The sequence below is a fragment of the Arachis stenosperma genome, chromosome 9 (genome assembly GCF_014773155.1).
Source record: "Arachis stenosperma cultivar V10309 chromosome 9, arast.V10309.gnm1.PFL2, whole genome shotgun sequence".
NCBI classification, from domain to species: Eukaryota; Viridiplantae; Streptophyta; class Magnoliopsida; order Fabales; family Fabaceae; genus Arachis; species Arachis stenosperma.
Window position 1 is genome coordinate 41,882,619 of NC_080385.1, and position 72,089 is coordinate 41,954,707.

General features: G+C 39.5%; 2 non-coding genes across 2 annotated transcripts; one reads left to right on the forward strand and one right to left on the reverse strand.

The window, feature by feature from the left end:
- The first annotated feature begins 34,128 nt into the window (after positions 1–34,128).
- Positions 34,129–34,232, forward strand: LOC130952412 (small nucleolar RNA R71). The gene has a single exon (XR_009074592.1). It is a non-coding gene; the product is annotated as a small nucleolar RNA R71 (small nucleolar RNA).
- A 30,683-nt stretch (positions 34,233–64,915) lies between these two features.
- LOC130953513 (small nucleolar RNA R71) lies at positions 64,916–65,023 on the reverse strand. Its single transcript, XR_009075683.1, has one exon. It is a non-coding gene; the product is annotated as a small nucleolar RNA R71 (small nucleolar RNA).
- Between the last annotated feature and the right edge of the window lie 7,066 nt (positions 65,024–72,089).

Sequence of the window (72,089 nt, forward strand, 5' to 3'; positions counted from 1 at the left end):
AATGTCATTAGCTGGACTGAGTTTTAATCAAGTCTCAGTTTTGAGCATTCTTGCTCAAAATTGCCTTCAAGATAATGTTTGACTCTTTGTCCATTAACAATGAACTTTTTGTGAGAGTCATTATCCTGAAGCTATATGTATCCATATGGTGATACGTTTGTAATGACATATGGATCTCTCCACCGGGATTTTAATTCCCCAGGGAATAACTTGAGCCTAGAATTGAATAGCAGAACTTTTTGCCCCGGCTCAAAGACTCTGGATGACAATTTCTTATCATGCCATCTTTTCGCTTTCTCTTTGTAAATCTTTGCATTTTCGAAAGCATTGAGTCTAAATTCCTCTAGCTCTGATTCGAGGCTCTCAGCCATATTGACCTCTCTTACCAGAGAGTCAATTATATCAACACTCATGCAGTCATTTGGGGTGTCTGGATGTTGCATGGCTTTAACAACATTCAGCTTGAACTCTTCCTCATTGACTCTCAAGGTTACTTCCCCTTTTTGGACATCAATGAGGGTTCGGCCAGTTGCTAGGAAAGGTCTTCCTAGAATGAGAGTTGCACTCTTGTGCTCCTCCATTTCCAGCACCACAAAGTCAGTAGGAAAGGCAAATGGCCCAACCTTGACTATCATGTCCTCAATCACGCCTGATGGGTATTTAATGGAGCCATCAGCAAGTTGAAGACATATCCTGTTTGGTTTGATTTCTTCAGTTAAACCAAGCTTTCTGATAGTAGATGCAGGTATTAAGTTGATACTTGCCCCAAGATCACATAAAGCTTGCTTGGTACAATTACCCTCTAATGTGCATGGTATCATAAAGCTCCCAGGATCTTTAAGCTTCTCAGGTAAGCTTTTTAGAATGACTGCACTGCATTCTTCAGTGAGGTAGACTTTTTCAGTTTCCCTCCAATCCTTCTTATGACTTAAGATTTCTTTCATGAACTTAGCATAAGAAGGTATTTGCTCAAGTGCTTCTGCAAACGGAATCTTTATTTCAAGAGTCCTGAGATAGTCTGCAAAGCGAGCAAATTGCTTATCCTGTTCCGCTTGGCGGAGTTTTTGAGGATAAGGCATTTTGGCTTTGTATTCCTCAACCTTAGTTGCTGCAGGTTTATTACCTACAGAAGTGGGTTGGGAAGCCTTTTTAGAAGGGTTGTTATCAGTACTTGTATGTGACTGATTCCCCACTGGTATTTGAATGCCAGTGGTGGGAGCTGGAGTGGCGTTAGACGCCCCTTCCTTGTTTGTTACTGGCATTTGAACGCCAGCTTTGTCCCTTTCTGGGCTCGGACTGTCTTCAGGAGGATTCTGAGTATCCACTTGTTCATTTCTTGGTTTCCTGCTGCTTTGAAGTGAGGTATTTAATGTTTTCCCACTTCTTAATTGAACTGCTTGACATTCTTCTGTTATTTGTCTTGACAGTTGTTTTTCTGTCTGCTTTAATTGTACTTCCATGTTCCTGTTAGCCATTCTTGTTTCCTGTAATATTTCCTTGAATTCGGCTAACTGTTGAGTTAGAAAGTCCAATTGCTGATTGAATTCATTAGCCTGATCCACTGGACTGAGTTCTGCAGTTACTGTTTTAGCTTCTTCTTTCATGAAAGATTCATTGCTTAAGTACAGATGTTGATTTCTGGCAACTGTATCAATAAGCTCTTGAGCCTCTTCAATTGTTTTTCTCATATGTATAGATCCACCAGTTGAATGGTCTAGAGAAATCTGAGCTTTTTCTGTAAGCCCATAGTAGAAGATGTCTAATTGCACCCATTCCGAAAACATTTCAGAGGGGCATTTTCTTAGCAACTCTCTGTATCTCTCCCAGGCATCATAAAGAGATTCATTATCTCCTTGTTTGAAGCCTTGGATGCTTAGCCTTAGCTGTGTCATCCTTTTTGGATGGAAATAGTGATTCAGGAATTTTTCTGACAGCTGTTTCCATGTTTTTATGCTGTTCTTAGGCTGGTTATTTAACCACCTCTTAGCTTGATCTTTTACAGCAAATGGAAACAGTAGTAATCTGTAGACATCCTGATCCACTTCCTTATCATGTACTGTATCAGCAATTTGCAGAAATTGTGCCAGAAACTCTGTAGGTTCTTCATGTGGAAGACCAGAGTACTGGCAGTTTTGCTGCACCATGATAATGAGCTGAGGATTCAGCTCAAAGCTACTATCTCCAATGGAGGGTATACAAATACTACTCCCATATGAAGCAGTAGTGGGGTTAGCATATGACCCCAGGGTCCTCTTGTCTTGTCCATTCATACTTACTTTAGAATTGGAATACAAGAGTGATGATATGTATGTTGATATTATTTATTTTTTAGTAATGGAATAAATAAAAATGGAATATATAAAAATTTGAAAGTATTTTGCAAAAAATAAATATATATATATAAAATTTTTTTTTTGAATTAAAAATAAACTAAACGAAATAAATAAAAGAAATTAGAAATATTTTGAAATTGAAATTTGAATTTTTATAAAAGATTTTCGAAAAAAAAAACAGTTCAAAATTAGTTAGAAAAATAAAATTTTTTTGAATTTTGAATTTTATGATGAAAGAGAAAAACACACAAAAGACACAAGATTTAAAATTTTTAGATCTAATGCTCCTTATTTTCGAAAATTTTTGGAGGGAAAACACCAAGGAACACCAAACTTAAAAATTTTAAGATCAAGACACAAGAAAAACTCAAGAACACTTTGAAGATTCACAAGAACACCAAGAACACAAGAAAGAACACCAAACTTAAAATTTTTAGAAAATCAAGACAAGTTTTCGAAAAATAAAGAAAGATTAACAAGAAAACACCAAACTTAAAGTTTGGCACAAGATTAAATGGAGAAAAATTGTTTTTGAAAAAGGTTCCAAAGCGTAAATCCAATTGGATTAAATATAACACTTGTTCTAAATATTCCAATTAATGCTTTAAAAAGAACACAAGTGAAACAAGAAAAGACACAAAGCAAGAAATACTCAAGATCAAACTAGAAAATTAAGCAAGAACAACTTGAAGATCAATGGAGAACAAAGAACACAAGTCGAAAATTTTAAAGAAAAATATGAAATATGCAATTGACACCAAACTTAGAACAAGACACTAAACTCACGAAAATTAGCAATTAATTAAAAGAAAAATAATAAATTTTGAAAAGAATTTTTTTTTTTTTGAAAAGAAACTATCCTATCAATATTGATTTAATGACTCTATAAAAATAAGAACAAAAATAAAAATAATTTATTCCTAATCTAAGAAATAAAATAAGCCTTCAATTGTCCAAACTCAATAATCCCCGGCAACGGCGCCAAAAACTTGGTGGACGAAATTGTGATTCTTGATTAGTGGCTCCTTGGCATGTGCCAAAAAGTTAAACTAACTCAACTAACTGATTACTTTCTTTTCACAATTCCGTTCAACTAACCAGCAAGTGCACTGGGTCGTCCAAGTAATACCTTACGTGAGTAAGGGTCGATCCCACGGAGATTATTGGCTTGAAGCAATCAATGTTTATTTTATTTGTCTTAGTTAGGATGTCACAAAATTGTTTGGATTACTTGAACAATAGAGTTATTTGTTTATAAAGGATTGTGGAATATATTGGAATAATAAAGAATACTAGCGTTACTTGTTGTGCAGTAATGGAGAATATGTTGGAGTTTTGGAGATGCTTTGTCCTTTGAACTTCAACTCTTCCTTGAGATCCTCTTCTCACATGCAGGTTCTATCCATGGCTAGCTCTATGTAGGGTGTCACCGTTGTCAATGGCTACTTCCCATCCTCGCAGTGAAAGCTAATGCTCACGCACTCTGTCACAGTACGGCCAATCACCGATTGGTTCCCGCTTCCTACTAGAATAGAATCCCTCTTTTGCGTCTGTCACTAACGCCCAGCAGGTTGCAAGTTTGAAGCACATCACAGTCATTCAATCCTGGAATCCTACTCGGAATACCACAGACAAGGTTTAGACTTTCCGGATTCTCATGAATGCTGCCATCTATCTAGCTTATACCACGAAGATTCTGTTGGGGAATCTAAGAGATATTTATTCATTCTGATGTAGAACGGAGGTGGTTGTCAGGCACACGTTCATGGTTTGAGGAAGGTGATGAGTGTCACGGATCATCACCTTCTTCACAATTAAGCGCGAATAAACATCTTAGATAAGAACAAGCGTGTTTGAATGGAAAACAAAGGAATTGTATTAAATCATCGAGACGCTGCAGAGCTCCTCACCCCCAACAATGGAGTTTAGAGACTCATGCCATCAAAAGTATGTAATTCAGATCTGAAAATGTCATGAGGTACAAGGAATGTCTGTAAAAGTTGTTTAAATAGTAAACTAGTAACCTAGGTTTACAGAAAAATGAATAAACTAAGATAATTGGTGCAGAAATCCTTCGTGGGGCCCACTTGGTGTGTGCTGGGGCTGAGACTAAAGCTTTCACGTGTAAAGGCCTTTCTTGGCGTCAAACTTCAGGTTATGACGTGTTTTGGGCGTTCAACTCCGGATCATGACGTTTTTCTGGCGTTTAACTCCAGACAGCAGCATGAACTTGGCGTTTAACGCCAAGTTACGTCGTCTATCCTCGCGCAAAGTATGGACTATTATATATTACTGGAAAGCCCTGGATGTCTACTTTCCAACGCCGTTGAGAGCGCGCCAATTGGACTCCTGTAGCTCCAGAAAATCCATTTCGAGTGCAGGGAGGTCAGGATCCAACAGCATCAGCAGTCCTTTTTCAGCCTAAGTCAGATTTTTGCTCAGCTCCCTCAATTTCAGCCAGAAAATACCTGAAATCACAGAAAAACACACAAACTCATAGTAAAGTCCAGAAATATGATTTTTGCCTAAAAACTAATATTATTTTACTAAAAACTAACTGAAACATGCTAAAATCCACATGAAATTACCCCCAAAAAGCGTATAAAATATCCGCTCATCACTTCATCTGAGGAAGAAGCCTATGATCCTGAGAACCCTTCAATGGAAGAGGTGAATTACCTAGGAGAACCCTATGGAAACACCTATAATTCTTCATGGAGAAATCACCCAAATTTCTCATGGAAGAATCAAGAGAGACCTCAACAAGGTTTCAACAACAATAATGGTGGAAGAAACAGGTTTAGCAATGGCAAGCCTTTTCCATCATCTTCTCAGCAACAGACAGAGAATTCTAAGCAGAACCCCTCTGAATTAGCAACCATGGTCTCTGATCTAATCAAAACCACTCAAAGTTTCATGACTGAAACAAGATCCTCCATTAGGAATTTGGAGGCACGAGTGGGACAGCTGAGCAAGAAAGTTACTGAACTCCCTCCTAGTACTCTCCCAAGCAATACATAAGAAAATCCAAAAGGAGAGTGCAAGGCCATCAACATGGCCGAATTTGGAGAGGAAGGAGAGGAAGTGAACGCCACTGAGGAAGACCTCAGTGGGCGTGCACTAGCCTCCAATGAGTTCCCTAATGAGGAACCATGGGAATCTGAGGCTCAAAATGAGACCATAGAGATTCCATTGGACTTACTTCTGCCTTTCATGAGCTCTGATGAGTATTCTTCCTCTGAAGAGGATGAGTATGTCACTGAAGAGCAAGTTGCTAAATACCTTGGAGCAATCATGAAGCTAAATGACAAGTTATTTGGAAATGAGACTTGGGAGGATGAACCTCCTTTGCTCACCAAAGAACTGGATGACTTGTCTAGGCAGAAATTACCTCAAAAGAGACAAGATCCTGGGAAGTTTTCAATACCTTGTACCATAGGCACCATGACCTTCAAGAAGGCTCTGTGTGACTTAGGGTCAAGTGTAAACCTCATGCCTCTCTCTGTAATGGAGAAGCTAGGGATCTTTGAGGTGCAAGCTGCAAGAATCTCATTAGAGATGGCAGACAACTCAAGAAAACAAGCTCATGGACTTGTAGAGGATGTTTTGGTGAAGATTGAAGACCATTACATCCCTACTGATTTCATAGTCCTAGAGACTGGGAAATGCATGGATGAAACCATCATCCTTGGCAGACCCTTCCTAGCCACAGCTAAGGCTGTGATTGATGCTGATGGAGGTGAACTAATCATTCAAGTGAATGAAGAATCCTTTGTGTTTAAGGCTCAAGGATATCCCTCTGTCACCATGGAGAGAAAGCATGAAGAGCTTCTCTCTATTCAGAGTCAAACAGAGCCCCCACAACCAAACTCTAAGTTTGGTGTTGGGAGGCCACAACCAAACTCTAAGTTTGGTGTTGAACCCCCACATTCAAACTCTAAGTTTAGTGTTGGGAGGTTCCAACATTGCTCTGAGCATCTGTGAGGCTCCATGAGAGCCCTCTGTCAAGCTACTGACATTAAAGAAGCGCTTGTTGGGAGGCAACCCAATGTTACATTTTATCTATTTTCTTTTGTTATTTTATGTTTTTTGTAGGTTGATGATCATAAGAAGTCACAAAAACAATTGAAAAAGCAGAAACAGAATGAAAAAACAGGAAGAAAAACAGCACACCCTGGAGGAGAACTTGCTGGCGTTTAAACGCCAGTAAGGTTAGCAGGTGGGCGTTTAACGCCAGAAAGGGGCACCAGACTGGCGTTAAACGCCAGAAAAGGGCAAGAACCTGGCGTTAAACGCCAGAAATGGGCACCAGCCCGGCGTTTAACGCCAGAATTGGCTCAAAACGTGATTTTGAATGCCATTTGGTGCAGGGATGACTTTTCCTTGACACCTCAGGATCTGTGGACCCCACAGGATCCCCACCAACCCAACCACTCTCTCTCTTCTTCACCCATTCACCCATTCACCAATCACCTCAACACCTCTTCCCCAAAAACCCTTCACCTATCAAATCCCATCTTTCTCTTCACCACTCACATCCATCCTTCATAAAACCCCACCTACCTCACCCTTCAAATTCAAACCACTTTCCCTCCCAAACCCACCCTCACTTGACCGAACCCTACCCCTCCCCCACTCCTATAAAAACCCTTCTTCACTCCTTCATTTTCACACAACCTAAACACCACTTCTCCCCCTCTTTGGCCGAACACTAAGCCACTCCCTTCTTCCTCATTTCTTCTTCTTCTACTCTCTTCTTTCTTCTTTTGCTCGAGGACGAGCAAACCTTTTAAGTTTGGTGTGGTAAAAGCGTTGCTTTTTCGTTTTTCCATAACCATTTATGGCATCCAAGGCCGGAGAAACCTCTAGAAAGAGGAAAGGGAAGGCAAAAGCTTCCACCTCCGAGTCATGGGAGATGGAGAGATTCATCTCAAGGGTGCATCAAGACCACTTCTATAAGTTGTGGCCTTGAAGAAGGTGATCCCCGAGGTCCCTTTTTCACTCAAAAAAGTGAATATCCGGAGATCCGACATGAGATCCGAAGAAGAGGTTGGGAAGTTCTTACCAACCCCATTCAACAAGTCGGAATCTTGATGGTTCAAGAATTCTATGCCAATGCATGGATCACCAAGAACCATGATCAAAGTGTGAACCCGGATCCAAAGAATTGGCTTACTATTGTCCGGGGGAAATACTTGGATTTTAGTCCGGAAAATGTGAGGTTGGCATTCAACTTGCCCATGATGCAAGGAGATGAACATCCTTACACTAGAAGGGTCAACTTTGATCAAAGGTTGGACCAAGTCCTCACAGTCATATGTGAAGAGGGCGCACAATGGAAGAGAGATTCAAGAAGGAAGCCGGTTCAATTGAGAAGGCATGACCTCAAACCCGTGGCTAGAGGATGGTTGGAGTTTATCCAACAATCATTCCCACTAGCAACCGGTCCGAAGTTACTCTAGACCGGGCCATCATGATCCATAGCATCATGATTGGAGAAGAAGTGGAAGTTCATGAGGTTATAGCCCAAGAACTCTATAAGGTGGCGGATAAGTCCTCTACCTTAGCAAGGTTAGCCTTTCCCATCTCATTTGTCACCTCTGTATTCAGTTGGAGTTGACATAGAGGGAGACGTCCTTATTGATGAGGACAAGCCCATCACCAAGAAAAGGATGGAGCAAACAAGAGACCCCTCTCATCATGAGATCCCTGAGATGCCTCAAGGGATGCACTTTCCTCCACAAGACTATTGGGAGCAACTAAACACCTCCCTAGGAGAGTTGAGTTCCAACATGGGACAACTAAGGGTGGAGCACCAAGAACACTCCATTCTCCTCCATGAAATTAGAGAAGATCAAAGAATCATGAGAGAGGAGCAACAAAGACAAGGAAGAGACATTGAGGAGCTCAAGCACTCCATAAGACCTTCAAGAGGAAGAACAAGCCGCCATCACTAAGGTGGACCCGTTCTTTAATCTCCTTATTCTTTATTTTCTTGTTTTTCGAATTTTAGTGCTTATGTTTATCTATGTTTGTGTCTTATGATCATTAGTGTCTATGCCTTAAAGTTATGAATGTCCTATGAATCCATCACCTTTCTTAAATAAACAAAGTTCTTAACTGAAAAAGAAAAGAATTGCATGAATTTTAAATTTTATAACAGTTTAATTGTTTTGCTGTGGTGGCAACACTTTTGTTCTCTGAATGTATGCTTAAACAGTGCATATGTCTTTTGAATTTGTGGTTCATGAATGTTGGCTCTTGAAAGAATGATGAAAAAGGAGACATGTTACTGAGGATCTGAAAAATCATAAAAATGATTCTTGAAGCAAGAAAAAGCAGTGAATACAAAAAAAGGAGAAGCAAGCGAAAAAAAAACGAAAAAGAAATAGAAAAAGAAAGAAAAAAGAAAGGAATAAAGTTGTGATCCAAGGCAAAAAGAGTGTGCTTAAGAACCCTGGACACCTCTAATTGGGGACTTTAGCAAAGCTAAGTCACAATCTGAAAAGGTTCACCCAACTATGTGTCTATGGCATGTATGTATCCGGTGGTAATACTGGAAGACAGAGTGCTTTGGGCCACGGCCAAGACTCAATAAGTAGCTGTGTTCAAGAATTATCATACTTAACTAGGAGAATCAATAACACTATCTGGATTCTGAGTTCCTAAAGAAGCCAATCATTCTGAATTTCAAAGGATAGAGTGAGATGCCAAAACTGTTCAGAGGCAAAAAGCTAAAAGTCCCGCTCATCTAATTAATACTGATCTTCATAGATGTTTTTGGAATTCATTGCATATTCTCTTCTTTTTATCTTATTTGATTTTCAGTTGCTTGGGGACAAGCAACAATTTAAGTTTGGTGTTGTGATGAGCGGATAATTTGTACGCTTTTTGGCATTGTTTTTAGTATGTTTTTAGTAGTTTGAGTTGAGTTTTTAGTATATTTTTTATTTTTTTAGTTAAAATTCACTTTTCTGGACTTTACTATGAGTTTGTGTGTTTTTCTGTGATTTCAGGTATTTTCTGGCTGAAATTGAGGGACCTGAGCAAAAATCTGATTCAGAGACTGAAAAGGACTGCAGATGCTGTTGGATTCTGACCTCCCTGCAATCGAAGTGGATTTTCTGGAGCTACAGAAGCCCAATTGGTGCGCTCTCAACGCTCTCAACGGCGTTGGAAAGTAGACATCCTGGGCTTTCCAGCAATATATGATAGTCCATACTTTGCCCAAGATTTGATGGCCCAAACCGGCGTTCAAAGTCACCTACAGAATTTCCAGCGTTAAACGCCGGAACTGGCACCTAAATGGGAGTTAAACGCCCAAACTGGCATAAAAGCTGGCGTTTAACTCCAAGAAGAGTCTCTACACGAAAATGCTTCATTGCTCAGCCTAAGCACACACCAAGTGGGCCCGGAAGTGGATTTTTATGTCATTTACTCATTCCTAGGCTACTAGTTCTCTATAAGTAGGACCTTTTACTATTGTATTAGGGGGATCTTTCAATCTGAGAATCTTTGTATCATGTTTTTATGATTGAACCCTCTTTGGGAGGCTGGCCATTCAGCCATGCCTAGACCTTGTTCTTATGTATTTTCAACGGTGGAGTTTCTACACACCATAGATTAAGGTGTGGAGCTCTGCTGTACCTCGAGTATTAATGCAATTACTATTGTTCTTCTATTCGATTCCGCTTGTTCTTTGTCCAAGATATCACTTGTTCTTCAACTTGATGAATGTGATGATCCGTGACACTCATCATCATTCTCACTCATGAACAAAGTGACTGACAACCACTCTTGTTCTACAAGCAATCAAGGCTCTAGTGTTTATCTCTTGGATTCCTGATACACGATGCATGGTTGATCGCCTGACAAACGAGTGCTCGCCTGACAACCGAGCCAGCCATTCCGTGAGATTAGAGTCTTCGTGGTATAGGCGAGAACTGATGGTGGCATTCAAGAGAATCCAGAAGGTCTAACCTTGTCTGTGGTATTCTGAGTAGGATTCAATGATTGAATGACTGTGACGTGCTTCAAACTCCTAGCAGGCGGGGCGTTAGTGACAGACGCAAAAGAATCGATGGATTCTATTCCGGCCTGACCGAGAACCGACAGCTGATTAGCCATATGCTGTGACAGAGCATAGGAACATTTTCACTGAGAGGATGGGAGGTAGCCACTGACAACGGTGAAACCCTTGCATAAGCTTGCTGATGAGCGGATAATTTGTATGCTTTTTGGCATTGTTTTTAGTATGTTTTTAGTATCTTTTAGTTAGTTTTTAGTATATTTCTATTAGTTTTTAATTAAAATTCACTTTTCTGGACTTTACTATGAGTTTGTGTGTTTTTCTGTAATTTCAGGTATTTTCTGACTGAAATTGAGGGTCCTGAGCAAAAATCTGATCCAGAGACTGAAAAGGACTGCAGATGCTGTTGGATTCTGACCTCCCTGCACTCGAAGTGGATTTTCTGGAGCTACAGAAGCCCAATTGGCGCGCTCTCAACGGCATTGGAAAGTAGACATCCTGGGCTTTCCAGCAATATATATAGTCCATACTTTGTCCAAGATTTGATGGCCCAAACCCGCGTAGCAATCCGGCCTCAGAAATTCCAGCGTTAAACGCCGGAACTGGAATAAAAGTTGGAGTTAAACGCCCAAACTGGCATGAGACTGGCGTTTAACTCCAGAAAAGGTCTCTACACGAATTCCTTCATTGCTCAGCCCAAGCACACACCAAGTGGGCCAGGAAGTGGATTTTTCTGTCATTTACTCATTTCTGTAAACCTTAGGATACTAGTTTACTACTTATAGGACCTTTTTACATTGTAATCAGTACCGGATGTGACCTTATGACATTGTACACATTTTCTTCCACAGCATGAGTTTCTAAACCCCATGGTTGGGGGTGAGGAGCTCTGCTGTGTCTTGATGGATTAATGCAATTACTACTGTTTCTTATTCAATCATGCTTGCTTCCATTCTAAGATAACACTTGTTCTTAATCCGGATGAATGTGATGATCCGTGACAATCATCATCATTCTCAACCATGAACACGTTCCTGACAACCACCTCTGTTCTATCTTAGATTGAGTAGTTATCTCTTGGGTTCTTTAATCGGAATCTTCGTGGTATAGGCAGGACCTGATGGCAGCATTCAAGAGAATCCGGAAGGTCTAAACCTTGTCTGTGGTATTCTGAGTAGGATTCAATGATTGAATGACTGTGACGTGCTTCAAACCTGTAACCTACTGGGCGTTAGTGACAGACGCAAAAGAGTGATTCTATTCCGGTAGGGGAGGGAACCAAACCGGTGATTGGCAGCACTGTGACAGAGTGTGTGCATTAGCTTTCACTGCGCGGATGGGAGGTAGCTGCTGACAACAGTGAGACCCTACACGAGCTTGCCATGGAAGGAGACATGCGTGTTTGATGAAGAAGACAGTAGGAAAGTAGAGATTCGGAAGATGGAGCATCTCCAAACCTCAACCTATTCTCCATTACTGCAATACAAGTAACCATTACATGTTCTTTTGCTTTTTACAATCAATCCTGATAATTTCTGATATCCTGACTAAGATTTACAAGATAACCATAGCTTGCTTCAAGCCGACAATCTCCGTGGGATCGACCCTTGCTCATGCAAGGTATTACTTGGACGACCCAGTGCACTTGCTGGTTAGTTGTGCGGGATTGCAAAAGTGTTATTGCAATTTCGTGCACCAAGTTTTTGGCGCCGTTGCCGGGGATTGTTCGAGTTTGGACAACTGACGGTTTATCTTGTTGCTTAGATTAGGACTATTTTATTTTTTTTTGGGTTTAGAGTCTTTTAGTTGAGTCTAGTTTCATATTCTAAGTTTGGTGTCAATTGCATGCTGTTGTTTTTCTTTTGATTTTCGAATTTTTCTTATTCTTAGTCCCTTTTTAATTCACAAAAGTTCTAAGTTTGGTGTCCTCTTTGTGTTTTTCCTTCAAAATTTTCGAAAATTTAGTGTTTGATTTTCTAAAAATTTTAAGTTTGGTGTCTTTTTGTGTTTTTCTCTTTCCTCTTTTTAAGAATCAAATCTTTTTCATAAAAATTTTTCAATCATATCTTTTTAATTGCTAAATCTTTTTCATAAATTTTTTCAATCATATCTTTTTAATTGCTGTTTTCAAAATCTTTTTTTTTACTAATTGATTCAGTTCTCAATTTGCTTTGATCTTATTCTCTTTTGATTTCGAATTTTCATTTTAATTTTCCTTTATTTTTTTTTTTTTTTTTTTTTCGGTTATTTCAAAAAAAAAAATTTAAAAACAAACAAAATTTATCTCTTTGCAATTATTCTCATTTCCCTTTTGTCCATTATGGACTTAAGTGGAATTAATCAGTCCAAGAGGACTCTGGGGTCTTATGCTAACCCCATTACAGCTGCATATTGGGAGTACATCTGTATACCTCCCATCAAGCAAGCAGCTTTGAGCTAAACCCTCAACTCATTATCATAGTGCAGCAAAATTGCCATATTCCGTCTTCCACAGGAAGAACCTACTGAGTTTCTGGCACAGTTCTTACAAATTGCTGACACAGTACATGATAAGAGGTGGATCAGGATGTCTACAGACTATTACTGTTTCCATTTGCTGTAAAAGATCAAGCTAAAAGGTGGTTAAATAACCACCTACAGCAAGCATAAAGACATGGAAACAGTTATCAGAAATTTCTGAATCTTTTTACCCTCCAAAGAGGATGACAGCTAAGGCTGGACATCCAAGGCTTTAAACAAGAGGATCATGAATCCCTTTATAATGCCTGGGAGAGGTATAGAGGTATGCTAAGAAAATGTCCCTCTGAAATGTTTTCAGAGTGGGTACAGTTAGACATTTTCTACTATGGGCTTACAGAAAAAGCTCAGATGTCTTAGACCACTCTGGTGGATCTATACACATGAGGAAGACAATGAAGAAGCTCAAGAGCTATAGACACTGTTGCTAGTAATCAATATCTATACTCTAGCAATGAGTTCTCTCCAGAAGAGGAAGTCATGACAGTAGTCACTGACTCTAATCCTCAAGAACAGGTAATGGAGCTTAATCAACAACTACTCCTGATGACAGAATAGTTAGCAGAATTTAAAGAGATGCTCAATGAAACTAAAGTTGCTAATAAAAGCATAGAACTACAGTTGAGTCAAGCAAAACAACAAATATCTAAACAGATAACAGAAGAGTGTCAAGCAGTTCAATTGAGGAGTGGAAAGACCTGAATAACACTGTTCAAAAGAGCAAAAAGCCAAATAAGGAACAATGACAGAGGACAACCAACCACTGTTCAAAATCCCTCTGAGGACAGTAAGAGCCCAGAGGAATATTGGCGTTCAAACGCCAGAAAGGGAAGGAAAGTTGGCGTTAAACGCCCATTCCTTGCCCAGTTCTGGCGTTCAACGCCAGAAAAGGAAGGGAAGTTGGCGTTTAACGCCCAAACTTCACCCATTCCTGGCGTTCAAACGCCAAGGGAGGATCAACCCTGAGAGTGCTGACAGTAATCCCTCTAACAAGGCTTCTTCAACCACTTCGTAAGGAATAAACCTGCAGCATCTAAGGTTGAAGAATATCAAAAAGGAAGGGAAGTTGGCGTTAACGCCCCAAACTTCACCCATTCCTGGCGTTCAAACGCCAAGGGAGGATCAACACCTGAGAGTGCTGACAGTAATCCCTCTAACAAGGCTTCTTCAACCACTTCTGTAAGGAATAAACCTGCAGCATCTAAGGTTGAAAATATCAAGCCAAGATGCCTTATCCCCAGAACTCCGCAAGCGAAACAGGATAAACAATTTGCCCGCTTTGCAGACTATTTAAGGACTCTTGAAATAAAGATTCCTTTTGCAGAGGCACTTGAGCAAATACCTTCTTATGCTAAGTTCATGAAAGAGATCTTAAGTCATAGAAGGATTGGAGAGAAACTGAAAAAGTGTTTCTCACTGAAGAATGCAGTGCAGTCATTCTAAAAAGCTTACCAGAAAGCTTCAAAATCCTGGAAGCTTTCTGATACCATGCACATTGGAAGGCACTTACACCAGGTAGCCTTATGTGATCTTGGAGCAAGTATAATTTAATACCTGCATCCACTATCGAAAGCTTGGTGTGATTGGAGAAGTCAAACCAACCAGGATATGCCTCCAACTTGCTGATGGCTCCATTAAACACCCATCAGGCATAATAGAGGACATGATTGTCAAGGTTGGGCCGTTTGCCTTTCCAACTGACTTTGTGGTGCTGGAAATGGAGCATAAAATGCAACTCTCATTCTAGGAAGACCTTTCCTAGCAACTGGACGAACTCTCATTGATGTACAAAAGGGGGAAGTAACCTTGAGAGTCAATGAGGATGAGTTCAAGTTGAATGCTATAAAAGCTATGCAGCATCCAGACACACAGAGACTGCATGGACGCTGACATTATTGACTCTCTGGTAGAAGAGATCATATGGCTGAAAGCCTAGAATCAAGCTTGAGACATCTTCAAAGATGCTCAAACTGATCAGGAAGAGCCAGAGGAGGCAAAGGAATTTTCGAAAATTCCTCAGGAGGAGGATAAGCCTCCTAAGCTGAACTCAACCACTACCATCCCTGAAATATGCATTTCTAGAGAGGTGACACTTTTCCAGTGATTATAGCTCTGCTTTAAATCCACAGGAAGAGAAGCCTGATTAAAGTGCTAAGGACACACAAGACAGCTCTTGGGTGGTCCATAAGTGATCTCAAGGGTATTAGCCCAGCTAGATGCATGCACAGATCCTGTTGGAGGATATGCCAAACCAGTGGTCCAACCACAGAGGAGGCTAAATCCTGCCATAAAGGAGGTGGTGCAGAAGAGGTCACTAAATTACTGGAGGCTGGATTATTTATCCTATTTCTGATAGCCCCTGGGTGAGCCTGTCCAAGTTGTTCCCAAAAAGGGAGGCATGACAGTGGTTCACAATGAAAAAATGAACTGGTCCCTACAAGAACAGTCACCGGGTGGCGCATGTGTATTGACTACAGAAGACTCAATACAGCCCCAGAAGGATCATTTTCCTTTACCATTCATAGACCAAATGCTAGAAAGACTAGCTGGCCATGATTACTACTGCTTTTTGGATGGCTATTAAGGCTATAACAAATTGCAGTAGATCCCCAGGACCAAGAAAAACAGCATTCACCTGCCCTTCTGGCGTGTTTGCCTACAGAATGCCTTTTGGTCTGTGCATGCACCTGCAACCTTTCAGAGTGCATGCTCTCTATCTTCTCAGATATGGTAGAGAAATTTCTGGAAGTCTTCATGATGACTTTTCAGTATATGGAGACTCATTCAGCTCCTGTCTTAACCACCTATCACTTGTCCTGAAAAGATGCCAAGAGACTAACCTGGTTTTAAACTGGGAGAAATGTCACTTTATGGTGACTGAAGGAATCGTTCTTGGGCACAAAATTTCAAGCAGGGGAATAGAGGTGGATAAGGCAAAGGTAGAGGTAATTGAAAAATTACCACCACCTGCCAATGTTAAGGCAATCAGAAGCTTTCTGGGGCATGCAGGATTCTACAAAAGGTTTATCAAGGATTTTTCGAAAATTGCTAAACCTCTGAGTACCTGTTAGCTGCTGACACCATTTGTGTTGACACACAGTGTTTGCAGGCATTTGAGACCCTGAAAGCTAAACTGGTCACAGCACCAGTCATCTCTGCACCAGATTGGGCATTACCATTTGAATTGATGTGTGATGCCAGTGATCATGCCATTGGTGCAGTGTTGGGACAGAGGCATAACACACTTCTGCATGTCATTTATTATGCTAGCCGTGTTCTAAATGATGCACAGAAGATTACACAACCACAGAAAAGAATTACTTGCAGTGGTCTATGCCATTGACAAGTTTAGATCCTACTTAGTGGGATCAAAGGTGATTGTGTACACTGACCATGCTGCTCTTAAATACTTACTCACAAAGCAGGATTCCAAACCCAGGCTTATCAAATGGTGTTGCTTCTGCAAGAGTTTGATATAGAAATAAGAGACAGAAAAGGGACAGAGAATCAGTAGCTGATCATCTGTCCAGAATAGAACCAGTAGCTGGGGCGTCCTTCCCTTCTACTGAGATCTCTGAGACCTTCCCAGATGAGCAACTCTTTGCCATTCAGGAAGCTCCATGGTTTGCAGATATTGCAAACTATAAAGCTGTGAGGTTCATACCCAAAGAGTACAGTTATGTGCAGAGAAAGAAACTAATTTCAGATGCCAAGTACTACCTTTGGGATGAACCATATCTCTTTAAGAGATGTGCTGACGGAGTGATCCGCAGGTGTGTACCCAGAGAGGAAGCACGAAGGATCCTATGGCACTGCCATGGATCACAGTATGGAGGACATTTTGGAAGTGAGCGAACAGCCACTAAAGTTCTCCAGTGCGGCTTCTTACTGGCCTACTCTCTATAAAGACTCCCGAGAGTTTTGTGCGTAACTGTGACAGTTGCCAAAGAGCTGGTAACCTGCCTCACGGATATGCCATGCCTCAACAAGGAATACTAGATAGAATTGTTTGATGTATGGGGAATTGATTTCATGGGGCCATTCCCACCATCATACTCAAACACTTACATTCTGGTGGCAGTGGATTATGTATCTAAATGGGTAAAGCAATTGCTACACCCACTAATGATACCAAGACTGTGCTGAAATTCCTCCAGAAAAACATTTTCAGCAGGTTTGGCGTCCCCAGAGTGCTAATCAGTGATGGGGGCACTCATTTCTGCAATAAACAGCTATACTCTGCTATGGTTAGATATGGAATCAGCCATAAAGTGCAACTCCGTATCATCCACAGACAAATGGGCAAGCTGAAGTCTCTAACAGATAGCTAAAAAGAATCCTGGAACGGACTGTAATGGCCCGAAGAAAGGATTGGGCAAAGAGCTTGGATGATGCTCTGTGGGCATACAGAACAGCATTCAAGACTCCTATAGGAACCTCTCCATACCAATTGGTGTATGGGAAGGCCTGTCATTTGCCTGTGGGAACTGGAACATAAGCCTACTGGGCAACCAGATTCCTAAACATGGATGCACAGTTAGCTGGTGAGAAAAGACTGCTCCAGCTAAATGAGCTAGAGGAGTTCAGACTCAATGCCTTTGAAAATGCAAAAATTTATAAGGAAAAGGCAAAGAAGTGGCATGACAAGAGATTGTCAACCAGAGTCTTTGAGCCAGGACAGAAAGTTCTGCTCTTCAACTCCAGGCTCAAACTGTTTCCAGGAAAACTCAAGTCCCGGTGGAGGGGTCCGTATGTGATTACAGGAGTATCACCATATGGATATGTTGAGCTTCAGGATATTGATTCTGACAAGAAGTTCATTGTTAATGGACAGAGGATCAAACACTATCTTGAAGGAATTTTGAGCAGGAATGCTCAAAACTGAGACTTGAGTGATTCTCAGTGAAAGTCCAGCTAAAGACAGTAAAGAAGCGCTTGCTGGGAGGCAACCCAGTCATTAGGAAGTTGTATGATTAGTTCTTACAGAGGCAAGTATCAAAATGAAGGAATTCACAGAGTTACAGAAGGATTCAGCTCAAAACAGCAGAGAAAATGAGCTTACTGGCAAAAAAACGCCAGTAAGGGGCATTTTGGGCGTTAAACGCCAGAATGGGTACCATTCTGGGCGTTTAACGCCAGGAATGGTGCCATTTTGGGCGTTAACCGCCAGAATGGGTACCATTCTGGGCGTTTAACGCCAGGTGTGCAGCATCCTGGGCGTTTTTGAAAAACGCCCAGTGAGGAAGAATTTCTGGCGTTTAACGCCAGCCAGGGTACCTGGCTGGGCGTTAAACGCCCAAGTGGGGCAACAGATGGGCGTTAAACGCCAGAATGGGTGCCATTCTGGGCGTTTAACGCCAGCTTGGTGGGGGGACCACAATTTTGTTTTCAAATCAGATTTTTTTCAAACTTTCCTTTTCTCACCCATACTTTTCTACAAAATCACACTTCAATCATTCATCATTCACTATCAAATCTTCTTCAAAAACTCACCCTTTTCTCAAATATTTTTCATATCTTTTCAAATTTCCTTTCAAAACTCTCTTTTGTTTTCGAAATTCTCCTCCCCCCACTCTATAAATGAACGTTCCTCACCCCTCCTTCCTCACACCATTCGAATTTTCTCCCCCTCTCTCTCTCTTATCTTCTTTCTTTTCTTTTTGCTTGAGGACAAGCAAAACCTCTAAGTTTGGTGTGCTTTTCCGTGATCACTAAGCCAAGATTCATCAATATCATGGCTCCCAAGGGAAAACAAACCAACTCAAGAGGAAAGAAAGAGACTAATCCAAAGAATCTTTGGAATGAAGAGAAGTTCTTAACCAAAGAACATGAAGACCATTATCACAAATAATGGGTCTGAGGTCAGTGATCCCGGAAGTTAAATTTGATCTGAAAGAAGATGAATATCCGGAGATCCAAGAGCAAATTCGAAACAGAGGTTGGGAAGTTCTGACCAATCCTGAGACAAGGTTGGAAGGAACATGGTTCAGGAATTCTACTCAAATCTGTGGCTAACAGATAAGCAGAGAATGACTGGAACTGCTTACCATACCCATAGAACCATGGTCAGAGGGAAAGTTATATACTTCCATCTGGACAAAATAAGAGAAATATTCAAGTTGCCTCAACTGCAAGATGATCCTGATTCCTTTAATAGGAGGATGGTGAGAGTAGATAAGGGGTTGGATCAGGTTCTAGAGGACATATGCCTCCCTGGAACTAAGTGGATAACCAATTCTAAGGGTGTCCCAAACCAACTCAAGAGGGGAGACCTCAAACCAATTGCAAGAGGTTGGCTAGACTTTATTGGCATTCCATATTGCCCACTAGCAACCGTTCTGAAGTCACCATCAAGAGAGCAGTGATGATTCATTGCATTATGCTTGGAAAAGAGGTGGAGGTCCATCATGTGATTGCCTGTGAGATTTACACAATTGCAAATAAGAATTCCACTGAAGCCAAATTGGCTTATCCAAGCTTGATTTCATTGCTCTGTAAAGAGGCTGGGGTGAAGATGGGGGTAGATGAGTTCATACCCATTGAACACCCAATCACCAAGAAGTCAATGGAAGGACAAGTGCAAGACAACTCCATCAAGAGGAGGGCGCAGGAATTCCTCCCTGAATTCCCAAGAGTTGACTACTGGTCCAACCTAGAAGCATCTATTAACAAGTTGCAAGAGACTATGGAGCAACTGAAGGAAGAACAGCAGAATCAGAACTGCATGCTCTGCAAATTGCTGAAGGAACAAGAGAAGCAGGGGCGTGAAATTCAAGAGATGAAACGCCAAAAGCTCTCCTCTCAAGCTGAGGGAGCATCCACTTCTCAAAATCAAGGTTGTTGAGTTCTAACTCTGTGAAAACCTCTATCATTAGGAGCCTATTATTTTTCGTTTTTTTTTATTTATTATTTTTAGTCTCATTTTATATCTATATTTGAGTCTTGTTCTTAGTTCATAATTAATAAAATTTAAGTTTATGCCTTAAAGCTATGAATGTCCTATGAATCCATCACCTCTCTTAAAAGAAAAATGCTTTAATCACAAAAGAACAAGAAGTACAGGATTTCGAAATTTATCTCTGAAACTAGTTGAATTAGTTTGATGTGGTGACAATACTTTTTGTTTTCTGAATGAATGCTTGAACAGTGCATATGTCTTTTGAATTTGTTGTTTTAAGAATGTTAAAATTGTTGGCTCTTGAAAGAATGAGGAGAAAGAGAACTGTTATTGAGGATCTGAAAAATCATCAAATTGATTCTTGAAGCAAGAAAAGCAGTGAAAAAAAAAATTTCGAAAAAAAAAAGAAGAAAGAAAAAGAAAAAAAAAGAAGAAAAAAAAAGAGAAGGAAATAAAGTTGTGATCCAAAGCAACAAGAGTGTGCTTAAGAACCCTGGATACCTCTAATTGGGGACTTTAGCAAAGCTGAGTCACAATCTAAGAAGGTTCACCCAATTATGTGTCTGTGGCATGTATGTATCCGGTGGTAATACTGGAAGACAGAGTGCTTTGGGCCACAGCCAAGACTCATACACTGGCTATGTTCAAGAATCAATGTACTTAACTAGGAGAATCAATAACACTATCTGAGTTCTGAGTTCTTATAGATGCCAATCATTCTGAACTTCAAAGGATAGAGTGAGATGCCAAAACTGTTCGGAGGCAAAAAGCTACTAGTCCGCTCATCTAATTGGAGCTGTGTTTCTTGATATTTTGGAGTCTATAGTATATTCTCTTCTTTTTATCCTATTTTGATTTTCAGTTGCTTGGGGACAAGCAACAATTTAAGTTTGGTGTTGTGATGAGCGGATAATTTGTATGCTTTTTGGCATTGTTTTTAGTATGTTTTTAGTATCTTTTAGTTAGTTTTTAGTATATTTCTATTAGTTTTTAATTAAAATTCACTTTTCTGGACTTTACTATGAGTTTGTGTGTTTTTCTGTAATTTCAGGTATTTTCTGACTGAAATTGAGGGTCCTGAGCAAAAATCTGATCCAGAGACTGAAAAGGACTGCAGATGCTGTTGGATTCTGACCTCCCTGCACTCGAAGTGGATTTTCTGGAGCTACAGAAGCCCAATTGGCGCGCTCTCAACGGCATTGGAAAGTAGACATCCTGGGCTTTCCAGCAATATATAATAGTCCATACTTTGTCCAAGATTTGATGGCCCAAACCCGCGTAGCAATCCGGCCTCAGAAATTCCAGCGTTAAACGCCGGAACTGGAATAAAAGTTGGAGTTAAACGCCCAAACTGGCATGAGAACTGGCGTTTAACTCCAAAAAAGGTCTCTACACAAATTTCCTTCATTGCTCAGCCCAAGCACACACCAAGTGGGCCAGGAAGTGGATTTTTCTGTCATTTACTCATTTCTGTAAACCTTAGGATACTAGTTTACTACTTATAGGACCTTTTTACATTGTAATCAGTACCGGATGTGACCTTATGACATTGTACACATTTTCTTCCACAGCATGAGTTTCTAAACCCCATGGTTGGGGGTGAGGAGCTCTGCTGTGTCTTGATGGATTAATGCAATTACTACTGTTTCTTATTCAATCATGCTTGCTTCCATTCTAAGATAACACTTGTTCTTAATCCGGATGAATGTGATGATCCGTGACAATCATCATCATTCTCAACCATGAACACGTGCCTGACAACCACCTCTGTTCTATCTTAGATTGAGTAGTTATCTCTTGGGTTCTTTAATCGGAATCTTCGTGGTATAGGCAGGACCTGATGGCAGCATTCAAGAGAATCCGGAAGGTCTAAACCTTGTCTGTGGTATTCTGAGTAGGATTCAATGATTGAATGACTGTGACGTGCTTCAAACCTGTAACCTACTGGGCGTTAGTGACAGACGCAAAAGAGTGATTCTATTCCGGTAGGGGAGGGAACCAAACCGGTGATTGGCAGCACTGTGACAGAGTGTGTGCGTTAGCTTTCACTGCGCGGATGGGAGGTAGCTGCTGACAACAGTGAGACCCTACACGAGCTTGCCATGGAAGGAGACATGCGTGTTTGATGAAGAAGACAGTAGGAAAGTAGAGATTCGGAAGATGGAGCATCTCCAAACCTCAACCTATTCTCCATTACTGCAATACAAGTAACCATTACATGTTCTTTTGCTTTTTACAATCAATCCTGATAATTTCTGATATCCTGACTAAGATTTACAAGATAACCATAGCTTGCTTCAAGCCGACAATCTCCGTGGGATCGACCCTTGCTCACGCAAGGTATTACTTGGACGACCCAGTGCACTTGCTGGTTAGTTGTGCGGGATTGCAAAAGTGTTATTGCAATTTCGTGCACCACTTGCCATGGAAAGGAGTAAGAAGGATTGGATGAAGACAGTAGGAAAGCAGAGAGACGGAAGGGAAAGCATCTTCATACGCTTATCTGAAGCTCTCACCAATGATATACATAAGTATCTCTATCTTTATCTTTATGCTCTATTCGTATATCACCATACCCATTTGAGTCTGCCTGACTAAGATTTACAAGGTGACCATAGCTTGCTTCATACCGACAATCTCCGTGGGATCGACCCTTACTCGCGTAAGGTATTACTTGGACGACCCAGTGCACTTGCTGGTTAGTTGTGCAAAGTTGTGTAGTGATCACAATTTCGCGCACCAACTGTGCTAGTCCAGTGGTACACATGGACATGGACAATAGGAGTCTGATAAAGAGTATGTTGTTGATAGTAATGAAAGTGGTTCTTCTGAGGATGATGATGAGGAGGAATTTATACCGTAGACTCCGGTAAGTGGATTATTTTGGTATCTTTTGCCTGCCCCGCAACTAATTCTGGAGTTATCAGCAGTACCCAGCTACTATCATATATTGGATCTGGATGCGATGCACGAAGAAATTCCATTTTTCAATATGAGTGGGCACGATTACAAGATAGATGGTGGTGTGAAGTTTCGCATTGGTCACAGATTCAAAAGTAGAGAGGTAGTCATGTAATGTGTGAAGAATTACAACATTTGAAAAAGTGCTGAATACCAAATTGTGGAGTCAAATCGATCAAAGTACCATGTACATTGCAGGCAATTTATAGTAGGATGTTCTTAGAATCTCTGTGTTGTCCTCTGGCAGAATCTCGGATATTAGTAAGCCTTACTTTATATTTTAATGTATATTCTTATTTTTCATGATTATTTTCGAGAGAATATCTACCGATTCTATTTAAAATATGACATATTCGAAATCAAAAATAAAAATTTAAATTTCGAAACAAAAAGATAAAAATTATAATAAAGAATTATTTCAACAATATTGCAACTAACATTCAGTAAAATAAATTATCCACCATATTCAAAATTAAAATAAAAAATTTAAAATTTGAAATAAAAAATAAAATTATTTCACATTTCTTAACTTATTATTCTTCAAAATAAATTAAATTAATTAATAAATATTTTTTGAGAAATTAATTTTCTAAATTACACATTTATAAATTTAATTAATAACATTACAACTAATACTCAGCAACGCAACTTAATAACAATATATTTCACCATCTAATAAAAGTTACTTTGACAATTAACCTATTTAATGTTTGAAAGTTCTTGTTGGCCTAGAGAAGGGGGTTGAATCTATGGTCTTCTTTTAAACTTGATTAATTTTGTCTCAAACCAGAAAATATAACTTAGCTTCTGTTCTGTTTGCAAGATGGATTATGTAAGAGACAATTTCATTTTGACTCATAAATTATGAAAATCAGAATTAGTGCAAGGAAGAAAAAAATGATACAGTCATGTATCCTGGCTCAGTTGCCTCGTGCAATGTAACCTACATCCAGTCACTACCACAATAGCGGTGAACTTTTCACTATCATATCAAATATTACATATACTAATTTCCTAGGATTCAACCTAATCCTATCTAGGACAAATCAAGCTTCTACCTAAACTTGACTTGGCTAGAAAACTTCGTAGACTCTCAACACACTAAGTGCTTATCCAACTTAGCAAAGGATACAACTCAGACATATAAAACAGAATAGAAAAGCAATCAAAGGAGATCTGAACCAAATTTTGACTTTTCTCTCCAAGTTTCTCTCTATGCCTTTTCTCTCAATGGATAATGCCTCTCTTTTATGCCTTTTACCGCTGCATAGAAACAAAAAAAGACATAACATACAAATAGAATACTCAAAGATAAACCATGAATGGGATAATGATTTACTGCTCAAACTCTATATGCTGAACCCAACTTCTGAACTCTTAAATGCTATTTTTCATCTTAGCGGAGTACTCCCTTTAGTGTAGGTGCAATGCATCCAAGACTTCAAACTCGATTTATGAGGTTTCACTCTTCTCTCTTTTTAGGTTCTCTCTCCTTCAGCAAAAATGAGGATGATTTTTCTTTTTGTATGAGCTCTGTTCCTCAACTAGGGCTTGTACACAAGGTCAACTTATTGAATCTTGAGATAGCTAAAATTTTCCTTTTTTTCCTTCCATTAGTCCAAAAAATCAGGGATTGCAAATTAGTGTTAAGCACAATAGCAGAGGGAAGATTAGCAGCAATTAGCTTTCTCAAAGAGCTTGATAAAATCTAAACCCTTAATCTTGTACTTTGTTCTCAAATTTCATCATCAACCATTTATTTACAGTAAAGCAAGATAGCCACCACTGTCTTCAACTTACTCGAAATAGTGGTGCAGAGGAAAGGAGAAAACAGCAAGCGTTTAACTTATATGTAAATAAAAGAAAATTACCTTTAACCCTTCTGATTGTGCTTAACTTGCTTTTGTTAATCTTGATTTGACATGACTTCCTTGATTTGCTTTTCCTTTCTTCCTCTTTGATGTTAGAATGAAAAAAGTGAAATTTCCTTTCTTTTCTGTGCTTTACCATAAGTGAACTTAGCAAAAACTTAGGGCTGCTTTCTTTTTACTTGAATAGTAAAGTGGCTGGGTTATGGATTCAATTTTCTTTTGTTAATCTTGCTCCAAGTAACTATGGCTTAGATATATGATTTTCTCTGCTTGGGCTGTTTGCTCTTTATATTGGGCTGCACTAATGATTATTAACTTGGGCCTACATTACTAAATAGCACATCAAAAACACACTTGGGTTATCAACCCAAATAACACTATGTTTGTCATCATCAAAGTGTGATTACTTGTTTGCTAAACACAATAATATCCCTCTTGATGACAAACATCATTAATTATGGAAATAAATAATAGAGTTTAGATTAAAAATTTTCCTTTTTATGATACCATTTTAGATGTGATTAACTCTCCCTTTTTTTTTCATAAAAGTAGCTCCCTCTTAATGTGAGCTTTTCAACTAACAACTCTTATGTCATATTGGCATATATCTCAGAAATTATTGAGCATGATCAACTCAGCAATAAGTCAGAATAATTACGCATTATTTAATCATCAAAGCAGCATATGTTCTCACATAAGAACAATTGATCATCAAAACATCAAAGTGTAAGACTCCGAATTTTTGAAAATTAAATAGTAAGTTCTTATAATTTATTATATTTGTTGATAATTTTATTTACAGAAAATTATTTTTTCTAAAAGCAATTAAATTAAATTTTTTGATACTTTGAATTTAAAATTCATTAGGTTTTATAAAATTTTCTAAATAATTGAGTATTTTCATTTTAGGGATTTAAAGTTTTAATAATTAAAAATAATGAGAGTTTTATACAATTTAAATTGAATAATTGAAAGTTTTGATTAATTTTATGAACTAAAAAAAATTATTTATTTATTTCTAATTTTAAATTAAAATATTTAACTAAAAATAATTTTTAAGTTGAAAAAAATAAATAGTATTCTTAAAGTTAATTATATTAGATTAAATTTGGTTTTTAATTAATACTCGACCAAAACCCTAGTTTACAAATTAAAACCCTAATTTTACGTAACCGTAACTCACCCACTACCTAAACCTAGCCGCCACTCCCTTTCCCTTTCTTCTTCAACATAAACAAAATACACACACAGCCATAGAGAAAAGAGAGAACGGGAAGAGTGCTCAAAGGAGAATACGGTGTCACCACGCAGACGCCATCTAGTTGCTAAAACCGTGGCGGGGGAAGACCAGAACTGAGGTAGAGAGCAGTGCCGAGAGGGAGAGAGGCCGCCATCCCCATCGTTCGTGCTCACCGAGAGGAAGCCCATCATTGTTCGAGGAGCTCCATGGCAGCCATTGTGCCGCTAGCTTCGTCGCGCCTTGTCATCACCATCGTTGTCACGCAATAAATAGAGGAGAGGGAGAGAGACGAGTTTGCGAGGGAGAAGAGGAAGCACCGCTGCCACTTCGTGCCACCCAGCCGCCCTGCCGCTGTTGGAGTCACCGGGAAGAGGACCTTGAACGAGAGAGAGAGAGAGAGAAAATGAGGGGGTACTGCTGCAGGGATCACTGCCGAAGGTGGAGGAAACCTCGCCGCCGGGCCTCCTTGCCACCGTCGAGTTGTCCATTGCCTTCACCGCTGTTCTAGCTGCCAAAAACTGCCGCTGGAGCCCCTGTCTTGGTAATCATTTTTTTGTTTCCAAAATCGTTAAAATTGGTATTCTATTATAAGTTGTTAAAGGTTTTGAGATGTTGGTAATATAAGGTTGAGTTCTAGGTCTTGCATGCTAAGTTTAATGATTGTTGCATGCGACACCAAGCTGCTGCGTCATTGCCGGAGCTCTTTGTCGCTGCTATGGGCGGTAGAAAGGTGTTTTTGCACGTTTTATACCTGTCGGGTTTCGACTATTCGAGGTAGGGATTTTTCTTAAGACTTATTTTCTATTATGGAATTGTTATAAGTAGATTTGATATGAAAAATATATTTCTGTGATTATGTGATCTAATGGATGTGATTGTTTAAGTGATGGAATTATTAGTTGCTTGAGTGGTGTGTGGTTGCTGATATAAATAAATTTGGAAAGTTGATTTGATTGAGTATTATGAAAAGTAGTTTCTTAGTTTTGGAGTTGAATTGATATTAAAAAGTGAATTTATATTGAAAATAGTTGAAATTGAAAGTGGTTTGATATTAAACCTGATTTGAGTCAGAATTGGTTTAAAAATTAGAAAGGATTTGATATTTGATAATTGTTTGATATTGAAAATGGTTGAGAATGGTTTAGGAAATGTGGTTTTGATGGAACCTGTGAGGGTGCCAAAGTCTGAGTTTTAGAGGGGATGCTGTCAAAATTTTATGAAAATTGGAGGTTTCATTTGAAATTGTTATTTAGAAAGATTTGGTTTTAAGGGTTATATGAGTTGATTTTAATTTATTGAGAAAATGATTATGTTTGAGTTTGATGTATTTAGAAAAGAATGAATTATGTTTTGAGTTTGGATTATTTATGAATAGAATGGGAGGTGTGATGAGAATGAGTGTGATAATAAGGAATGATGATGATAGAATTTGAATGAAGGATGATGAGAATTGATCTTTGATGAGCGGATAATTTATACGCTTTTTGGCATTATTTTTAGATAGTTTTTAGTATGATTTAGTTAGTTTTTAGTATATAATTATTAGTTTTTATGCAAAAATCACATTTCTGGACTTTACTATGAGTTTGTGTGTTTTTCTGTGATTTTAGGTATTTTCTGGCTGAAATTGAGAGACCTGAGCAAAAATCTTATTCAGAGGCTGAAAAAAGACTAAAGATGCTGTTGGATTCTGACCTCCCTTTTTCGATTGTTACATGTTATTTGGGAGGCATGGCCATTCGACCATGTCTAGACCTTGTTCTTATGTATTTTCAACGGTGGAGTTTCTACATATCATAGATTAAGGTGTGGAGCTCTGCTGTTCCTCATGAATTAATGCAAAGTACTATTGTTCTTCTATTCAATTCATGCTTATTCTTGTTCTAAGATATTCACTCGCACTTCAACCTGATGTATGTGATTGGTGCACGAAATTGTGATCAACACTTTTTAATACACAAATAATCCCTAGTAATGGCTCTAAAGACTTGGTGCTCAATACCATGGCATAAACACAACTTCGCACAACTAACCAGCAAGTGCACTGGGTCGTCCAAGTAATACCTTACGTGAGTAAGGGTCGATCCCACGGAGATTGGTGGTATGAAGCAAGCTATGGTCACCTTGTAAATCTCAGTCAGGCAGACTCAAATGGGTATAGTGATAAACGAATAAAGCATAAAGATAAAGATAGAGATACTTATGTATATCATTGGTGTAAGAGCTTCAGACAAGCGTATGAAGATGCCTTCCCTTCCGTCTCTCTGCTTTCCTACTGTCTTCATCCAATCCTTCTTACTCCTTTCCATGGCAAGCTTGTGTAGGGTTTCACCGTTGTCAGTGGCTACCTCCCATCCTCTCAGCGAAAATACGTCCCTGATGCTCTGTCACAGCATAGGCTAATCATCTGTCGGTTCTCGGTCCGGCCGGAATAGAATCCAGTGATTCTTTTGCGTCTGTCACTAACGCCCCGCCTTTCGGAGTTTGAAGCACGTCACAGTCATTCAATCATTGAATCCTACTCAGAATACCACAGACAAGGTTAGACCTTCCGGATTCTCTTGAATGCCGCCATCAGTTCTTGCCTATACCACGAGGACTCTGATCTCATGGAATGGCTGGCTCGTTTGTCAGGCGAGCACTCGGTTGTCAGGCGATCAACCATGCATCATGCAATCAGAAATCCAAGAGATATTCACTAAGCCTCATATGCTTGTAGAACAAGAATGGTTGTCAGTCACCTTGTTCATAGGTGAGAATGGTGATGAGTGTCACGGATCATCACATTCATCAAGTTGAAGAACAAGTGATATCTTGGACAAAGAACAAGCGGAATTGAATAGAAGAACAATAGTAATTGCATTAATACTCGAGGTACAGCAGAGCTCCACACCTTAATCTATGGTGTGTAGAAACTCCACCGTTGAAAATACATAAGAACAAGGTCTAGGCATGGCCGAATGGCCAGCCTCCCAAAGTGATCAAAAGATCTAAAGAAAAAGGTTCCAAAGATCAGAAGATGAAAATACAATAGTAAAAGGTCCTATATATAGAAAACTAGTAGCCTAAGGTGTACAAAGATGAGTAAATGACATAAAAATCCACTTCCGGGCCCACTTGGTGTGTGCTTGGGCTGAGCAAATGAAGCATTTTCGTGTAGAGACTCCTCTTGGAGTTAAACGCCAGCTTTAGTGCCAGTTTGGGCGTTTAACTCCCATTTTGGTGCCAGTTCCGGCGTTTAACGCTGGAATTTCTTGAGGTGACTTTGAACGCCGGTTTGGGCCATCAAATCTTGGGCAAAGTATGGACTATCATATATTTCTGGAAAGCCCAGGATGTCTACTTTCCAACGCCGTTGAGAGCGCGCTAATTGGGCTTCTGTAGCTCCAGAAAATCCACTTCGAGTGCAGGGAGGTCAGAATCCAACAGCATCTGCAGTCCTTTTGAGTCTCTGGATCAGATTTTTGCTCAGATCCCTCAATTTCAGCCAGAAAATACCTGAAATCACAGAAAAACACACAAACTCATAGTAAAGTCCAGAAAAGTGAATTTTAACTAAAAAATAATAAAAATATACTAAAAACTCAACTAAAACTACCAAAAACATACTAAAAACAATGCCAAAAAGCGTACAAATTATCCGCTCATCACAACACCAAACTTAAATTGTTGCTTGTCCCCAAGCAACTGAAAATCAAATAAGATAAAAAGAAGAGAATATACTATAGACTCCAAATTATCAATGAAACTAAGCTCCAAATTAGATGAGCGGGACTAGTAGCTTTTTGCCTCCGAACAGTTTTGGCATCTCACTTTATCCTTTGAAATTCAGAATGATTGGCTTCTTTAGGAACTCAGAATCCAGATAGTGTTATTGATTCTCCTAGTTAAGTATGATGATTCTTGAACACAGCTACTTTATGAGTCTTGGCCGTGGCCCAAAGCACTCTGTCTTCCAGTATTACCACCGGATACATACATGCCACAGACACATAATTGGGTGAACCCTTTCAGATTATGACTCAGCTTTGCTAAAGTCCCCAATTAGAGGTGTCCAGGGTTCTTAAGCACACTCTTATTGTCTTGGATCACAACTCTATTTCTTTCTTTTTCTTTCTTTTTTTTTCTCTTTTTTTTTCGCTTGCTTCCTTCTTTTTTTTTTGTATTCACTGCTTTTTCTTGCTTCAAGAATCATTTTTATGATTTTTCAGATCCTCAGTAACATGTCTCCTTTTTCATCATTCTTTCAAGAGCCAACAATTTTAACATTCATGAACAACAAATTCAAAAGACATATGCACTGTTCAAGCATACATTCAGAAAACAAAAGGTATTGTCACCACATCAAACTAATTAAGCTAGTTTTAAAGATGAATTTGAAATCCTGTACTTCTTGTTCTTTTGTGATTAAAAACAGTTTTCTTTTAAGAAAGGTGATGGATTTCATAGGACATTCATAACTTTTAAGGCATAGACACTAAGACACTAATGATCATAAGACACAAACATGGATAAACATAAGCACTTAAAAATTCGAAAAACAGAAGAATAAAGAACAAGGAAATCAAGGAACGGGTCCACCTTAGTGATGGCGGCTCTTCCTTCCTCTTGAAGGTCCTATGGAGTGCTTGAGCTCCTCAATGTCTCTTCCTTGCCTTTGTTGCTCCTCTCTCATGATTCTTTGATCTTCTCTTATTTCATGGAGGAGAATGGAGTGTTCTTGGTGCTCCACCCTTAGTTGTCCCATGTTGGAACTCAATTCTCCTAGGGAGGTGTTAATTTGCTCCCAATAGTCTTGTGGAGGAAAGTGCATCCCTTGAGGTATCTCAGGGATCTCATGATGAGTAGGGTCTCTTGTGTGCTCCATCCTTTTCTTGGTGATGGGCTTGTCCTCATCAATGGGGGTATCTCCTTCTATGTCAACTCCAACTGAATAACAGAGGTGACAAATGAAATGAGGAAAGGCTAGCCTTGCCAAGGTGGAAGACTTGTCCGCCACTTTATAAAGTTCTTGGGCTATGACCTCATGAACTTCCACTTCTTCTCCAATCGTGATGCTATGGATCATGATGGCCCTGTCTATAGTAACTTCGGACCGGTTGCTAGTGGGAATGATTGAGCGTTGAATAAACTCCAACCATCCTCTAGCCACGGGTTTGAGGTCATGCCTTCTCAATTGAACCGGCTTGCCTCTTGAATCTCTCTTCCATTGTGCGCCCTCTTCACATATGATTGTGAGGACTTGGTCCAACCTTTGATCAAAGTTGACCCTTCTTGTGTAAGGATGTTCATCTCCTTGCATCATAGGCAAGTTGAACGCCACCCTCACACTTTCCGGACTAAAATCCAAGTATTTTTCCCGAACCATTGTGAGATAATTCTTTGGATCCGGGTTCATACTTTGATCATGGTTCTTGGTGATCCATGCATTGGCATAGAATTCTTGAACCATCAAGATTCCGACTTGTTGAATGGGGTTGGTAAGCACTTCCCAACCTCTTCTTCGGATCTCATGGCGGATCTCCGGATATTCACCCTTTTTGAGTGAAAAGGGGACCTCGGGGATCACCTTCTTCAAGGCCACAACTTCATAGAAGTGGTCTTGATGCACCCTTGAGATGAATCTATCCATCTCCCATGACTCGGAGGTGGAAGCTTTTGCCTTCCCTTTCCTCTTTCTAGAGGTTTCTCCGGCCTTGGATGCCATAAATGGTTATGGAAAACGAAAAAGCAACGCTTTTACCACACCAAACTTAAAAGGTTTGCTCGTCCTCGAGCAAAAGAAGAAAGAAGAGAGTAGAAGAAGAAGAAATGAGGAAGAAGGGAATGGTGGTGTATTCGGCCAAAGAGGGGGAGAAGTGTTGTTTAGGTTGTGTGAAAATGAAGGGGTTAAGAAGGGTTTATATAGGGAGAGAGGGGAGTGATGGTTCGGCCATTATGGGTGGGTTTGGGAGGGAAAGTGGTTTGAATTTGAAGGGTGAGGTTGGTGGGGTTTTATGAAGGATGGATGTGAGTGGTGAAGAGAAAGATGGGATTTGATAGGTGAAGGGTTTTTGGGGAAGAGGTATTGAGGTGATTGGTGAATGGGGGAAGAAGAGAGAGTGGTGGTAGGGTTGGTGGGGATCCTGTGGGGTCCACAGATCCTGTGGTGTCAAAGAAAAGTCATCCCTGCACCAAATGTTGCTCAAAATCACGTTTTGAGCCATTTATGGCGTTAAACGCCGGGCTGATGCCCATTCCTGGCGTTTAACGCCAGGTTCTTGCCCTTTTCTGGCGTTTAACGCCAGTCTGGTGCCCCTTTCTGGCGTTAAACGCCCAGAATGGTGCCAGACTGGGCGTTAAACGCCCAACTGCTAGGCTTACTGGCGTTTGAACGCCAGCAGCATCTTCCTCCAGGGTGTGCTGTTTTTCTTCCTGTTTTTCATTCTGTTTTTGCTTTTTCAATGGATTTTGTAACTTCTTATGATCATCAACCTACAAAAAACATAAAATAACAAAAGAAAATATATAAACTATAATCATTGGGTTGCCTCCCAACAAGCGCTTCTTTAATGTCAGTAGCTTGACAGAGGGCTCTTATGGAGCCTCACAGATACTCAGAGCAATGTTGGAACCTCCCAACACCAAACTTAGAGTTTGAATGTGGGGGTTCAACACCAAACTTAGAGTTTGGTTGTGGCCTCCCAACACCAAACTTAGAGTTTGACTGTGGGGGCTCTGTTTGTCTCTGATTTGAGAGAAGCTCTTCATGCTTCTTCTCTATGGTGACAGAGGGATATCCTTGAGCCTTAAACACATAGGATTTTTCATTCACTTGAATGATAAGTTCACCTCCATCAACATCAATCACAGCCCTTGCTGTGGCTAGGAAGGGTCTGCCAAGGATGATAAATTCATCCATGCACTTCCCAGTCTCTAGGACTATGAAATCAGTAGGAATGTACTGGTCTTCAACCTTTACCAAAACATTCTCTACAAGTCCATGAGCTTGTTTTCTTGAGTTGTCTGCCATCTCTAATGAGATTCTTGCAGCTTGTACCTCAAAGATCCCTAACTTCTCCATTACAGAGAGAGGCATGAGGTTTACACTTGACCCTAAGTCACACAGAGCCTTCTTGAAGGTCATGGTGCCTATGGTACAAGGTATGGAAAACTTCCCAGGGTCTTGTCTCTTTTGAGGCAATTTCTGCCTAGACAAGTCATTCAGTTCTTTGGTGAGCAAAGGGGGTTCATCCTCCCAAGTCTCATTTCCAAATAACTTGTCATTTAGCTTCATGATTGCTCCAAGGTATTTAGCAACTTGCTCTTCAGTGACATACTCATCCTCTTCAGAGGAAGAATACTCATCAGAGCTCATGAATGGCAGAAGTAAGTTCAATGGAATCTCTATGGTCTCATTTTGAGCCTCAGATTCCCATGGTTCCTCATTGGGGAACTCAGTGGAGGTCAGTGTACGCCCATTGAGGTTTTCCTTAGTGGCGTCCACTTCATCTCCTTCCTCTCCAAATTCGGCCATGGTTATGGCTTTGCACTCTCCTTTTGGATTTTCTTCTGTATTACTTGGGAGAGTACTAGGAGGGAGTTCAGTAACTTTCTTGCTCAGCTGTCCCACTTGTGCTTCCAAATTCCTAATGGAAGACCTTGTTTCAGTCATGAAACTTTGAGTGGTTTTGATTAGATCAGAGACCATGGTTGCTAAGTCAGAGGGGTTCGGCTTAGGATTCTCTGTCTGTTGCTGAGAAGATGATGGAAAAGGCTTGCTATTGCTAAACCTGTTTCTTCCACCATTGTTGTTGTTGAAACCTTGTTGAGGTCTCTCTTGACTCTTCCATGAGAGATTTGGGTGATTTCTCCATGAAGAATTATAGGTGTTTCCATAGGGTTCTCCTAGGTAGTTCACCTCTTCCATTGAAGGGTTCTCAGGATCATAAGCTTCTTCCTCAGATGAAGCATCCTTAGTACTGCTTGGTGCATTTTGCATTCCAGACAGACTTTGAGAAATCAAATTGACTTGTTGAGTCAATATCTTGTTCTGAGCCAAAATGGCATTCAGAGTATCAATCTCAAGAACTCCTTTCTTCTGACTTGTCCCATTGTTCACAGGATTCCTTTCAGAGGTGTACATGAATTGGTTATTTGCAACCATTTCAATGAGCTCTTGAGCTTCTGTAGGCGTCTTCTTCAGATGAAGAGATCCTCCAGCAGAGCTATCCAAAGACATCTTAGATAGTTCAGAGAGACCATCATAGAAAATACCTATGATGCTCCATTCAGAGAGCATGTCAGATGGACATTTTCTGATCAATTGTTTGTATCTTTCCCAAGCTTCATAGAGGAATTCTCCATCCTTCTGTCTGAAGGTTTGGACTTCCACTCTAAGCTTACTCCATTTTTGAGGTGGAAAGAACTTTGCCAAGAAGGCATTGACTAGCTTTTCCCAAGAGTCCATGCTATCCTTAGGTTGAGAGTCCAACCATATTCTAGCTCTGTCTCTTACAGCAAAAGAGAATAGCATCAGTCTGTAGACCTCAGGGTCAACCCCATTAGTCTTGACTGTGTCACAGATTTGCAAGAACTCAGCTAAAAACTGATGTGGATCTTCCATTGGAAGTCCATGGAACTTGCAATTCTGTTGCAGTAGAGAAACCAACTGAGGCTTAAGCTCAAAGTTGTTTGCTCCAATGGCAGGGATAGAGATGCTTCTCCCATAGAAGTCAGGAGTAGGTGCAGTAAAGTCACCCAGCACCTTCCTTGCATTGTTGGCATTGTTGTTATTTTCGGCTGCCATGAGTTCTTCTTCTTTGAAGAATTCGGTCAGGTCCTCTAAAGAGAGTTGTTCTTTGGCTTCTCTTAGCTTTCTCTTCAAGGTCCTTTCAGGTTCAGGGTCAGCTTCAACAAGAATGCCTTTGTCTCTGCTCCTGCTCATATGAAAGAGAAGAGAACAAGAAGATATGGAATCCTCTATGTCACAGTATAGAGATTCCTTGAGGTGTCAGAGGAAAAGAAAAATAGAAGAAAGAAGAAGGGGAAGAATTCGAACTTTAATTGGATGAAGTTCGAATTGTGCATTAAGAAGGAGTAGTAATCCATAAATAGAAGGATGTGGGAGGAGGGGAAGGTAATTTTCAAAAATTAAATTAAAAAGATTTTGAAAACATTTTGAAAAACACTTAATTGATTTTCGAAAATAAAAGTGAGAAAGAAATCAAGTGATTTTTGAAAAAGATTTTGAAATTAGAAATTAAAAAGATATGATTGAAGACTTATTTTGAAAAAGAAGTGGTTAAGAAGATATGATTGAAAAGATTTGATTTGAAAACAATTTTAAAAGATATGATTTGAAAACAATTTTTAAAAAGATTTGATTTTAAAAATAAATGACTTGCCTAACAAGAAAAGATATGATTCAAACATTAAACCTTTCTCAACAGAAAAGGCAATATACTTGAGATGTTCAATCAAATCATTAATTGTTAGTAAGTATCTTTGAAAAAGGAAAGAAATTAGTTTTGAAAACATTTGATTGAAAAGATATGATTTGAAAAAGATTTGATTTTGAAAAACTTTGAAAACTTGAAAAAAAAATTGATTTTGAAAACAAAATCCCCTTAGCACCATCCTGGCGTTAAACGCCCAGAATGGTATCCATTCTGGCGTTTAACGCCCAAAATGCACCCTTGTTGGGCGTTAAACGCCCAACCAGATACCCTGGCTGGCGTTTAAACACCAGTCTGTCTTCTTCACTGGGCATTTTCGAATGCTCAGCTTTTTCTGTATAATTCCTCTGCAGTATGTTCTGAATCTTCAATTCTTTGTGTTATTGACTTGAAAAGACACAAATTAAAAATATTTTTGGATTTTTAACAATCAAAATGCAACAAGAATCAAATAACAATGCATGCAAGACACCAAACTTAGCAGTTTGTATACTATTGACACTATATGAGACACATAAACATTCAAGTCAAAAGAATTCAAAGATCAGAGTAAGAAATCATCAAGAATTATTTGAAGATCTTAAGACACATGAATGAATGCATGCAATTGACACCAAACTTAAGATGAGACACTAGACTCAAGCAAGAAACATCAAATATTTTTGGTTTTTATGATTTTGTAAAATTTTTTTGTGATTTTCAAAAATTAAGTGGAAAAAAGATATCAAAATTCTTAATGAGAATTCCAGGAATCAGTGCAATGCTAGTCTAAGACTCCGGTCCAGGAATTAGACATGGCTTCACAGCCAGCCAAGCTTTCAAAGAAAGCTTCGGTCCAAAACACTAGACATGGCCAAAGGCCAGCCAAGCCTTAGCAGATCACTGCTCCAAAAGCAAGATCAACAAGCTCTTGTGATGATAAGTTGAAACCTCGGTCCAATGAAATTAGACATGGCTTTACAGCCAGCCAGATTTCAACAAATCATCATGAAACTCTAGAATTCATCTTCAAGAATTTCGAAAAAAATAAATGCCTAATCTAAGCAACAAGATGAACCGTCAGTTGTCCATACACAAGAACAATCCCCGGCAACGGCGCCAAAAACTTGGTGCACGAAATTGTGATCAACACTTTTTAATACACAAATAATCCCTAGTAATGGCTCCAAAGACTTGGTGCTCAATACCATGGCATAAACACAACTTCGCACAACTAACCAGCAAGTGCACTGGGTCGTCCAAGTAATACCTTACGTGAGTAAGGGTCGATCCCACGGAGATTGGTGGTATGAAGCAAGCTATGGTCACCTTGTAAATCTCAGTCAGGCAGACTCAAATGGGTATAGTGATAAACGAATAAAGCATAAAGATAAAGATAGAGATACTTATGTATATCATTGGTGTAAGAGCTTCAGACAAGCGTATGAAGATGCCTTCCCTTCCGTCTCTCTGCTTTCCTACTGTCTTCATCCAATCCTTCTTACTCCTTTCCATGGCAAGCTTGTGTAGGGTTTCACCGTTGTCAGTGGCTACCTCCCATCCTCTCAGCGAAAATACGTCCCTGATGCTCTGTCACAGCATAGGCTAATCATCTGTCGGTTCTCGGTCCGGCCGGAATAGAATCCAGTGATTCTTTTGCGTCTGTCACTAACGCCCCGCCTTTCGGAGTTTGAAGCACGTCACAGTCATTCAATCATTGAATCCTACTCAGAATACCACAGACAAGGTTAGACCTTCCGGATTCTCTTGAATGCCGCCATCAGTTCTTGCCTATACCACGAGGACTCTGATCTCATGGAATGGCTGGCTCGTTTGTCAGGCGAGCACTCGGTTGTCAGGCGATCAACCATGCATCATGCAATCAGAAATCCAAGAGATATTCACTAAGCCTCATATGCTTGTAGAACAAGAATGGTTGTCAGTCACCTTGTTCATAGGTGAGAATGGTGATGAGTGTCACGGATCATCACATTCATCAAGTTGAAGAACAAGTGATATCTTGGACAAAGAACAAGCGGAATTGAATAGAAGAACAATAGTAATTGCATTAATACTCGAGGTACAGCAGAGCTCCACACCTTAATCTATGGTGTGTAGAAACTCCACCGTTGAAAATACATAAGAACAAGGTCTAGGCATGGCCGAATGGCCAGCCTCCCAAAGTGATCAAAAGATCTAAAGAAAAAGGTTCCAAAGATCAGAAGATGAAAATACAATAGTAAAAGGTCCTATATATAGAAAACTAGTAGCCTAAGGTGTACAAAGATGAGTAAATGACATAAAAATCCACTTCTGGGCCCACTTGGTGTGTGCTTGGGCTGAGCAAATGAAGCATTTTCGTGTAGAGACTCCTCTTGGAGTTAAACGCCAGCTTTAGTGCCAGTTTGGGCGTTTAACTCCCATTTTGGTGCCAGTTCCGGCGTTTAACGCTGGAATTTCTTGAGGTGACTTTGAACGCCGGTTTGGGCCATCAAATCTTGGGCAAAGTATGGACTATCATATATTGCTGGAAAGCCCAGGATGTCTACTTTCCAACGCCGTTGAGAGCGCGCTAATTGGGCTTCTGTAGCTCCAGAAAATCCACTTCGAGTGCAGGGAGGTCAGAATCCAACAGCATCTGCAGTCCTTTTGAGTCTCTGGATCAGATTTTTGCTCAGATCCCTCAATTTCAGCCAGAAAATACCTGAAATCACAGAAAAACACACAAACTCATAGTAAAGTCCAGAAAAGTGAATTTTAACTAAAAACTAATAAAAATATACTAAAAACTCAACTAAAACTACCAAAAACATACTAAAAACAATGCCAAAAAGCGTACAAATTATCCGCTCATCAGTGATGATCCATGACACTCATCATCATCCTCCCTTATGAACGCGTGCCTGACAACCACTTCCGTTCTATTTGCGAAAGCTTGAGTGTGTATCTCTTGGCCTCCTGGTTCATGACGCATGGTTGCCTCTCTTGACAACAGAGTCTTCCATTCCGTGCGATCAGAGTCTTCGTGGTATAAGCTAGAATCAATTGGCAGCATTCTTGAGATCCGAAAAGTCTAAACCTTGTCTGTGGTATTCCGAGTAGGATCTGGGATGGGATGACTGTGACGAGCTTCACACTCGCGAGTGCTGGGCGCAGTGATAGTGCGCAAAAGGATTAATGGATCTTATTCCGACACGATCGAGAACTGACAGATGATTAACCCTACGTAACCCGTAGCTGGACCATTTTCACTGAGAGAACGGACGGTAGCCATTGACAACGGTGATCCCCCAACATACAGCTTGCCATGGAAGGGAGTACGCATGACTGGATGAAGGTAGTAGGAAAGCAGAGATTCAGAAGGAACAAAGCATATCCATACGCTTATCTGAAATTCCCACCAATGGATTACATAAGTATTTCTATCTTATTTTATGTCTTATTTATCTTTTAGTTATCAAAACCCCATTACAGTTGAATCTGCCTGACTGAGATTTACAAGATGACCATAGCTTGCTTCAATCCGACAATCTCCATGGGATCGAGCCTTACTTACGTAAGGTATTACTTGGACGACCCAGTGCACTTGCTGGTCAGCTGTGCGGAGTTGTGAAGAAAGTGTGTGTATCACGATTCTGTGTACCAAGTTTTTGGCGCCGTTGCCAGGGATTGTTCGAGTTTGGACAACTGACAGTTCATCTTGTTGCTTAGATTAGGTATTTTTTTTATTTTGTTCTTCGGAATTTTTAAGAATGAATTCTAGAGTTTCAGATGATTCTTTTATCATCACAGGAGCCAGTTGATTCCCATCAATTTGGCTGTTATATGTAATGTCCTGCTGAAGCTTGGTTAGCCAAGTCTAATCTTTTTAGACTGAAACTTTTGACTAACATTACATGATTCTTGGAATTCGTGTTAAAAATTTGAGTTTCTTATTTTCTTTTTCAAAATAATTTTCAAAAAAATACAAAAAAATTTATTAAAATCATAAAAACTAAAAAATTTTTTGTGTTTCTTGTTTGAGTCTAGAGTCAATTTTTAAGTTTGGTGTCAATTGCATGTTTTTAATTTTTCCTAAAAAATTTTTCGAAAACTCATGCATTATGTTCTTCATTGATCTTCAAGTTGTTCTTGATGATTTTCTTTGTCTGTTCTTTAAATTCTCTTGTTTTGTGTCTTTTGTTGTTTCTCATGTGCATTCTCAAATTGTTAGTGTCTCTAGTATGAAAATTTCTAAGTTTGGTGTCTTGCATGTCTTTCTTTTCTTAAAAATTTTCAAAAATATGTTCTTGATGTTCATCTTGACATTCAAAGTGTTCTTGCATGCATTCCTTTGTTTGATCTTAGTTTTCCATGTTTGGTTTCATTTTGTTGTTTTTCTCCCTCATCATTAAAAATTCAAAAAAAATTCAAAATTATGTCTTTTCAAGTCAATAATACAGAGAATTGAAGATTCAGAACATACAGAAGAGGAATCACAGAGAAAAAACTGGGCGTTCAAAACGCCCAGTGAAGAAGGAATTCTGGCGTTTAACGCCCAAAGAGGTAGACAAGTGGGCGTTAAACGCCAGAATGGATACCATTCTGGGCGTTTAACGCCAGGATAGCACCAAGGAGATAGTTTTGTTTTCAATTCAAATCTTTTTCAATTTTTCAAGTTTTAAAACTAATTTTTCAAAATCTTATCTTTTTCATATCCTCTCTTATCAATCATATCTTTTTCAAAATCAAATCTTTGCCCTTTTTCTTTTAATATTTTCGAAAATCCTTGCTAACAATTAATGTTGTGATTCAAAAATTTCAAGTTTATTACTTTTTTACTAAGAAAGGTTCAATATTTGAATTTTAGAATCATATCTTTTAATTTCTTGTTAGTCAGGTCATCAATTTTAAAAATCAAATCTTTTTCAACCATATCTTTTCAATCATATCTTTTTAAAATCAAATTTTTTCAATCATATCTCTTTTAATTTGATTTCAAACTCTCTTTTTTTTTAACTCCTTATCTTTTCAAAATTATTTCTAAATCTTTTTCAACTAATCATTATTTCTTATCTTTTTCAAAACCACCTAACTACTTCTTTCTCTCTAAATTTTCGAAAACCATTAACAACTTTTCAAAAATCTTTTTACTTAACTAATTGTTTTAAACTCTAATTTTATTTTATTTTTGAAAATTTCCTCTCTCATTTCTTTCTATTTAATCACTAACACTCCTCCTTTCTTAATAATTCGAACCATCTCCCCTCTTTATATGTTCGAATTCTTCTTAATCTACCTCATCCTTCTATTCTTCTTTTCTTCTGACACATCAAGGAATCTTTATACTGTGACATAGAGGATTCCATACTTTCTTTGTTTTCTTATCTTTCAGATGAGTAGGAACAAAGATAAAGGCATTCTTATTGAAGCTGATCCTGAACCTGAAAGGACTCTGAAGAGGAAGCTAATAGAAGCTAAAGCACAACTCTCTGGAGAGGACCTGACAGAAATCTTCGAAAAAGAAGAAGACATGGCAGCTGAAAATAACAACAATGCTAACAATGCAAGGAAGGTGCTTGGTGACTTTACTGCACCAACTCCCGACTTCTATGGGAGAAGCATCTCTATTCTTGCCATTGAAGCAAACAACTTTGAGCTTAAGCCTCAATTAGTTTCTCTGATGCAACAGAATTGCAAGTTTCATGGACTTCCATTGGATGATCCTCATCAGTTCTTGGCTGAATTTTTGCAAATCTGTGACGCTGTTAAGACCAATGCAATTGATCCCGAGGTCTACAGACTTATGCTTTTCCCTTTTGATGTAAGAGACAGAGCTAGTATATGGTTGAACTCACAACCTAGAGACAGCCTGAACTCTTGGGAAAAGCTGGTCAATGCCTTCTTAGCTAAATTCTTTCCACCTCAAAAGATGAGTAAGCTTAGAGTGGAAGTTCAAACCTTCAAACAAAAGGAAGGCGAATCCCTCTATGAAGCTTGGGAAAGATACAAGCAATTGATCAGAAGGTGTCCCTCTGACATGCTTTCAGAATGGAGCATCATATGTATCTTCTATGATGGTCTGTCTGAGTTATCCAAGATGTCATTGGACCATTCTGCAGGCAGATCTATTCATCTGAAGAAAATGCCTGCAGAAGCCCAGGAACTCATTGAAATGGTTACAAATAACCAGTTCATGTACACTTCTGAAAGAAATCCTGTGAACAATGGGACAACCCAGAAGAAAGGAGTTCTTGAGATTGATACTCTGAATGCCTGACGTTAGGATTTTTGCCAGTAAAGAATTTCATAAAAACAGTCGCGTTGTAGATATAGTCTCTAAACCGACAGAAATCCCTTCGTACAAACGTTTTGGTTGTCACAAGTAACAAACCCCTTTTAAAATTGATAACCGAGTATTTAAACCTCGGGTCGTCTTCTCAAGGAATTGCAGGGAAGTATGTTCTTATTATTGGTTATGAAAAAGTGTGTTTGGGGTTTTTGGATCAAGGTAAAAGGTTAGTTGGGCAGTATGTTGCACAAAAAATAATAAGAAAAATAAATAAATAACTATAAAATAAACTCTTGGCAAGGTATGGGAACTGGAGATCCTATCCTAGTTATCCTTATCAATTATGAAGAGAATTGGATTCTTCTCCCACCTTGTTAACCTCTAGCTATGAAGGTAAGTTAAATGGGTGAATTAATTTGAATCCTCAAGCCCTAGTCTTTCCTTGGGAAAGGCTAGAGTTATTGGAATATGAATTAATGAAATGAAGAAATCTAATTTTCAATCAATAATGAGTTTGATAACTCTAGAGTTACCAATTATTTAACCAAGACCAAAAGGAAAGAAAATTGTAGCTACTGGAATAAAAATGCTTTTAGATGGGAAGCAATAATCATGTAAATAAAAGAAAGCAATATTAAACTGAAATACCTCAAATAATATTAATTCAAAGAAAATCGTAACATGAAGAGTTCATAAATTAAATTGGAAAAATAAATAAAAATAAAGAACCTGGGATTGAGAGCTACTCCTAAAACTAAGAGAAATCCTAAATCCTAAGAGAGAGAGGAGAGAACCTCTCTCCAAAACTAATCTAAATCATGAGAAGTGAATTATGAGTGCATGCTAATGAATGGAAGCATTCCTCCACTTTATAGCCTCTAATCTGCATTTTCTGGGCCGAGAACTGGGTCAGAAACAGCCCAGAATTCGCTGGTTGCGAATTTAACTTCGCTGATTTCCGTCACTTGCGACGCGGCCGCATGGAGCACGCGGTCGCGTCACCTAGCTTCAGGGCTACTATGGCATATTATATATCAAATCGAAGCCCCGGATATTAGCTTTCCAATGCAACTGGAACCGCATCGTTTGGACCTATGTAGCTAAAGTTATCGCTGTTTGAGTGCGAAGAGGTCAGGCTGGACAGCTTAGCAGTTTCTCCAACTTCTTGTATTCCTTCCACTTTTGCATGCTTCCTTTTCATCCTCTGAGTCATTCCTGCCTTGTAATCTCTGAAAACACTTAACACACATATCAAGGCATCTAATGGTAATAAGAGAGGATTAATAATAAGCAAATATAAGTCCAAAGAAGCATGTTTTCAATCAAAGCACATAATTAGGAAGGGAAATGTAAAACATGCAAATAGTATGAATAAGTGGGTAAATAGTTGATAAAATTCACTCAATTGAGCACAAGATAAACCATAAAATAGTGGTTTATCAATGCCATATTGGCTTAGAACAAAATATTGACTCAGCAAGTCAATATAATTTCTCAGAATCTGACTAGATTGCAAGCTGCATCTGGCAATGCTAAAGAAGCCTCCTTTGAAGGAGAAGCTTATGACCCTGAAAATCCTGCAATGGAAGAGGTGAATTACATGGGAGAACCCTATGGAAACACCTACAATTCTTCATGGAGGAATCACCTAAATTTCTCATGGAAGGATCAACAGAAGCCTCAACAAGGCTTCAATAACAATAATGGTAGGAGAAACAGGTTTGGCAATAGCAAACCTTTCCCATCATCTTCTCAGCAACAGATAGAGAATTCTGAGCAGAGCCTCTCTAGCTTAGCAAACATAGTCTCTGATCTATCTAAGACCACACTAAGTTTTATGAATGAAACAAGGTCCTCCATCAGAAATTTGGAGGCACAAGTAGGTTAGCTGAGTAAAAGAGTCACTGAAACTCCTCCTAGTACTCTCCCAAGCAATACAGAAGAGAATCCAAAAAGATAGTGCAAGGCCATAACCATGACCAACATGGCCGAACCTGGAGAGAGTGAGGAGGACGTGATTCCCAATGAGAAAAATCTCATGGGATGTCCTCTGAACGAAAAGAAGTTCCCCTTTAAGGAAAACCAAGGGAATCTGAGGCTCATACAAAGACCATAGAGATTCCATTGAACCTACTTTTGCCATTCATGAGCTCTGATGAATATTCTTCCTCTGAAGAGGATGAAGATATTAATGAAGAGCAAGTTGCTAAGTACCTTGGAGCAATCATGAAGCTGAATGCCAAGTTATTTGGTAATGAGACTTAGAAGGATGGACCTCCATTGCTCATTAGTGAACTGAATGCCTTGGCTTAGCTGAAGATACCTGATAAACCACTATTTTATGGTTTATATTGTGTTTAATTGTGTGGTTTTATCATGATCCTTACCCATTTATTCATTAAATTAGCATGCATTTAGATTTCCTTCCTGAATTTATTACATGGTTGAAAACTGCTTCTTAGAGACTTTAATTATGTATTTTTAATTCTCCTTTATTCCATTCGATGTCGTGATCTGTGTGTTGAGTGTTTCAGGCTTTACAGGGCATGAATGAATGGGAGATTAGAAAAGAAGCTGGCAAAAATGGAAGAAACACAAGAATTTGACGAGATAACCAGCGAGAAGTGACGCGGTCGCATGGCTCACGCGACCGCGCGAAGGGGAGCAAATCGCAGTGACGCGACCACATGGCTCACGCGGCCACGCGGATTGGAAAAGCTAAAGCAACGCGGTAGCGTGGACGACGCGGACGCATGGCATGGGAAAGCGCGAGTGACGCGTCCGCATGGGTGACGCAATCGCGTGACATGTGCGATCTGCATAATCTGCAGAATTCGCTGGGGGGCGATTTTGGACCTGATTTCGACCCAGTTTTCGGCCCGGAACAGCAGACTAGAGCCAGAGAACATGCAGAAACAGAGCACAATATTCATTCTACACAGTTTTCAGTTTTAGATCTAGTTTTCACTCCTCCTCTAGGTTTTTCTCTTTAGGTTTTAGAATTTAATTTTCAATTGGTCTTAGCATTGGAACATTGAGAAGAGTTATTTCCTCATCAAGACTTCGTCATTCTAGTTGGTTCTCTTTACTTGGTTTATTTCTTCCATGTTCTTTGCTTTGTTCAATTTTTTCATTTGAATACTTTTATGATTATTTAATACAAGAATTATTTATTTCATTTTAATCCATTTTACCTTCCAATAATCATGTCTTCTTTTAATTCCCTTTCATATGTTATGGATTTATTATTTACAATGAGCGAGTAGTTCCCCTCACTTGATGGGGAGTTGATTGAAAGGAACTCTTGAGTTGGAAGGATTGAAAGAGAATTTGTAATTGGGTTAACTGTTGGATTGCTATCTTGTCACTAACACCAATCCCTTTGAACTAAGTGGGTTGCAACTCGTGAACAGATCTATCATTCCAACTTGTTTGACTTTCCTTTACTTAGTAAAGGATAACTAAACAGAACAACCATTAATTATAAATTAATCCTAAAATCACTCCATCAATAATAGAGATTCCAACTAATCAACTCCCAGTCAAGGCTTTTATTTATATTATTCAAATTTCCTCAATTTAATTTTCCATCTACTTAACTCAACTTTTTGGAAACATCTAATTAATAAAATAGCACACTTTCCTGTAACTCGTTGGGAGACGACCTGGGACTCAAACTCCCAGTAATTTTTAATTTAAATTCTCTGTGACATATTTCTAAATTGATAGGCAGATTTTCGGTGAGTTAAGAACTATACTGGCAACGTAATTAATTTAATAATTTTTAATTCACCACTTTCTGTGCTCCATCAATTTTTGGCGCCGTTGCTGGGGAGTTGCAATAGAGTGCTAAAGTTATTAATTAGAATTTATTTATTTGCATTTTATTTTATTGTTTTTACTATGTGCTGCGTATTTCTTTCGTCAAATGACGCGTTCACTACCTTACCCCAACTTGCCAATATTCGATCCTGAAATTGAAAGGACTATTTCACGAATAAGGCGAGCTAAGCGTCGGTTAGTCCTCTCTGAGGACGAATCTGAACCGTCAGTTGAGGAAGAAACCGGCCCCTGTTCTACTGATTTGGTTGTTTTACGTGCAGAAGACATGGTAGCTAGGAGAGTTACCATCCAGGAGGAAGGAGCTCCTGATTTTACGATGCAACCGTTTCAAGCGCATCATCCAGCGGTAGCTACAGATTTCGAAATAAAGACCGCACTGCTAAATTTGATGCCCAAGTTTCATGGCTTACCTGCTCAAGAGCCCATCAAGCACTTGAAAGACTTCTAGGCAGCCTGTTCTACTGTCAAGCATGATGGTACTGATGAAACTTCAATTTTGCTGAAAGCTTTCCCGTTTTCTCTTGAGGGAAAAGCAAGAGAGTGGTACTACACTCAACCTCTAGCAAATGTATCCAACTAGGATACACTTAAAAAGGAGTTTTTGGAGAAATTCTTTCCATCTGAAGTTACTGATAAACTGAAGAAGGATATCTCCACCATTGTTCAGGATGACAATGAGTCTCTCTTTGAATACTGGGAGCACTTCAATAATCTTCTGGAAGCATGTCCCCACCACAGAATTGATAAGATGGTGTTACTCAGCTATATCACACAGGGTATGAGGCCCCAAGATAAGACCACATTGGAAAGTGCTAGCAATGGGTCTATGAAGAAGTACAAGACCACTGATGAGGCATGGCAATTGATCAGTGATTTAGCTGAATCTACTAGGAACCACAGGCAAAGACAAGGCTGTTCAAAAGCCGTTGCAGAAGTATTCTCTAACAGAGAGACTGCGGCTCTAGCTCAGAGTATATGTGAGATGACCAACTTGCTGAAGCAGATGCAAATGAATCAACAACAAGCTCAGCAAGCTCAACCTCCTCCACCACAGCAAAACCAACAGCTAGTCCCACAGAGAGTTTGTGAAATCTGTGCTGATTATAGCCATTATACTGATGAATGCCCGCATCTCCAATAAGAAGACAACATGGTGGCATCCACTCATAATTTCTATGACCGCCCCAACCAAGGGTACAATCAAGGTGGAAATAATAACCATGGATGGCAGGACAATTCTAACCAGAATTGGAGGGACAACAATAATAGAGGAGGCAGAGATAATCAGGGAAATCAGAGGTGGAATAATAACAACAACAGGCAGCAGAATCAACCTTACGGAGCACCTCACCTGAGGCAAAACCAAGGACCATAGAATAATCAACAGCAGACCTCTCAATTCACTCATTCTTCTTTATCTCATAATGAAGAGTTACTACAATCTTTTGAGCGAAGACAGCAGACCAAGGAAAATAACATCATGAATAGTATTAATGCCAGTCTGAATGGTCTGACCTCTACTTTGCAAGCTCTTATCTCACAGATTGGAGCAACACAAAATTTCAGTAACCAACCTTCAAGCTCCACTGGAATTCCCTCTCAACCATTACCCAATCCAAAGGGAGGCATTAGTGTCATCACCCTAAGGTCCGAAACCATACTGCAAGAGAGGAATCAGGAGGAGCCAAGCTCACCAGAACACACCTCAGCTGAAAAGGTGGTAGAAATAGAAGATGTTGAAGAGGAAGAGGATATACAGGACATAGCTGAAGAAGAAATAGCCCAACCACAAGAGGAAGCACCAAAAGGCGCAGACACTACAGAAAACACTATGCCTATTCCATTTCCACAACTTGCAAGGAAGCCCAGGAAGTAGCTGGAACCCGATCCTAAAATGATAGAAATATTCAAAAAGGTCGAGGTAACTGTTCCTCTTTTTGATGTTATTCAGCAAGTACCTAAATATGCAAAGTTTCTAAAAGATTTATGTATCCATAAAGACAAAATTAATTAATTAGAAACTATTCTTTTAGGTAGTTCTATATCTGCTTTAATGGGAGGATTACCTGAAAAATGTAGTGACCCAGGCCCTTGTATAGTTAGCTGTACTATTGGTGGTGTAGTGATTTATGATTGCATGTGTGATTTAGGAGCATGTGTTAGTATAATGCCTTTGTCTATATATGATATTTTGAGGCTCCCTCCCTTAAAAAGGTCGGTAGCTCATTTTGTGTTAGCAGATAAAAGCATTATTACAGTGGCTGGAGTTGCTGAAGATGTCTTGGTGAATATTAAAGGGCTTACATTTCCCACTGATTTTTATATCTTGGAGATGCCCCATAATGATTCAGATAAGCCATCATCAATCCTACTTGGAAGACCATTCCTTAAGACATCAAAATTCAAATTAGATGCTTTTTCAGGAACATACTCCTTTGAAATAGATGGCCGCATAGTAATCATCAATCTGAATGGAGTCATTAACAACCCTCCAGAAGATCATTCTATCTTCCAGTGTGATGTCATAGATGAAAGTGTAGCTGAAGTTCACAAGGAAAAGTTAGAAGAGAGGCACACTGGACAAGGTCCAAGTGTGGGGACCCTCTTAACTGACAATGAGGGCACTTCGTCATTTGCACAAGCTCCAGATAATCTAGAGCCTGCCCATGATCAGAAGTTAGAATTGAAACCCCTCCCTCCACATCTCAAATATGCTTATCTTGAAGATGAACAGAAGTTTCCAGTTATCATTGCAAGGGAACTTACTTCTCAACAAGAAGAGCAGTTACTTGATGTGCTGAGGAAGCATAAGAAGGCAATTGGGTGGAGTTTGGCAGACATAGTAGGCATCAACCCTCAAGTATGTGAGCACAGAATATTTTTAGAAGAGGGAGCAAGACCTGTCCGTCAACCCCAAAGAAGATTGAATCCCACTAACGAATGGATTTTTTCCGGTATAGAAATTATCAAGTAATCAATCGTAGTATAGTCTAAACCGACGCAAAATCCATCATCAAACAAATCTACAATCTATAATCGAGAGTATTAGTCCCGAGTCGTTCTTCCCTAGGAATGCTACAAAGGTGCATGTATTGGTTAAGTGGTCTTTTTGTGGCTTGAAGAGTGTGGCATAAAAGTGTGAATAAAAGAAAACAACAATCAATCAACATCAAAAGCCTTGGCCAAGGTTGAACATTGGAAGTTCCATCACTATAGCTTCCCTCAATTGTGATAACGAAGGAGTGTTGCTTCACTTAGTTAACCCCTAATTATAGAGGAAAGTCAAGTAAAAGTAACCAACTCAAGTCACAAGTCCTAGTCTTACCCTAGGGAAGTCTAGCTTTAGTGCACTCTAAGTCAATTAGCAATCCTCAATTCTTAATCAACAATTGACATCCATTATTCAAGTGTCTCCAATGACTCAACCACTAGGCCAAGTGAGGGAATACTACTCCATTTCTAAAGTTGGCATTTTCTCAAACATTTGGAGGGCAAGAATGAAAGACATAGTAAAATTGAGAGAAGATTTAGAATCAAAGTATTTCAACACAAGAGATTAACAACAATTAACAATGAATCAACAATGGAAATGAGATCTTCAATGAATCAATAGAATCCAAAACAACAAAGTTAAACCTAAGTTCTACAAGAATTGAACAATTACAAAACACTAATTGAGATTAGAGAAGATGATCTACAATATGAACAAAGTAAATTGAGTGTTGTAATAGATCTCACCAAGGAATGGTTGAGAATTGAGAAAATGAAGATGAATCCTAGAGAGAAGTTGGAGTTTCTCTCTCTACAAATGTAACTAACTAAAACTATCTATCTAATAATCTAGAATTAGTCTATGGGTGTGAATGTGTGTCAATCCCCTTCAATCCTTGGCTCTTATATGCATTTTGGCGCCAAAATTGGTTGCTAAAACCTTCCAAAATCGCCAGGCACGTGTTGCAATAAAGGAATCACGTGCGGGCTACGACGCGTGCGCGCACGGTACGCGTGCGCGTCCCTGGCTAATTCTGCGATGTGCGCGCGAGCGCCTTGTGCGCGAGCGCTTTGTGCGCGTACGCGTGCTTGGCCGAAATCAATTCTTTGGCTTTTTATGCTTCTCTCCACTTGTATGCTTCCTTCCTTGCTTCCTTTGATCCATGCCTAGCCTATTTCATCCTGAGATTACTAACAAACACATCAAGGCATCTTATGGAATCAAAGAGGAAATAGAATTCATCAAAATAAGGCTTAAAAGCATGTTTTTACACTTAAGCACAAATACGGGAGAGATAACAAAACCATGCTAATTTATAGGCTAAATGTGACAAAAGGTTATCAAAATACTCTAAATTCAATACAAGATAAACCCTCAAATTGGGGTTTGTCACCCACCATCTTGGAAGTTGTCAAAAAGGAAGTGACCAGACTATTGGAAGCAGGTATCATATATCCCATTTCAGATAGTGAATGGGTAAGCCCAGTACAAGTGGTGCCCAAGAAGTCTGGAGTCACTACAGTGAAGAATGAGCATGGAGAGCTCATAGCAACTAGAGTTCAGAATGTTTGGAGAGTTTGCATTGATTATAGGCGTCTCAACCAAGCTACCCGTAAGGATCACTACCCATTTCCATTCATTGATCAAATGTTGGATCGCCTGTCAGGTAAATCACATTATTGTTTTTTAGATGGTTACACAGGTTATTTCCAGATTCATATAGCTCCTGAGGATCAGGAGAAGACCACTTTTACATGTCCTTTTGGGACTTATGCTTACAAGAGAATGCCCTTTGGCTTGTGCAATGCACCAGCTACTTTCCAAAGGTGCATGATAAGGCTTTTCTCTGACCTTATTGAGGATTGTATGGAAGTTTTTATGGATGATTTTAGCATTTATGGTGATTCTTTCAGCCTTTGCTTAGATGGATTATCTAGAGTATTAGATAGATGTGTTAATACCAACCTTGTATTAAATTTTGAAAAATGTCATTTTATGGTAAAACAAGGGATTGTATTAGGACATGTGGTATCTAATAATGGCATTTCTGTAGACCCAGCAAAGGTGAATGTTATTTCTAATTTACCTTACCCCTCTTCTGTGAGGGAAGTCCGTTCGTTCCTTGGCCATGCAGGTTTTTACAGGAGATTTATTAAGGACTTTAGTAAGGTAGCACTTCTCTTATCCAGATTACTGCAAAAGGATATTGAGTTCGAGTTCAGTGACGATTGCAAACAAGCGTTTGATAAGCTGAAGACTGCTCTGACTCAAGCTCCAATTGTGAGAGGACCAGACTGGAGCCAGCCGTTTGAAATCATGTGCGATGCTTCCAACCATGCAGTAGGAGCAGCGCTGGCTCAGCGTGAAGGTAAGGATCCTTTTGTTATTGCTTATACATCTAAAACTTTAGACACTGCCCAGTCCAATTATACTACTACTGAGAAAGAGCTTCTTGCTATTGTTTTTGCTCTGGATAACTTGGTACTAGAGTAGTAGTGTATTCGGACCATGCAGCTTTAAAGTATCTATTAGCTAAAAAGGAGTCCAAACCAAGACTTATACGTTGGATACTGCTGTTACAAGAATTTGATTTAGAAATAAAGGATAGGAGTGGTAATCAGAATTTAGTAGCAGACCACCTGAGTCGCCTTGAGCATATTAAGGATGATTCTACTCCTATAGATGATAATTTTCCTTTTGATGACCTGCAAGCAGTATCTGAGGTAGTCCCTTGGTATGCACCTGTGCTAATTATTTAGTTAGCCGCACATTTCCTCCAAATTTTTCTAAGCATCAAAGAGACAAACTAAAAAGCGAGTCTAAATATTATATATGGGATGACCCATATTTATGGAGATGTGGCGCTGACCAAGTAATTAGACACTGTGTGCCTGAATCAGAATTCCAGTCCATTTTAGAGGCCTGTCACTCATCCGAGAGTGGAGGACATTTTGGCCCTCAAAGAACGGCTAGAAAAATCTTAGACTGTGGATTCTAGTGGCCTACTCTTTTTAGAGACGTTGCTGAGTTTTGTAAATCCTGTCTCCCATGCCAGAAATTTGGTAATATATCCAGGAGGGATGAGATGCCTCAACAAATTATGCTTTTCTGTGAAATTTTTGATGTTTGGGGCATTGACTTCATGGGTCCATTTCCAAATTCTAATGGATATTTTTATATATTGTTAGCTATGGATTATGTTTCCAAATGGGTGGAAGCAATTCCTACCCGTACTGATGATGCTAACACTGTTGTTTCCTTTGTGAGAAACCATATTATATGTCGCTTTGGATCACCACGAGCAATCGTGAGCGATCAAGGCACCCATTTTTGTAACAGGAGACTAACAGAATTAATGAAGAAGCATGGGATAATTCATAAAGTTGCAACAGCTTACCATCCCCAAACTAATCGGCAAGCCGAGGTGTCAAACAGAGAAATTAAGCGTATCTTGCAAAAGATAGTAAAGCCACATAGAAAAGACTGGAGCACCAGGCTACAAGATGCACTTTGGGCATATAGAACAGCTTACAAGACACCCATTGGGATGAGTCCTTTTCGCTTGGTTTATGGAAAAGCTTGTCATCTCCCAGTTGAAGTAGAACACAGAGCCTTTTGGGCAATTAAGGAGTGCAACATGGGAATTGAGAAAGCCGGAGCTGAAAGGAAGTTGCAACTGCAAGAACTGGAGAGCCTTTGCCTAGAAGCTTATGAGAACTCAAGAATATACAAGGAAAAGATGAAGGTTGTACATGATCAAAACATCAAGAAGAAAGAGTTCCAACCTGAGAATTTAGTCCTCCTTTACAAATCTCGACTAAGGCTCATGCCAAGTAAGTTGAGATCAAGATGGGACGGTCCATACAGAGTAGAGAAGGCCAAACCGTACGGAGTTTATCACCTAAGCCATCCTTCAAGCTCTGAACTTATTAAGGTTAATGGACAACGCCTGAAGTTATACCATGGCGAGAAGATGCAGAGAAACAAGGAGCTTGAGATCTTCCTCTCGGAAGATCCCCACATAGCAGAAGATTGAGCTAGTGGTGCGTCCAACTTACAGACGTTAAAGCAAAGTGCTAGGTGGGAGACAACCCACCATGGTATGATCGTTCTTTTCTTTATTTTTAGTTTTTCCTATTCAATAACTCTTCTCTTTATTAGTACTTTCGTGCATTTGCATTTACATGTTTTTATTTTTCATTTAAAGAAAAAAAATTTCGCTACGCGACGCGATCGCATCAGCGACGCGTCCGCGTCGCTTGGAGAGTAAAGAAAATAAAAGTGAACAGAGAGTCACGCTGGAGCGTGGCTGGAGGCGTGCCATTGGCACAAATCGACCCACACAACCGCGTCCCTGACGCGTTCGCGTCGCATGGGAATCATGGCCTCCCACGCAACCGCATGCCCCACGCGGCCGCGTGCCCTGTTTTCGACGTAAAAGGGTGCACAATGAAATATTGTGCGAGAGTGGTGCTGGAAGCACAATCCTTATCACGCGCCCGCATTGCCGACACGGCCGCGTCCTTTATTTTCTGAAGCACACTCATGCGATCGCGTGATCCACGCGATCGCGTCACCCTATTTTGGCAAATAAATTAATTTGAACAGAGAGTTGTGCCGACGCGAGGCTGCACTCGCGCCAGAAGCATAACATGGTCACGTGACCGACGCGATAGCGTGACTATACTTAAAGCGCATCCACGCGAACGCGTGCCCCACGCGACCGCGTCGCACGCGCCGCACAGCTCAAGCTAAAATTGCCACATATCTTATCTTTCTCTCCTCCAAATCCTAATTTTTCTTTTCCCTCCTTATTTCTTCTTTCTCCCTTCTTCCTTCTATCTCACCTATCACTTTCTCTCTTCCACCTCCATTACCAAGGTTCTATTTTCTTCCACCTTCTTTTCTTTTCTATCATTATTGTTATTTTATATGTTATTTTCTTTTTCTTTTCTTCTTCTTTTCATTATTCTTATTTTCTTTTTTTTCTTCTTTTCCTTTTTACATGGTGTTAGAAATTTATTTGAGTCATTATTCCTCATTATATGCTTGTGGATTGTTACAAATTGTTTGACAATTATTATTATTATTTTTAAGGGATTGCTTGCATGTTCACCTTCATACTTTCTATATCTTATTTACCATGCATGCCATGTGTTTGTGAAAAAGCCCATATAGCATTATGCACTTTTCTACATTAATTTACTCTACCATTCAATGCTTGCTTTTCACAAATTCTTTTTACTATTATTTTAATTGAATTTAATTGTCCATATAAACATTTTGGCTTGTGACAACTGATGCTTGGTCTATGCTACTCATGCCCTTTTCCGGCATGCTAATAAACACCTTGCATCCACTTATGTTTCGATGCACTCACTATTTTTCATTGATGGCTTTTCATATGTACTCGAGAGCATGTGTTAATGTCAATTACATCTTAATGTGCATCCATCACCACTCTTCCGTTCTCTTCCTTGCTATATATCTATTTGAACTTAATTTACTTTCCCTTCCCTTTTTCAGGATGGCCACCAAGAAAGGAAAGGAGAAAGCAACTCCTAAACCCCCAGCAAGAAGAGGAACTAAAAGAGCATTAGTGGCAGAGCCCCCTTCAACTGCAGTCAAGCCCTCAACAAAGAGAGTTAAGGGGATAATAAAGGTTGATGAAAAGGAGAAAGCCTTTCCAGCAAAGGACACTGCGTGATTTCTTCGTTACTCTGAGCAGATGTTCCCTATCCTGGCAGAAAGGAACTATAACAATGAATACCTTCTTATCCTCCCGTCCAATATTGCTACCTTTGTTGAGCCGCAAATTGAACGAAGACAATGGGGTTTCCTACGGAGACAGCCGAGACAGGTCAATCTTTCTTAGGTAGTTGAGTTATACTCTAACTTCTACATGCCAACCCTGCAATCTGTTTATGTCCGGCAGAAGCAAGTCCCCATTACAGAAGAGGCCATTCAGCAAGCTCTGAGTTTTCCCCCTATTCCAGAAGGAATGGACGCTTTCCAAGAAGCCGCACTTAAGTGCCAGAGGTACCAATTTGACTGGGACTCCGTTCTCGGAGTTATCGCATTATCTGGCAGTCGTTGGATCTACGGATACCACCGTACCCGCCCTAAGGGAATCTTGGCTTCAGCACTTACTTTGGAGGCTCGCGTATGGGCACAGATAATGTCCCATTACGTCTTTCCGAGCACTCACAAGTCCTCCTTCACTGTGGACATGGCCGTTCTACTATGGTGCATCCTTACAGACCAACCTCTGAATCTCTCAAGCCATATCTGGAATGCTATGGGACACGTACAAATTGCGGGCAATTTACCTTTTCCCACCTTGGTCTCAGATCTTGTCTCAGCAGCCAGAGTCTCCTACAGAGCTGGGGACACCAAAGCCGTACTTCCACGGGATGATCAGTATGTCTCTAACGGGAAATACCTCAGACTTCCAGCAGCCACTACAAGTCTTCCTACTGCTCCAGTTGAAGATAATCCTTCTTCAACCCCACAAGCACCTACAACTGATGAATTGCTCCAGCAGATAATCAAAAGGTTGGATCGGCAAGAACACAAAGCTAAGTTGAGAGAGCGCCGCAACAACCGACGATTCAAACACCTCAGGGAGCTACTTAGAGGAGATTGCGAAGACTCGGGACACCCCGGAATCCACTTCTTTTACCAGCACAGGGAGCCATGACGATCCCGATTATGGAGATACTGCTTCCAGCCCACCCCTGTTCCTGACAGATGGCACCGAGGATGGTGCAAAGCCTTAAGTGTGGGGAGGTCGGTCAGTACCTGACTTCCGGAGGTAATTTCTCTTTTCTAGCACCAATAATTAGGATATTTTAGTTAGATTTTCTTTCTTTTATAGAATAGAATAATTTGCATAGGTTAGGATAGTTGCATGCATGTTCTACTTGATTGAAAAGACAATAAGTTTCTTCTAAGACTCTATCTTTGGAACAAAATTTCACTAATTTTTCAAAATTTTTTTTATGATAAAATTGCTTGAGTTGTATTTGGAACATGATGTTTGAGCTAAAGAACACACAACCTGTGAAAGATTTGAGCCTTTATGTATGGTTACGTTATTTAACCATAATTATTTCATTCGTGTGTGTTTACTTCTCTATGATTGTAATCTATATTTTATTTTATCTTATATGTCCAATATTTATTATATTTACATGCTTGCACATGATTGAGGCCATTATTTGTTTAAACTCACTTATCCAAATTAAGCCTACCCTTTTTAATTACCTTTGTTAACCACTTTGAGCCTTTAAATCCCATTTGTTCTATATTTTACCACATTACTAACTTTAAGCTGAAAAACAATTGTATATCCCAAATTGAATCTTTGGTTAGCTTAAGATAGAATTGTGTGTGCTAGTTAGGTATGGGAAATTGTGGGAACAAAAGTTGTTAAGGAAATGTGTCACGAAAATTTAATGGGAATTTGGATACCTAATCATGTGAAACTATAAGAATAAAAAAAATCTATGTGCATTGATAAGCTATATTTATTTTAATGTGTAAATAAATAAATAAATAAATAAATAAGGGGACAAAATTACCCCAATGTTGAATTCAGAATTCAAAGATCAATGCACGTATGATAGAATCAAAATACAAAGTGATACATGAGTATGGATTGAAAAAAGGAAATTCTGGGTAGCTAGGTATGAACTTTAAGATTACATTAAAAATATATAGGTTGGGTTGAAGCTTGAGTTAATTAAAGATTCAATTTATCAGCTCACTTAACTATATGTATACCCCTACCTATACCTTGGCCCCATTACAACCTTGAAAAGACCTCATGATGTTTGCATTGGTATATTAACTGTTGTTGATTGGTTAGGAGAAAAACAAAAGTTAGAAAGCATGATTAGAGAAGGATAGAGTGATTACCCTATACACTAGAGATTAGAGCGTACATACATTATCAGTGAGGGTTCAATGCTTGAATTTTCATGTTCCCTGCTTTCATAGGCTATCCTCTTGCATTTTTATCTGTTTTACTGTATAAGGGTAGAATTAGTGGAATTTGATTTGTAATTGTTTCGAAGAGCTTATTTACTTTTGATCAAGTGGGCAAGAATCATATAGTTGCATTTATTTACATATATAGGATTGCATTGCATTTCATGAGTTTCTACATGTTCATACTTGTCTACTTTATCTCCTTCAATTAAGCATGAGGACATGCTAATGTTTAAGTGTGGGGAGGTTGATAAACCACTATTTTATGGTTTATATTGTGTTTAATTGTGTGGTTTTATCATGATCCTTACCCACTTATTCATTAAATTAGCATGCATTTAGATTTCCTTCCTGAATTTATTACATGGTTGAAAACTGCTTCTTAGAGACTTTAATTATGTATTTTTAATTCTACTTTATTCCATTCGATGTCGTGATCTGTGTGTTGAGTGTTTCAGGCTTTACAGGGCATGAATGAATGGGAGATTGGAAAAGAAGCTGGCAAAAATGGAAGGAACACAAAAATTTGAGGAGATAACCAGCGAGAAGTGACGCGGTCGCATGGCTCACGCGACCGATCGAAGGGGAGCAAATCGCAGTGACGCGGCCGCGCGGATTGGAAAAGCTCAAGCGACGCGGTAGCGTGGACGACGCGGACGCGTGGCATAGAAAAGCGCGAGTGACGCGTCCGCATGGGTGACGCGATCGCGTGACATGTGCAATCTGCATAATCTGTAGAATTCGCTGGGGAGCGATTTTGGACCTGATTTCGTCCCAGTTTTCGGCCCGGAACAGCAGACTAGAGCCAGAGAACATGCAGAAACAGAGCACAACATTCATTCTACACAGTTTTCAGTTTTAGATCTAGTTTTCACCCCTCCTCTAGGTTTTTCTCTTTAGGTTTTAGAATTTAATTTTCAATTGGTCTTAGCATTGGAACATTGAGAAGAGTTATTTCCTCATCAAGACTTCGTCATTCTAGTTCGTTCCATTAACTTGGTTTATTTCTTCCATGTTCTTTGCTTTGTTCCATTTTGTCATTTGAATACTTTTATGATTATTTAATACAAGAATTATTTCTTTCATTTTAATCCATTTTACCGTCCAATAATCATGTCTTCTTTTAATTCCCTTTCATATGTTATGGATTTATTATTTACAATGAGCGAGTAGTTCCCCTCACTTGATGGGGAGTTGATTGAAAGGAACTCTTGAGTTGGAAGGATTGAAAGAGAATTTGTAATTGGGTTAACTGTTGGATTGCTATCTTGTCGCTAACACCAATCCCTTTGAACTAAGTGGGTTGCAACTCGTGAACAGATCTATCATTCCAACTTGTTTGACTTTCCTTTACTTAGTAAAGGATAACTAAACAGAACAACCATTAATTATAAATTAATCCTAAAATCACTCCATCAATAATAGAGATTCCAACTAATCAACTCCCAGTCAAGGCTTTTATTTATATTATTCAAATTTCCTCAATTTAATTTTCCATCTACTTAACTCAACTTTTTGGAAACATCTAATTAATAAAATAGCACAATTTCCTGCAACTCGTTAGGAGACGACCTGTGACTCAAACTCCCAGTAATTTTTAATTTAATTTCTCTGTGACATATTTCTAAATTGATAGGCAGATTTTTGGTGAGTTAAGAACTATACTGGCAACATAATTAATTTAATAATTTTTAATTCACCACTTTCTGTGCTCCATCAATACCTCAAAAGAAACCAGATCCCGGAAGGTTCTTAATACCTTGCACCATAGGCACCATGACCTTTGAGAAGGCTCTGACTAACCTGGGGTCAGGCATAAACATCATGCCACTCTCTGTAATGGAGAAATTGGGAATCTTTAAGGTACAAGCTACAAGAATCTCACTAGAGATGGCAGACAAATTAAAGAAACAGGCTTATGAACTTGTAGAGGATGTCTTGGTAAAGGTTGAAGGCCTTTACATCCCGGTTGAGTTCATAATCCTGGACACTGGGAAGGATGAGGATGAATCCATCATCCTTGGCAGACCCTTCCTAGCCACAGTAAAAGCTGTGATTGATGTTGACAGAGGAGAGTTGGTCCTTCAAGTGAATGAGGACTACCTTGTGTTTAAGGCTCAAGGATCTCCTTCTGTACACATGGAGAATAAGCATGAAAAGCTTCTCTCAATACAGAGTGAAATAGAGCCCCCACATTCAAACTCTAAGTTTGGTGTTGGGAGGCCCCAACCATGCTCTGAACATCTGTGAAGCTCCATGAGAGCTCACTGTCAAGCTATTGACATTAAAGAAGCGCTTGTTGGGAGGCAACCAATTTTTATTTATCTATGTTAAATTTCCATTTTCCATTGTTATTTTCTGTTTTCTTTAGGTTGATGATCATGTGGAGTCACAAAAACAACTGCAACAATCAAAGTAAACTCAAAAACACCATTAAACACAGCATTAAACACCAGTAAGGGTAGCAGAATGGCCTTAAACATCCAGTCTGGCACCATTCTGGGCGTTTAACGCTAGAAAATAGCACCAGACTGGCGTTTAACGCCAGAAAGAGAAGAAAAGATGGTGTTAAACACCAGATATAGGCAGTAATCTGGCGTTTAATGCCAGGATTAACACTCAGGGGTCGTTTACAGGCCAGAATGGTGCAGGGATGAGAAATCCTTGACACCTCAGGATCTGTGGACCACACAGAATTCCCACCTACCTCAACTCACTCTCTCTTCTTCACACATTCCAATAACACCCTTCCCCAAATACCCTTCACCAATCACCTCTACCTCTCTTCCCCATCACCTCTTCACCACTCACATCCACCCACTCTTCCCCAAAAACCCCACCTACCCCACCATTCACAATTCAAAAACTTTCCCTCCAAAACCCAACCCTAATACACGAAAACTACCCTCTCTCCACTTCTACCCCTTTACCCTCCTTCATTTTCACACATCATAAACACTTCTTTCCCCTCTTGGCCGAACCACTCACCACTCTCCATCTCCTCCATTTCTTCTTTTTCTCCGTCCTTCTTTCTTCTTTTGCTCGAGGACGAGCAAACCTTTTAAGTTTGGTGTGGAAAAAGCATTGCTTTTTGTGTTTCCATAACCAATTAAGGCACCTAAGGCCGAAGAAACCTCTAGAAAGAGGAAAGGGAAGGCAAAAGCTTCCACCTCCGAGTCATGGGAGATGAAGAGATTCATCTCAAAGGTCCATCAAGACCACTTCTATGAAGTTGTGACCAAGAAGAAGGTGATCCCCGAGGTCCCTTTCATACTCAAAAGGAATGAGTATCTGGAGATCTGACATGAGATTCGAAAAAGAGGTTTTGAAGTTCTCACCAACCCCATTCAACAAGTCGAAATCTTAATGGTTCAAGAGTTCTATGCTAATGCATGGATCACCAAGAACCATGATCAAAGTGTGAACCCAAAACCAAAGAATTGGCCTACAATGGTTCGGGGGAAATACTTAGATTTCAGTCCAAAAAATGTAAGGTTGGCATTCAACTTGCCAATGATGTAAGAAGATGCACGCCCCTACACTAGAAGGGTCAACTTTGATCAAAGGTTGGACCAAGTCCTCACGGACATATGTATGGAAGGAGCTCAGTGGAAAAGAGACTCCAAAGGCAAGCCAGTTCAATTGAGAAGGCATGACCTTAAACCCGTGGCTAGAGGATGGTTGGAATTCATCCAATGCTCCATCATTCTTACTAGCAACCGATCCGAAGTGACTGTAGATCGGGTTATCATGATCCATAGCATCATGATTGGAGAGGAAGTGGAAGTTCATGAGATTATACCTCTAGAACTATACAAGGTTGCTGACAAACCTTCCACTTTAGCAAGGTTAGCCTTCCCTCATCTCATCTGTCACTGATGAGTGGATAATTTATATGCTTTTTGGCATTGTTTTTAGGTAGTTTTTAGTAGGATCTAGCTACTTTTTTGGGATGTTTTTATTAGTTTTTATGCAAAATTCATATTTCTGGACTTTACTATGAGTTTGTGTGTTTTTCTATGATTTCAGGTATTTTCTGGCTGAAATTTAGGGACCTGAGCAAAAATCTGATTCAGAGGCTAACAAAGGACTGCTGATGCTGTTGGATTCTGACCTTCCTACACTCGAAGTGGATTTTCTGCAGCTACAGAACTCCAAATGGCGCGCTCTCAATTGCGTTGAAAAGTAGACATTCAGGAATTTCCAACAATATATAATAGTCCATACTTTGCTTGAGTTTTGACGACGCAAACTGGCGTTCAAACGCCCCTTTTCTGCCCTATTCTAAAGTCAAAACGCCAGAACTGGCATAAAAGTTGGAGTTAAACGCCCAAACTAGCATAAAAGCTGGCGTTTAACTCCAAGAGAGGTCTCTACACGTGTAAAGCTCAATGCTCAGTCCAAGCACACACCAAGTGGGCCCGGAAGTGGATTTCTACATGATTTACCTATTTCTGTAAACCCTAGTAGCTAGTTTTCTTATAAATAGGACCTTTTGACTATTGTATTTTCATCTATCTTTGGAATCTTGGAACCATTGTTCACGTTTTGGGAGGCTGGCCATTTGGCCATGCCTATCCTATTTTCACTTATGTATTTTCAATGGTGGAGTTTCTACACACCATAGATTAAGGTGTGGAGCTCTGTTGTTCCTCGAGTATTAATGCAAAGTACTATTGTTCTTCTATTCAATTCATGCTTATTCCTATTCTAAGATATTCGCTTGCACTTCAACATGATGAATATGATGATCCGTGACACTCATCACTATTCTCACTCATGAACGCGTGACTGACAACCACTTTTGTTCTACTTAAGATTGAGCGTGTATCTCTTAGCCTCCATTCCGAAAGATCGGAGTCTTCGTGGTATAAGCTAGGATTATTAGCGGCCATTCCTGAGATCCGGAAAGTCTAAACCTTGTCTGTGGTATTCCGAGTAGGATCTGGGAAGGGATGACTGTGACGAGCTTTAAACTCGCGAGTGTTGGGCATAGTGACAGACGCAAAAGGATAGTAAATCCTATTCCAACATGATCGAGAATCGACAGATGATTAGCCGTGCGGTGACAGCGCATTTGGACCATTTTCACTGAGAGGATGGAAGGTAGCCATTGACGCCGGTGAAACCCAACATACAGCTTGCCATAGAAAGGAGTATGAAGGATTGGATGAAGGCAGTAGGAAAACAGAGATTCAAGAAGAGCAAAGCATCTCTATACACTTATCTGAAACTCCCACCAATGAATTACATAAGTATCTCTATCTTTATTTTCTGTTTATTTTTCTTTCTATTTATTAAAACTCCATAACCATTTGAATCCGCCTGACTGAGATTTACAAGGTGACCATAGCTTGCTTCAAGCCGACAATCTCCATGAGATCGACCCTTACTCACGTAAGGTATTACTTGGACGACCCAGTGCACTTGCTGGTTAGTTGTGCAAAGTTGTGACAAAGTGTGATTCACGTTTGAGAGCTCCTCCAAGTCTTTGGCGCCATTGTTGATGATCACAATTTCATGCACCAGTCACCTATTCAATTTAGCTGGACTTGTCATAGAGGAAGACATCCTCATTGAAGAGGACAAGCCCATCACTAAAAAGAGGATGGAGCAAATAAGAGAGCCCACTCATGGACCCCAACAAGAGCATGAGGAAGTCCCTCATCAAGAAATCCCTGAGATACCTCAAGGGATGCAATTTCCTCCAAATAACTATTGGGAGCAACTCAACACCTCTTTGGGAGATTTGAGTTCCAATATGGAGCAACTAAGGATGGAGCACCAATAGCACTCCATCATTCTCCATGAAACTAGAGAGGATCAAATAGCCATGAGGGAAGAGCAACAAAGGCAAGGAAGAGACATTGAGGAGCTCAAGCACTCCATAGGATCTTCAAGAAGGAGAACTAGCCGCCATCATTAAGGTGGACCCGTTCTTTAATTTCTTTGTTCTTATTTTTCTATTTTTTTATTTTTATGCTTTATGTGTTATCTATGTTTGTGTCTTCATTACATGATCATTAGTGTCTAGTGTCTATGCCTTAAAGCTATGAATAATTCCATGAATCCTTCACCTCTCTTAAATGAAAAATGTTCCTAATTACAAAAGAACAAGAAGTATATGAATTTCAAATTTTATCTTGAAATTAGTTTAATTACTTTGATATGGTGGCAATACTTTTTGTTTTCTAAATGAATGCTTGAACAGTGCATATTTTTTATAGTGAAGTTTATGAATGTTAAATTTGTTGGCTCTTGAAAGAATGATGAACAAAGAAAAATGTTATTGATAATCTGAAAAATCATGAAATTGATTCTTGAAGCAAGAAAAAGTAGTGAATAACAAGGCTTGCGAAAAAAAAGAGAAAAGAGAAAGGAGGTGAAAAAGGAAAAGAAAGAAAAAGAAAAAGCAAGCAGAAAAAGCCAATAGCCCTTAAAACCAAAAGGCAAGGGTAAAAAGGATCCAAGGCTTTGAGCATTAATGGATAAGAGGGCCCAAAGGAATAAAATCCTGGCCTAAGTGGCTAAATCAAGCTGTCCCTAACCATGTGCTTGAGACTGAGTGGTTAAAGTCGTAATCCAAAGCAAAAAGAGTGTGCTTAAGAACTCTGGACATCTCTAACTGGGGACTCTAGCAAAGCTGAGTCACAATCTGAAAAGGTTCACCCAGTTATGTGTCTGTGGTATTTATGTATCCGGTGGTAATACTGGAAAACAAAGTGCTTAGGGCCACGACCAAGACTCATAAAGTAGCTGTGTTCAAGAATCAACGTACTAAACTAGGAGAATCAATAACACTATCTAAATTCTGAGTTCCTATAGATGCCAATCATTCTGAATTAATTGTCTTGCAATTTTCGAAACACATGCATTATGTTCTTGATGATCTTCAAGTCGTTCTTGATGAATTGCCTTGTTTGATCTTCATGATTTATTGATTTGCACTGCATGATGTTCTACATATGCATTCTTGCATTCATATGGCCCAAACATGAGAAAATTCTAAGTTTGGTGTCCTCCATGTTTTCTTTCATTAAGAAAACTGAGTTCTTGATGTTCATCTTGATCTTTAAGATTGTTCTTGGTGTTCATCTTGACGTTCATAATGTTCTTGCATATATCTTGTGTTTTGATCCAAGAATTATATGTTTTGACTCATTTTGTTGTTTTTCAAAATTGAAAACATATCTTCTTGAATAAAGGATTTAGCAAAATGAAGATCCAAGAACATAAAGCAGAGGAATTACAGAGAAAAAGCTAGGCGTTCAAAACGCCCAGTGAAGAAGGAAAACTGGCGTTTAAACGCCAGCCAGGGTACCTGGCTGGGCGTTTAAACACCCAAATCATGCAGCAATTGGGCGTTAAACACCCAAAACATGCAGCTCCTAGGCATTTAACGCCAGGATGACACAAGGAGAGGAATTTTGTTTTCAAATCAAATCTTTTTCAAATCTTTATTTTTTTTTCAAAATCAAATCTTTTTCAAATAAAATATTTTCAATCATATCTTTTTCAAAATCATATCTTTTTCAAAAAAAAATCAAATCTTTTTAAAATTTCATTTTCAAATCTTTTTCAAAATAAATTTTAATTATATCTTTTTAATCATACCTTTTTCAAATCATATCTTTTTTAAAAAAATTGATTTCAAAAATCTTTTCTAAACTTCTTATCTTTTCAAAATTAATTTTTAAATCTTTTTTTCAACTAACTAATTGACTTTTTGTTTGTTTTACTATTTCTTATCTTTTTCAAAACTACAACCAATTTTTAAAAAATTTATTTTAAATTTTATTCTTTTTATTTTCAAAAATTCTTCCCCCTCTCTTATCTTTTTCTATTTAAACACTAACATTCCTCCTCCGTTGTCAATTCGAACTCCATCTCTCTTTGTGTGTTCGAATTCTTACCTCCTTCTTCCATTCTTGTTTTCCTCTGACACCTCAAGGAATCTCTATACTGTGACATAGAGGATTTTATGTTTTCTTTGTTTTCTTCTCTTTCATATGAGCAGGAACAAAGATAAAGGCATACTTGTTGAAGCTGATCCTGAACCTAAAAGGACTCTGAAGAGGAAGCTAAGAGCAGCTAAAGCACAAAACTCTGAAGAGGACCTCACTGAAATTTTTGAAAAGGAAGCAGCAAAAGAAACAATTATGACCGAACCAAACAACAATGCAAGGAAGATTCTTGGTGATTTTACTACACCAACTTCCAACTTCTATGGAAGAAGCATCTCAATCCCTGCCATAGGAGCAAACAATTTTGAGCTAAAGCCTCAATTAGTTTCTCTACTGTAACAGAACTGCAAGTTTCATGGACTTCCATCAGAAGACCCTTATCAGTTCTTAACTGAGTTCTTGCAGATCTGTGATATTGTTAAGACCAATGGAGTTGATCCTGAAGTCTACAAGCTTATGCTTTTCCCTTTTGCTGTAAGAGACAGAGCTAGAACATGGTTGGACTCACAACCTAGAGATAGCCTGGACTCTTGGGATAAGCTGGTCACGGCTTTCTTAGCCAAGTTCTCTCCTCCTCAAAAGCTGAGCAAGCTTAGAGTGGATGTTCAGACCTTCAGACAAAAAGATGGTGAGTCCCTCTATGAAGCTTGGGAAAGATACAAGCAACTGACCAAAAAGTGTCCTTCTGACATGCTTTCAGAATGGACCACATTAGATATATTCTATGATGGTCTGTCTGAAATTTCCAAGATGTCACTGGACCACTCTGCAGGTGAGTCCATTCACCTAAAGAAAACGCCTACAGAAGCTCAGAAACTTATTGAAATGGTTGCAAATAACCAGTTCATGTATATGATGAGCGGATAATTTATACGCTTTTTGGCATTGTTTTTAGGTAGTTTTTAGTAAGTTCAAGCTACTTTTAGGGATGTTTTCATTAGTTTTTATGTTAAATTCACATTTCTGGACTTTACTATGAGTTTGTGTTTTTCTATAATTTCAGGTAATTTCTGGCTAAAATTGAGGGACTTGAGCAAAACTCTGAAAAAGGCTGACAAAAGGACTGCTGATGCTGTTGGAATCTGACCTCCCTGCACTCAAAATGGATTTTCTGGAGCTACAGAAATCCAAATGGCGCGCTCTCAACGGCATTGGAAAGTAGACATCCAGAGCTTTCCAGCAATATATAATAGTCCATACTTTATTCGGGAATTGACGACGTAACTTGGCGTTGAACGCCAAGTACATGCTGCTGTCTGGAGTTAAACGCCAGAAAAACGTCATGATCCGGAGTTGAACGCCCAAAACACGTTATAACTTGGAGTTCAACTCCAAGAAAAGCCTCAGCTCGTGGATAGATCAAGCTCAGCCCAAGCATACACCAAGTGGGCCCCGGAAGTGGATTTATGCATCAATTACTTACTCATGTAAACCCTAGTAGCTAGTCTAGTATAAATAGGATGATTTACTATTGTATTAGACATCTTTTGACAGTTTAATCTTTTGACTATTTAGCCTTTGATTATTCGATCTCTTGATCATTCAGGGGGCTGGCCATTCAGCCATGCCTGAACCTTTCACTTATGTATTTTCAACGGTGGAGTTTCTGCACACCATAGATTAAGGGTGTGGAGCTCTGCTGTACCTCAAGTTTCAATACAATTATTATTACTTTCTATTCAATTCTCTTTTATTCTTATTCCAAGATATACGTTGCACAACACTTGATGAATGTGATGAACCGTGACACTCATCATCATTCTCACCCATGAACGCGCGTGATTGACAACCACTTCCGTTCTACTTTAGGCCGGGCGCATATCTCTTAGATTCCCCAACAGAATCTTCATGGTATAAGTTAGATAGATGGCAGAATTCATGAGGATCCGGAAAGTCTAAACCTTGTCTATGGTATTCCGAGTAGGATTCTAGGATTGAATGACTGTGACGAGCTTTGGTGCACGAAATTGTGATCAATACTTTTACATAAAACAATCCCCGGTAATGAATCCCAAAAACTTGGTGCTCAATACCATGGCATAACACAACTTCGCACAACTAACCAGCAAGTGCACTGGGTCGTCCAAGTAATAAACCTTACGCGAGTAAGGGTCGATCCCACGGAGATTGTTGCTATGAAGCAAGCTATGGTCACCTTGTAAATCTCAGTCAGGCAGACTCAAATGGGTATAGTGATAAACGAATAAAGCATAAAGATAAAGATAGAGATACTTATGTATATCATTGGTGAGAGCTTCAGATAAGCGAATGAAGATGCCTTCCCTTCCGTCTCTCTGCTTTCCTACTGTCTTCATCCAATCCTTCTTACTCCTTTCCATGGCAAGCTCGTGTAGGGTTTCACCGTTGTCAGTGGCTACCTCCCATCCTCTCAGTGAAAATGTTCCCATGCTCTGTCACAACATATGGCTAATCAGCTGTCGGTTCTCGGTCAGGCCGGAATAAAATCCATTGATCCTTTTGCGTCTGTCACTAACGCCCCGCCTGCTAGGAGTTTGAAGCACGTCACAGTCATTCAATCATTGAATCCTACTCAGAATACCACAGACAAGGTTAGACCTTCCGGATTCTCTTGAATGCCGCCATCAGTTCTTGCCTATACCACGAAGACTCTGATCTCATGGAATGGCTGGCTCGTTTGTCAGGCGAGCACTCGGTTGTCAGGCGATCAACCATGCATCGTGTGTCAGGAATCCAAGAGATATTCACTAGGGCTTTGATTGCTTGTAGAACAAGAGTGGTTGTCAGTCACTTTGTTCATGAGTGAGAATGGTGATGATCCGTGACAATCATCACCTTCATCAAGTTGAAGAACAAGTGATATCTTGGACAAAGAACAAGCGGAATTGAATAGAGGAACAATAGTAATTGCATTAATACTCGAGGGACAGCAGAGCTCCACACCTTAATCTATGGTGTGTAGAAACTCCACCGTTGAAAATACATAAGAACAAGGTCTAGGCATGGCCGTGAGGCCAGCCTACCAGTGATCTAAGATAGCATAAAACTCAAAGATAGCTACCAAGATGTCAAATACAATAGTAAAAGGTCCTACTTATAGAAAACTAGTAGCCTAAGGTGTACAAAGATGAGTAAATGACATAAAAATCCACTTCCGGGCCCACTTGGTGTGTGCTTGGGCTGAGCAATGAAGCATTTTCGTGTAGAGACTCCTCTTGGAGTTAAACGCCAGCTTTGGTGCCAGTTTGGGCGTTTAACTCCCATTTAGGTGCCAGTTCCGGCGTTTAACGCTGGAATTTCTTGAGGTGACTTTGAACGCCGGTTTGGGCCATCAAATCTTGGGCAAAGTATGGACTATCATATATTGCTGGAAAGCCCAGGATGTCTACTTTCCAACGCCGTTGAGAGCGCGCCAATTGGGCTTCTGTAGCTCCAGAAAATCCACTTCGAGTGCAGGGAGGTCAGAATCCAACAGCATCTGCAGTCCTTTTGAGTCTCTGGATCAGATTTTTGCTCAGATCCCTCAATTTCAGCCAGAAAATACCTGAAATCACAGAAAAACACACAAACTCATAGTAAAGTCCAGAAAAGTGAATTTTAATTAAAAACTAATAAAAATATACTAAAAACTAACTAGATCACACTAAAAACATACTAAAAACAATGCCAAAAAGCGTACAAATTATCCGCTCATCACAACACCAAACTTAAATTGTTGCTTGTCCCCAAGCAACTGAAGATCAAATAGGATAAAAAGAAGAGAATATGCAATGAACTCCAAAAACATCTATGAAGATCAGTATTAATTAGATGAGCGGGGCTTTTAGCTTTTCGCCTCTGAATAGTTTTGGCATCTCACTTTATCCTTTGGAACTCAGAATGATTGGCATCTTTAGGAACTCAGAATCCAGATGGTGTTATTGATTCTCCTAGTTAAGTATGATGATTCTTGAACACAGCTACTTATTGAGTCTTGGCTGTGGCCCAAAGCACTCTGTCTTCCAGTATTACCACCGGATACATACATGCCACAGACACATAATTGGGTGAACCTTTTCAGATTGTGACTCAGCTTTGCTAAAGTCCCCAATTAGAGGTGTCCAGGGTTCTTAAGCACACTCTTATTGCCTTGGATCACAACTTTATTTCTTTCTTTTTCTTTCTTTTTTTTTTTCGCTTGCTTTCTTCTTCTTTTTTTTTTGTATTCACTGCTTTTTCTTGCTTCAAGAATCATTTTTATGATTTTTCAGATCCTCAGTAACATGTCTCCTTTTTCATCATTCTTTCAAGAGCCATCATTCATGAATCACAAATTCAAAAGACATATGCACTGTTCAAGCATACATTCAGAGAACAAAAGTGTTGCCACCACATCAAAATAATTAAACTGTTGTAAAATTCAAAATTCATGCAATTCTTTTCTTTTTCAATTAAGAACAATTCTTAAGAAAGGTGATGGATTCATAGGACATTCATAACTTTAAGGCACAGACACTAAGACACTAATGATCATAAGACACAAACATAGATAAACATAAGCATAGAATTCGAAAAACAGAAAATGGAAGAACAAGGAGATTAAAGAACGGGTCCACCTTAGTGATGGCGGCTTGTTCTCCCTCTTGAAGGTCTTATGGAGTGCTTGAGCTCCTCAATGTCTCTTCCTTGTCTTTGTTGCTTCTCTCTCATGATTCTTTGATCTTCTCTAATTTCATGGAGGAGGATGGAATGTTCTTGGTGCTCCACCCTTAGTTGTCCCATGTTGGAACTCAATTCTCCTAGGGAGGTGTTTACTTGCTCCCAATAGTCTTGTGGAGGAAAGTGCATCCCTTGAGGTATCTCAGGGATCTCATGATGAGAGGGGTCTCTTGTTTGCTCCATCCTTTTCTTAGTAATGGGCTTGTCCTCATCAATGGGGGTGTCTCCTTCTATGTCAACTCCAACTGAATAACAGAGGTGACAAATGAGATGAGGAAAGGCTAGCCTTGCCAAGGTGGAAGACTTGTCCGCCACTTTATAGAGTTCTTGGGCTATAATCTCATGAGCTTCCACTTCTTCTCCAATCATGATGCTATGAATCATGATGGCCCGGTCTAGAGTAACTTCAGACCGGTTGCTAGTGGGAATGATTGAGCGTTGAATAAACTCCAACCATCCTCTAGCCATGGGCTTGAGGTCATGCCTTCTCAATTGAACCGGCTTCCCTCTTGAATCTCTCTTCCATTGTGCGCCCTCTTCACATATAACTGTGAGGACTTGGTCCAACCTTTGATCAAAGTTGACCCTTCTAGTGTAAGGATGTTCATCTCCTTGCATCATGGGCAAGTTGAATGCTAACTGATGAGCGGATAATTTGTATACTTTTTGGCATTGTTTTTAGTATGTTTTTGATATCTTTTAGTTAGATTTTAGTATATTTTTATTAGTTTTTATTTAAAATTCACTTTTCTGGACTTTACTATGAGTTTGTGTGTTTTTCTGTGATTTCAGGTATTTTCTGGCTGAAATTGAGGGACTTGAGCAAAAATCTGATTCAGAGACCAAAAAGGACTGCAGATGCTGTTGGATTCTGACCTCCCTGCACTCGAAGTGGATTTTCTGGAGCTACAGAAGCCCAATTGGCGCGCTCTCAACGGCGTTGGAAAGTAGACATCCAGGGCTTTTCAGCAATATATAATAGTCCATACTTTATCCAAGATTTGATGGCCCAAACCCGCGAAGCAATCCGGCCTCAGAAATTCCAGCGTTAAACGCCGGAACAGGAATAAAAGTTGGAGTTAAACGCCCAAACTGGCATGGGAGCTGGCGTTTAACTCCAGAAAACGTCTCTACACGAATTTCCTTGATTGCTCAGCCCAAGCACACACCAAGTGGGCCCGGAAGTGGATTTTTATGTCATTTACTCATTCTTGTACACCTTAGGCTACTAGTTTTCTATAAATAGGACCTTTTACTATTGTATTAGAGATGGAGAGCCTTTTGATCATGTTTTTATGATTGAACTCACTTTGGAGGCTGGCCATTCGGCCATGCCTAGACTATGTTCTTATGTATTTTCAACGGTGGAGTTTCTACACACCATAGATTAAGGGTGTGGAGCTCTGCTGTACCTCGAGTATTAATGCAATTACTATTGTTCTTCCATTCAAATTCCACTTGTTCTTTATCTAAGATATCACTCGTTCTTCAACCTATGAACAAGGTGACTGACAACCATTCTTGTTCTACAAGCATTCGAGGCTTTAGTGAATATCTCTTGGATTTCTGATTGCATGATGCATGGTTGATCGCCTGACAACCGAGTGCTCGCCTGACAAACGAGCCAGCCATTCCATGAGATCAGAGTCTTCGTGGTATAGGCAAGAACTGATGGCGGCATTCAAGAGAATCCGGAAGGTCTAACCTTGTCTGTGGTGTTCTGAGTAGGATTCAATGACTGAATGACTGTGACGTGCTTCAAACCTGTAACCTACTGGGCGTTAGTGACAGACGCAAAAGAGTGATTCTATTCCGGTAGGGGAGGGAACCAAACCGGTGATTGGCGGCACTGTGACAGAGTGCTCTGCATTAGCTTTCACTGCGCGGATGGGAGGTAGCTGCTGACAACAGTGAGACCCTACACAAGTTTGCCATGGAAAGGAGTAAGAAGGATTGGATGAAGACTGTAGGAAAACAGAGAGGCGGAAGGGAAGGCATCTTCATACACTTGTCTGAAGCTCATACACCAATGATATACATAAGTATCCCTATCTTTATCTTTTATGTTATTTTCGTTCATCACCATATCCATTTGAGTCTGCCTGACTGAGATTTACAAGATGACCATAGCTTGCTTCATACCACCAATCTCCGTGGGATCGACCCTTACTCGCGTAAGGTATTACTTGGACGACCCAGTGCACTTGCTGGTTAGTTGTGCGAAGTTGTAGTGATCACAATTTCGTGCACCAAGTTTTTGGCGCCGTTGCCGGGGATTGTTCATGTTTTGAGCAAGCTTGTGGTAACATCAGATGCCAAGATCCGGCAACAACATCAAGTTCTTGGTGTTATTGCCCGGGATTGTTTAGGCTGGACAACTGACGGTTCATCTTGTTGCTTAGATTAGGTATTTTTTTCGAAATTCTTGAAGGTGAATTCTAGAGTTTCATGATGATTTGTTGAAATCTGGCTGGCTGAGAAGCCATGTCTAATCTGATTGGACCGAGGTTTCAACTTATCACCACAAGAGCTTGTTGATTTCGTATCAATCTTGCTCTTGGAGCAGTGATTTGCTAAGATTTGGCTGACCTTTGGTCATGTCTAGTGTTTTGGACCGAAGCTTTCCTTGGAAGCTTGGCTGGCTGTGAAGCCATGTCTAATTCCTGGACCGGAGTCTTAGACTAGCATTGCACTGATTCCTGGAATTCTCATTAAGAATTTTGATGCCTTTTTCCACTTAATTTTCGAAAAACACAAAAAAAATTTATAAAACCATAAAAAGACCAAAAAGATTTTATGTTTCTTGTTTGAGTCTAGAGTCTCATCTTAAGTTTAGTGTCAAATGCATGTTTTTGTTATAATTTTCGAATTCATGCATATATTTCTTGTTTTGATCTTTGAATTCTATTGACTTGAAGTATTTTGTGTCTCATATGCATTCTCATATTGTTAGTGTCAGTAGCGCACAAACTGCTAAGTTTGGTGTCTTGCATGCATTGTTATTTGATTCTTGTTGCATTTTGATTAATAGAAAAATCCAAAAATATTTTAATTTGAGTCTTTTCAAGTCAATGATACAAGGAAT